General features: G+C 37.9%; 1 protein-coding gene across 1 annotated transcript; it reads left to right on the top strand.

The window, feature by feature from the left end:
* Positions 1-18,627: 18,627 nt before the first annotated feature.
* Positions 18,628-41,754, top strand: LOC122029823 (large ribosomal RNA subunit accumulation protein YCED homolog 1, chloroplastic-like). Its single transcript, XM_042588953.1, has 2 exons — positions 18,628-19,262; positions 41,129-41,754. Exons 1-2 carry the CDS (start codon positions 18,706-18,708, stop codon positions 41,538-41,540), a joined length of 969 nt encoding a protein of 322 aa, XP_042444887.1. The 5' UTR covers positions 18,628-18,705; the 3' UTR covers positions 41,541-41,754.
* The last annotated feature ends 30,335 nt before the right edge of the window (positions 41,755-72,089 follow it).

Genomic DNA, 72,089 nt, shown 5'->3' on the forward strand with positions numbered 1-72,089 from the left:
TCTCCTTCTCGGTGGAGTGACCTCTCAACAAAATCTCAACAGGTATGTAGAATATAGCACAAGACTTACTGAGCTTGGTGACTTAGGAGAATCAAAATTAAGCTTACAGTCACGCGAAGGTCAGTGAAAGAGAGAGCAAGTCGAGACAGCCGCTTCTCAGCCCCGAGCGTCAAAGCTTTTGCACCGATCGACAGAGAGTGTTTTTTTTTACCGAGAAAACTTCTACTTAACCCTCTCTTCAACCAGCCTTTTATGTCTCTGCCATCTCTGCCTTTCGCCCGCAACGGATCCCTGCCAAACTGCAGCAAATCTCTGCATCCAGCCATAGCATCGCCAATCACGCTTCTTTCTCATCTGATCATCTGAGCTCACACCAATGGAATTCTGGTCTTCACTGGTGTCTCTGAGCTCCACCCAATCACCATGAGTTGAGCTGATCGATGCCAGATCACCGCCAGATCGCAGCCACGACTTTGCTGCTTTAACAGGTTTACAGTGGAACATAGCAAAAGTCTCTCTGGTATCCTCTACTAATGAAGCTCAATTTGAAATCAACCAATTGCAAATTACCAGTAACCTGCACCTCAAAATCTTGCAGCAGATGGTTAGAAATATTTAGGCAAAAGCAACTTTGAATCAGAAAGAATCGGAGAAAGTGCATGCAAACAGATTATAGTATGGATCGGTCCGCACCGATCCATACGCTCAAATCTCTTTTCGATTCACATCGATCGGCGGACCGATCAGAACTAACCGATCGGTCCTCGCACCGATCGGTGTCACAAGATAAGCCCGATCGGTCTCCGACCGATCAGATCAATCGACCGGTCCCAGACCGGTCAAGATCGATACAAGAGATACCGAGTATTCGCAGATGCTATCGAGTTTCACCGATCGGTCGGCGACCGATCAAGAATAACACAAGATGCTATCGGGTTTACCGATCGTCCGTAGACCGATCAGGCACACTTAGTGTCACCGATCGGTCTCGCCGACCGATCCAGCCTCGTTGTCGATCGGTCATCAGACCGATCCAAGGCTGTGATTTAAGAGGCAAGCTTCCAAGCTTGCTACCCTTAATCCTGACAGTCCGGAGACCGAGCTACCGAGCTCTTCTCCGACTATACATGCCAAGTTCCCATACTTGGACTTCCCAATACCAGATGTCCGATCACCCTTGATCCATCTGGATTTTCCCTTGCCTGGCTTCACTCACCAGGACTTTCCAATTGCCTGGCTTCACTCACCAGGACTTTCCAATTGCCTGGCTTCACTCACCAGGACTTTCCAATTGCCTGGCTTCACTCACCAGGACTTTTCCAATTGCCTGGCTTCACTCACCAGGACTTCTCCCGTGCCAAGCTCCTTGCTCGGACTTTTCCCAATCAGATTAATCAGGTCAACCAAGTCAACCCTGATTTGTCTGAGTTAATTCAATATCTGATTGAAACTTAAATCAGTGTCAACATCAAAACAACATCCAGGTCAGACTGTATCAACACTTGCTTCTACTATTTGATATTGTTCTAGTAGTGCTCGGTGGTCAGAGCAATGCTGACTAGTTCTTCAGTGGTTTGCGGCCTATGGACGCCGCTGGCCACGTTCATTGCTAATTCCGGCCTTAGCATCTTGAGCATCAACCGGACTCGTTCTTTTTCCGTGATGACTAGTTCAGGGCATAGACGAGCCAATCTGTTGAATTTCTTCACGGCTTCCTCCACTGAAAGGTTGCCCTAGCGAAATTCAGTGAACTCGTCGTAGTGGCGGTTTGTGACCCGCATGTGAAAGAACTCTTCAAAGAATTCTTTCTCGAAGTCGGCCCACATCATCTGGTTCACTAGGCGCTTTGCTTTAATTCTCTTCCACCACATACGTGCGTCCCCTGCCAGGCAGAAAGAGGCGCATTTCACTTTCTCCTGCTCTGGCCAGTCCAAAAGCTCCATCGTACTCTCCAGTGTTTTGAACCAAGCTTGAGCATCCCATGGTTCACTAGTGCCTGAGAAATTCTCTGGCTTAATTTTCTGCGACTGGATTAGATAGGCTTCCCTCCTTGCCTCTGTTGCTGGGGCTACTGGTGCTGCAGATTGGACTGGTGGAACCGCTATAACTGCTGGGGTTGCCATGTTAGGTTCCGGAGTGACAGTGGGAGTGTTCTGCTGACTAGCCCTTAAGGTAGCTATCTCCTGTTGTTGTTCGGCTAACTGCTTCTGTAACTGAGCCACTACTACTGTAAGGTCTGGAGGAGGCACTGAGTTGCCTGCCTCGTGCTGGGGCTCAATAGTTGGTGTCTTTCTAGCTGGGCATCCTCATACCATTTTCTAAAGAAATAGAGGGCATACATAACTAATAGGATCATATTGCATAACTATTGTTATCATGTTAGGTACTATCATACATATATAAGCATGCTTTAGTTATCTAGGAACATGAAAACAAACAAAACATAAATGAAGTGAGAGATGTTCTTACTTGGAAGCTGAAGGTTCAATGCCGTTGTGTAACGCCCCGCCCCTCCTGCTAAGGCGACGGGGGTTACTTGGACACATACATGCTTAATACAACGGAAGTCTTACTTAGAGAATTTTAAAACTTTTCTTACTTTAACATTACCATAGACATAAAAGATCCACATAACATACCCATCATAATTTTTAAGTCTCAATACCCAAACACATACTTAATGTCATGGAGTCATAAAGTAAAAATATCAACATGGCATATTTCTTATTAAACAAAAACAGGTCTTTTCCTTTAGCCAATCCACTACCACACACATCCTTCTAGCCCCTCCTGCTGCTCCCCTAGTACATCCATTCCTTGCCTTTATCTGTGATACAAGAAAGTAAGCTGTGAGCACTCATGGCTCAGTAAGTTCCTTTCCTACTCACAAAAACCGTAAAGCATATTAAAATCACAAGTCAAAAGGCACGAAGACAAATTTATCATATCAAGCAGCATATCATGGCATATCGTAACATAACATAAAGTAACATGGCATAATATAACGTGATCATCAAATGTATCCTGACATAGCATAACATCATCATAAATATCATGGCATAATCATAGAGTATAGCAAGGTAAATTCCTAAACATACATCATCCAACATGTCTTTTGAAAACTTATAATATACATACTTAAACATAATCTCAACATGATTAGGGCCCTGACTTGTACCGCATACATAAATGCGCGCGTCCTATGTAGGTCCAAGGTAGCAAGTCTTGAACCCTACAAGGCATACATACTAGACCCGTTTCTTAGTCCATCGACCTAAGGGCACTTAGGAGCCCATCCCTAACGAGGCTCGTTTCTTAGTCCATCGACCCCGGGGCGCTTATGGAGCCCACCCTTGGTAAAAGCCATACATAAAGTAAAATAGCATGTCATACATATCATAGTTCTTATCCTTTCATGCATATCATGTTTCTTAACATATCATAAAACATGCATATTTGGGCACACAGCACATGCATGAATCATAGCGTACATCATGAACATATCACTTATCATATCATAAAGCATACATATTTGGGCACACAGCCATGCATGGATCATAAGCTTGCATAATGAACATGTCATTTTATCATATCATAAAGCATGCATAATTGGGCACATAGCGCATACATGGATCATAAGCATACATAACAGAACATATCACTTATCATAAGAAGACATAACCATTCATGGAATCATTAAATAACATTTCTTGATTCATTACATAGCATGTGAGGTACATCTAGGTCACTAATCCCATATGGCCGAAAGTCATGAGTAGGGCATGATCTCTAGACAACACACAAAAAATCTCATGATATCTTCACATACTAGCATAAGAAAGGTCATAACCATGTTAACCTAAATTTTTTAAGCCCTCCTAGGTTTCTAATTCTTTCATGGCCGAAACCTTCATGAAGAGCAATCAAGTTCTAAGCAACATGCAAACATGTAAAACCCTAAACACATATCATATCATATTTCGTAAGGAACAACTTAAGCATGTTTAGTTGGGTTCTAAGTTCCTTAAGCTTCTAACCTTATCATGGCCGAACCCTAGCATGTCTCATTCTAGGTTACAAGTAGCATGAAAGTGTTGAACCTTAATCCAATATTTTATATATTTTCATGAGGAACATCATAAGCACATTTGTTTTAAATTCCAAACTTCCTAAACCCATTAACTCAAGGTGGCCGAAACATATCAATCATGGAACTAGGTTTTTAGTGGCATAAGAGCATGAAAACCACAACTACATTTCATAACATACATCACAAGAACATCATAAGCATGTACAAGTTGGGTTCTAAATTTCTCTAGGCCTTTAAACTAGTAGTGGCCGAAACATATCAAGCATGGAACTAAGTTTCTAGGGGCACAAGAGCATGGAAACCACAACTACATTTCATAGCACTTATCACAAGAAACATTATGAACATATATAAGTTGGGTTCTAAATTTTCTCTAGGCCTTTAAACTAGTAGTGGCCGAAACATATCAAGCATGAAACTAAGTTTCTAGGGCACAAGAGCATGGAAACCACAACTATATTTCATAGCATTTATCACAAGAACATCATGAGCATATCTAAGTTGGGTTCTAAGTTTTCCTAGGCCTTTAACCCAAGGGTGGCCGAAACATGTGAGCTTGGGTTTGTTTTTCATATGGCCTAAAAGCATGGAAACCCTACATAATTTTCATGGCAACATTACAAGGAACAACATGGGTAAACTTAGTTTAAAATCTAAGCATCCTAGCTTTAAAACTTAGTGTGGCCGAAAGTTAAATGTAACCAATCTTCTATGTAACAAGCAACCATAAGAACATCAACTAGCTTCATATCATTTTATCAAGAAGGTCATGAGCCTCCTAGACTTGGTTTAAACTTTCCTATACTTCAAATCTCATCATAACCGAATCTTCATAAGCATATAATAGGATTCATAATCAACATACAATCATGGCATAACATTATAGCTTCATATCTTGTCTTAGGAAAAATCTTAGCATGCTTAGTTTTTAGGTTTAAAACTCTCCTAGGCCTTTAGTTCTTCCATGGCCGAACATTCATGAGCATGGAAATGGAGTTTCAAACAATATACAAGTAAGAGAAAAAGTTAACAACATCATTATCATAGGGTACATAACACAAGAATAAGGAAACATGTTTAGTTTGAGTCTTAAGCTTACCTAGTCCTCTTGTTCATGCTTGGCCGAAAGTTTAGGGTTCATGGATCTAAGTTTTCATTGTTCATTCTAGCATGGAAACCTTAGATTAACCTCTTATATAAGATACATGTCACAAAAATAAATAATAAGCATATCTAGTTATAAATTTTCTTAAACACTTCCTCTTGTCTTGGTCGAAATTCTCATAAAGCAAACCTTAGGTTTTTAGGCGATCTATCTTCATGGAAAAACCATATAAACTATTGTACCACAGGTGAGGGGAAGCTTACCTAGTGTTCCCTTGTTAATCCTTAAAGAAATGGTACCCTTGGTGAAGAGGAAGGAGGCTAGCACTCCTTTTGATTTCTCTTGCTTGGAAGGGTGCACCTTGAAGGCTCCTTCTTGTAATTTAGTTTCCTCTTAGGGAGAAACCTAAACTTGGCTTGTGGAGATGAGGGAGGAGGGCTTCTAGTTTCGGCAATGGTGAGGGAGAAGGAAGAAAAATGAAATCCTTTCTTTTCTTTCCTTTTTATGCTAAGTGGGTGGAAGATACAAAGATGAACTTTGCTTCCCTTTTTCCTTAATTCATGCATGTATTTTTCTTAATGAGAATATATCCTCATTCCTTTCCCTTAATTCTTCTCTTCATTATTCTCTTAAACTCCACGAAAATAGAGAAGGAAAAGGAAGAAAGACAACTTGTCTTTTGCTTACTCCTTTTCTTAACCAAGAGGTAAACAAGAGGAATAAACCTACTTGATTTTCTCTTGTTACCTCACTTAATCATATCCTCACTTTTAACTACAATTCCCATCATTTTTCATTCATATGTTATTCATTATCCTAGTGGTTATCATACATAACTTTATTTCTATCCTTTGTGAGAGGTTCAAGGTTCAAACCTTCACCTCTTCTTTTTATTTCTCTTATTTCTTTTTCTTTTGATTCTTCTTTTATACTCTAAAGCAAATAACACCCATATACTTATCTTATAATTTTGTGGGTGTTACACGCTGTGTGTGTAGGAAGTATGGAATTTTGCTCTGATACCACTCTGTAACGCCCCGCCTCCTACTAACTAAGCTGTAAGGCCGGAGGTTACATTATGCTGTGCTAAGCTATATCTTAAGGTGCGAAAAACTGAGTTAATTAAAAATTTTGCTAACTAATACAATTTCTTCTGCTAATTTCTATTAGATCTGAAATTCATGTTTAAACTACATCTTGAATGCTATTCCTATGCTAAAGGAGGTAATCTAAGCTTCACATATGATCAAGGGCTGAAATGAGGGGTTACCAACGGTTATCAGGCCTCCCAATCGATCGGTGGATCGATTGGAGTGGTCTGATCGATCCACTGATCGATTCAGCTTGTTGCTGTGCACGGGATAAATTCTGGATCGATCGGCTGATCGATCCAGACTTGTTGATCGATCCAGTGATCGATTCCAAAGCTCTCTGTTCGCAACAGAACGCGACCGGATCGATCGGCTGATCGATCCAGGAGCTTACTGTTCGCGGAAAAACTATCCAATCGATCAGCTGATCGATTGGGAACCCTCGAATCGATCGGCTGATCGATCGGGGTTACTGATTTCGTATCAGGAGTCTGATTTCAGCACTATTTCATGCCCAAATCACATACATAAATTCTAAGGTGGCTGGACAATATTCTAATATCAGATACTAGTATTCTAAGCATGATAACTAGTATTCTAGACATACTTTCACAATTCAAGGCATTTAGATAACTAAGTAAGCAAAGAGTAACATGATAAGAAACGCTAAGTTCTTAAATGTTCTAGTTCTTCCAAGATCTTTATTCCAGGTTCCATCCACACACATCTTCATTGTATTATCCTCCAGCCTCCGCTAATCCATCCTTCCTTTATCTTTATCTGCAGTATAAGGGAAAGAAGTATCTGTAAGCTTGGGAGCTTAGTAAGAAACCATCTATCTCACAAAACATGCATTCGATGTAATTTATGCTTTTAAAACATGCTATTTGAAATATATGCTGAACATTGCTAAACATGGATTCTAAAACATGACATAATCGCATACGATACATGACAATCATAGCTAAGCATAAAACTATCATGTGGATCCATAAGAACTAAACTGAAATAAAAGCTGAGCTACGCTACTGCTAACTAATGGTAAGCTGCCCTGTATTCACATAAACTATTTTGTGAAGCTTTGAAAAAAAACTATTTATTATAAATAGATGAAAATACTAATCATGCTGCTGATGGGCTCGACAACTGTACCTGCTATGCGCGTAATCCCTAACTAGACTCGGGGTTGCAAATCCCAATTCTAGTAGGGTTACTAGGTTATCTAAACCTAGGGACGACTGTGGGAGCCCAACCCAAGGACATCTAGTCCAGTACAGTGCCACTGATAAAAGTAAAATACTGGATCATAAGCTAATTAATTTATCTTGCTTTTACTAGGTTATCTGAACCTAGAGCTAGGTTATCTGAACCTAGAGGTGACTATGGGAGCCCACCCATTGGACCGTAGTCCCATAAAACTATAGCAAGACTAAATATGCTATAAATGCTTTTATTGCATTTATCTAAACTATTGAAATGCCTATGGTGACATTTTACTGAGCTAAGCATTAAAGCAAACACTTGGTGTGCGCTAATTCACACCCTATATATTGAAAATTCTGCATATGACTAAACGAATGCATTAAATATACGAAGAGCTACTTATACTATAGGTGAGGGGTTTCTTACATCCTGCGCTAGTTTTCCTTACGATCTGATCGCTAGATTTCCGGTGGAGAAGATCCCTTCGTCGATCTCCTCAGGTCTATGTGCTCTTCTCTCGGAGAGGAGCGTTCTCGTGCCTTTGATGTTGCCGGAAGATACTCCTATGGCCATAGGGATGGAACCCTAGGTTCTTCCTTGGGCTTGGGCGCCGAGAGGTGATGAAGGAAGAGGGGTCGGCGGGTGAGGGTTTGAGGGAGAGAAAACTATCGAGCAAAATAATCAATCCCCACTTAAATATCCTATTTATATTAGGTGATTAATTCCACCCTAACTCAACCTCAAATATAATTATTTCCCTCTTCTTTCAGCACACCCCTGCTGGGGCCACATGGTTACTAAGTCATCCATAAGGCATAGAGTTCGCTAGGTCTCGGGTTCGATTCCCGCTTAAGCTGTTTTACGGTTTTATTTATTTTTGCTACTTCCGCTACTCCAAAAATTCCATAAAAATATTCTAAAATTATAGAAAAATCATAGAATATTTCTAAAATTGATTTGAGAATTTTCGGGCGTTACACAAGAACATGCTATGCTTCCTTATATGACAAGAACATGTCATGCTTCATGATACGATAAAAATATGCTATGCTTCATGATATGATAGGAATATGATATGCTTCATGATATGATGAGAATATGTCATGCTTCATGATATGATAAGAACATGTTATGCTTCATGATAAGACAAGAGCATGCTATGCTTCATGATATGTTTATGAAAGACTTATGTAAGATGAAAAGCCTAAGAGATGCTTCCCTTAAGTTGGGATCAAGAGCACTCTTCATGATATGACAAAGAGATGCTTCCCTTAAGTTGGGATTAAGAGCACTCTTCATGATATGACAAGAAACATGATATGCTATGATATGATAACATGATATGCTATTTTACTTTTGTATGACTTGTACCAAGGGTGGGCTCCATAAGCGCCCCTAGGTCGATGGTCTATGAAACGGGCCTAGTAAAAAGGGATGTGCTCCTAAGTTGCCCCTAGGTCGATGGTCTATGAAACGGGCTTAGTTCCTAGTAGGTTCAAGATTTGCTACCTTGGATCTACTTAGGATGCGCGCATTCATGTATGTATGTGGTACAAGCCGGACCCTCATGATGAGATTATGTTTAAGTATGCATATGATATATGTTTTCAAAAAGGACATTTTGCATATGTATTCATCTCATGACACATGTTTTCAAAAGAACATCTTGCATCTACAAGTTCATGTTATGTGTTTTCCTTTATGCTTATATAGGATGCTTTTGAAATTATGTCTATGATGCTTATATGATCATGTTGTTATTTTATATTTATGTTCTCACATAATATGATATGATGTTATGTTATACTCTCACATGTTATAATATGACTCTATGCTTATGCTCTCACATGTTATGATATGACTCGATGCTTATGTATAATTTGTGGTTTTAGTGAGTAGGAAAGGGACTTACTAAGCCTATGGGCTTATCGTTTTTATGTTTCTTTGTACTACACAAAAAGGAAAGGAATGGCTAAACTAAGAGGAGCAGCAGGAAGGGCCAGAGTGTGTGTGGCAGTGGCATGGTGGAAGAAAACTGCCTTGTTCTTATATGTTATAAGTTTTGCATATGAACCATGTGTTGTCTTTATGCTTGATAGTACTTGAACTAGTATAGATAGTTATGCACTTATGTTCCCCTGGTTTCATGTTAGTATGCTTATGATATCATGAACCATGTTTCAAGTAGTTGATATTAATCAAGTTTTATGCATGAATATTTGCATGTCTACAAGTTCAGTTGATAAGCATGATGATTAGTTTAGTTATAAATAAATAATTGTTTCCGCTGCCATGATTTTATATGTATGCATGCACGTATGATTCAAGTAATCCCGTCCCTTCCTAGGCAGTGGGAGGGCGGACGTTACAGTCTGAAGGCTAGAGAGATGGCGCACTAGCTCTGGTAAATGATTTGTTAACCAACAAAAGTCTTTTTTAGCTTAGAATGGAACCTACGATCCAACAAAGCGTTAGTAACCAAAGACCAAGGAAGGGATCCCTGGCAAGGCCCTCCGATGCTCAAGTTAGTACACTTTTTGGTGAATGTGTGAAGAAGAAGTACAGTAGTGGATATGTGTTAGAGTAAGGTCTAGATGATGTGAATTGCGTCCTTGCTAATAAAGAGAATCCCTCTTTATATACCACCTCTCACAACCTCCATGATCATGAGGTGGCCCCTTGTATCAGAGTTTATTAGGTGATGGAAAGACTACAGTCTGGGTGATCAACAATGATAGTCTAAGGAATCTTTTTTCTATTCACAGATGTACCTCTTTTGTCACTTATACCTTAGGACTTTGATGAGGTTATTGAGATACACTGGTGTAATGGATTGATGTGTGTAAATTGTATACAATCATTTAGCATGTTTTGGCACACATTCACATATTTTGCACATGCTTTGTCTATATATTTTTGTACTTCCAGCTTTCCTTTTAGCATATTTACTCTTTTTGCTTGGAGATATGTTTTTGTGCATTTTTTGTACACAGGAGTCAAATTTGGTGAAGAATGCATGTTCAAGGCTAAATCTGCAAGTGAAGTAATGGAAGAAGACACCTTACTTGAACCACACACGACCCTGCCATGGGGGGTTGCTCAGGCCATGTAGAGATGAGAGGCCATGTAGCTGCATCAGAGAAGGGAGATGGCTTGGCCGTGTGAACCTCACACGGTCATGCCAAGTTTTGAAGCCCAATGAAGCCTAGGTCGTGTACACCACACGACCATGTAAGTTTTCCAGAGACTAGAGAAGCCTCGGTCATGTATATCACACGGTCGTGTGAGTTTTCCAGTGGGCAAGAGAGTACCGGTCGTGTGCACCACACGACCGTGCCAGGTTTCCAGAGGCAGAGGCAGCTTAGGCCGTGTAGATCTACACGGCCGTGCAGGAGGGTCATGGTAGATGCTTGCCACGGCCGTGTCTCACACACGGCCGTGTAAGGTTGGTAAAGAGGAGAGTAGCTATGGCTGTGTGAACCTCACACGGCCGTGCGACGGGGTCGTGTGGCGCCCAAACCTTCCCTCTATATAAGGCTTCCTTCATGAATTGAAAGTGGATCTTCTCCCCTTTGGGAGAAAACGAGATTTAGGCGATTTCCCTTCATCTTGGAGGGATTTTCTGGCGATTCTAGGGAGGATCTTCACCGATTCGACTCTAAGATCGTGGGATTGGATCCGAAGACCGTTCTTCCTTGTAGATAAGTTTTCTTTCTCTATTTTCTTGAATTTGGGGGATCAAGAATGCTTGTAATATTTCTTTCCTTCGGATTCTTTCTTCGATTTATGGAGTAGATCTTTTGTTCTAGGATGGAGGGAGTATTTGTAAGGATATCTTGATGTAAAACTCTTGTGGATATGTCAATTTTCCATTTATATGATTTTGTCCTATTTTGTATCTATTTGATCTTGTGTGGAATATTGTAATTGTGCCTAAATACCATGCTTGATTAAGGGTTTGTATATCTTGTGGATCTTGTAGAGGTAATTCCTCATTCGATTTTTCGAGGGATCTTCGTGATAGGAACATGCCCGTGTAAGGACGTTTGAGGGATTATCTTGAAGAGGAAACTAGGTTATTCAAGGGGGTAGGATATATTTGTGCATTAATCTTTATATCTAGATAAGTTTGATGAGAGATGAATTCTTATGTTGATTATCCGAGGGACACACGTGATAGACAAGCTTGTGTAAGGACAACATAGATTCATTTATAATTGATCAATCAAGGTGTAGATTTCAGTCCTAGGTTGGTTGTCTATTGTAAGAGAGAACCGACAACCTTCTATAAATGATGGACAATTGAGGAATGAGATTTGGGTAGATCATTTACATTGAGTAACCTTACAAAGAAACCAAAACTCCTAGAGCATCCCTTATCATTGCCCTTATTCTTATTTCCTAACTTTTCATTTGCATCTTTACCTTTGGTAGATTTACTTTGTACTTGTTAACTCATTGAATTATTGTTTAGCTAACTCGCTTTGAGACATTCTTAGTGCTTATTCCAGTCCCTGTGGATATGATAATCTTTTATATTACTTGCGATATTTCCGTACACTTGCGGAAGTCAACAAGTTTTTGGCACCGTTGCCGGGGACTGCACTATAACATTAGGGATTTTCAATTGAGTTAGACTAGACATAACTTTTCTTTTCATTTGCATAGTTGAACCTAATTGTTAGAATTCTATTTTCATAACTTTTTCTTGTATTCTTTGCTACATCTTGTTTCTTTTGTAATTCTAATTCTGCACTTTTTAATTCTTAACATTCTAATCTAACTTTTCTCTGTTTTTCTTATCTTTAATTCAGTTTCGTTCTTCTTTCTTGTACATATCTTGCAATCTTGTTCTTGTGTATGCGAAGGTCTAACTTTGCAGGAGAACTTCTTCCTTTAGATCCTGAGATAGACAGAACATATCATAGAAGAAAAATTCTCCAAAGACAACAAGAAGAACAAGAACATTCTATCATGACGAATAGACCACTAAAAGATTATGCAGCACCTTATGCTAGGGGTTTTCGATCTAGTATTTCAAGGCCTTTTGTTGAAGCAAACAATTTCGAGATCAAACCTGCAATTATATCTATGGTGTAGCAAAATCAGTTTGGTGGAGGATCACATGAAGACCCGAATCAACATTTAGAAGTCTTTTACGAAACATGCGACACAATGAAAATGAATGGTGTTCCTTTAGAGGAAGTGCGCCTACTATTATTTTGGTTTTCTTTGAGAGATAGAGCCAAGCAATGGCTGAATTCTTTGGCTTCAAATAACATCACCACATGGGAGCAATGCGAGCAGTAATTTCTTGACAAATTTTATCCCCCAAGTAAGACTGCTCATATGAGGAATATTATTGTAAGTTTCAAGCAAGCAGACTCTGAATCTTTATTTGAAGCTTGGGATAGATACAATAGTATGCTCAGACAATGCCCACACCATGGTTTGGAAAGGTGGTTAATGCTACATACATTTTATAACAGCATTAATTATCATACAAAAGTGTCCCTTGATTCAGCTACTGGAGGGGCACTTATGAATAAGAGCTTGGATGAAGCCGAGGAGATAATTGAAAGTGTAGCACAAAACCACCATCAATGGGCTAATGAAAGAAGTGGTGGCTATTCTTGTATGAACCCAACAACAAAAGCATCAGGAAAATTTGATGTTGATGCAGTGACCTTATTGGCTGCAAAACTGGATGCTCTTACAAAAAGATTTGAGAATATGGGAGCTATTTCAAATTCGGTCAATGTCATTGTTTCTTCTTGTGAAGTATGTGGAAGTTCTGAACACTCAAATGACTCATGTCCATTGGGGGCTATCACTGCACAAATCAATTAATTAGAGTAATGTGATGTAATCATGGGTTTCAATCAAAGGCAGAACAACCCATACTCAAATACCTACAACCCTGGATGGAAAAGTCATCCCAATTTTTCCTATAGAAATAATTAAGATCAAGGACTATCCATGGGGGCAAGGCCTAATTTTCAATCCAGGCAGCAAAATTTTCAGCAGCAATCTTCTCAAGGCTTTCCTACGTCTAAAATTGAAAAGATGCTTGAAGAAATTATGTCCACTCAGAATGAAATGAAACAAGACATTTTAAAGCTCACTCAGAGAATGGATAATTCTGATAGACATGAAAAGATCTTGGAAAGTCAGATTCCCCAACTAGCTTCCTCATCTTCTAGAGCACCAGGACAATTACCTGGCAAGCCTAATGTCAATTCCATAGAGCACTGCAACAGAATTGAGCTTAGGAGCGGACGGACCTTGGGAGATCCCCAAGTGACTGCTTCAAAAGGGATGCACACGGAAGAAGAGCTCTCTCCTCTAACACTAAATCAGATTCAAGATAATGAGGAGAGTACCACTAAGGTTGAAGAGACTCTTCCGCTTAACCATCAAAGTATAACAGTCCCTTTTCCTTAAAGACTTATTATGTTAAAGAAGGATGAAGAGTTTGGCAAATTCTTGGAGAAGGTAAAAGAAATATGTGTTCAAGTACCACTCATTGATGCAATCCTTCAAATACCCAAGTTTGCCAAATTCCTGAAGGACATCAGTCGAATAAGAGAAGGAAGGGAGACATAGAGACCATTGCACTTACAGAGGAATACAGCGCTCTTTTTGAAAAGAACATTTCCCAAAAGTTGAAAGATCCCGAAAGCTTTTATATTCCTTGCAATATAGGAAATGAATTTATTGAGAAAACTTTTTGTGATTTGGGGGCAAGTGTTAGCCTCATTCATTATTCTATTTGTAATAAATTAGGTCTCAAAAACTTTAAACTTACTACCATGACACTACAACTTGTTGATCACTCCTGCTAGGGACCTATGGGTATCATCGAAGATGTGCGGTAGAAGTAGGTGGTAGTATAATTCCCACGATTTTGTTGTGTTAGCATGGAGGAGGAAAAAATTATCTATAAGTCACTCACTAGGATTAAGCAACTTACTATCAGCTTCACTCACTAGAATTTTCTCACTACCTAGCTTCACTCACTAAGACATTCCAGCTATTTCACTTCACTCATCAGGACTTTTCAACTGCTTGGTTTCATTCACTAGGACTTTCAATCTGCATAATTTCACTCACTAGGACTTTCCTCATTGCCCGACTTCACTCACCAGGACTTCTCACACCTAGTGTCCAGTCAATATTAACCTACTTGATTTTTCTTCTTCTTCAAATCATCCCATTGGTCTTTCCCTTGTCAAACCTCTAGTTAGAACTTTTCTAGTCAAGTATCTAGTCAATCTTGATCTAATTGACTACTCTCTCATATCAAACTGGTCAAAATTTGACCAGTAGAGAATTGTGCTAATAATTTTCTAAATGGACAATTACACTTACAATCTCCATATATTGTCAAAATCAAAACTCAAGCTTAAGTTAAACTAGTCAACTTTAACACAGGTTAATTGCACCAACAATGATAGTCACAACTTGGCTTTGACCCTCAATGAGAATGAGAACAATATAAGCCCAATAGCATCAGTAAAAGCCTTATTTGCTTTAATGTCCCACAATTTTCTAAATTTTTTTGGCATTATTGTACCATGCGAATTAGAGCTGGCTTGAGCTTAAAATTATTAGCCTCTATTGTAGGCCAAATGATGCTTAATCTAAATCTTCTCACACTTGGTGATGCTTAATCACCAAATGGCCTGTTGTTGTTTACCATGAGTAGGTTAAGGATATTCTAATTTTGATTATGTTTTATTGTTTAATGTTCTCTCAATCATTGATGGTATGCTCGATTAATTTCTGGATCAAAGGGCAGCAATTTTCCTTCCCTTGTGCTTCTGCATATATACTAGAACAATTCTAATCCAGAAAATATGAATTTCAGCTAATATCAATTAAAATCAATTCTCAACAACAATGCCAAAAACTTGATGTGTGTAAATCTGAAAGTGCACAAAAGTGTCATCAAGTAATAAAAGATCGAATCCATAAGGACTGGTGGTCAAGTACTAGCCTATTATCCAAATTTGACAGTCTAAATTAATTGTGGGTGTAGAGTATCAAATATGAAAATTAGTGAAGAGAAGAGAGTGAATGGGACATAATGCTAAGTCAAGAAGGTAGTAGAAGGCAGTAGAAATGCAGAGGAAAGACAAGAGAAAACAATAAGTGAAGCAATTCTAGGATGTCAATTTCACCACTTTATTAGTAAACACTTGATCTTTGTTTGAATTTCTATTCTTAATGGTAATTAGTGTAAGTACACTAACTCAGGGTATCCGATATAAAATTTTGGAACTACATTGACATATTAATTTCAATTATCACCTACTTTCGGAACAATCTAAATTAGATATCACTTACTAAGGAGACCCTATCACAAGATCCCATAATCCCCTAATTGACCACTCTCCTACTATATGATAATAAATTAGGATTAATCCATTAGGTTATATGCCAACTTAGGGATCCTCATGACATATTGATCTACTCTCATAGCTAACCTCCATATCTCAGCCATCTACATGTTAGAGGATTGGGTTCTCCTCTCGGTCTATTCCAAAATTCCCATGGGATACAAATATCGTACCTCTCGACATCGACATCGTGTTTGCATAGTAGATTCAAACCGCTAATCAAAAAATTATATAAATAAAAGGATCAAACATATGCATAGATCAAACAAAATAGTATTTACATCACAAATGACTAATCCCTAGTCCTAGAATCAAGAGTTTACCCCATAAAGAAGGGGTTACATCTACAAAATATGTTCAAATTGATTACAATTTGAATTAATTTCATAAATTCAAAGAAAGAAGAGAAAAGCTTAGGCTTTATGTTATGAATCCTCCTCCAAGCAGCTCTCGATCTTCCTGCCTCATGCAAAGGGCATTGGATTTGGGCTAGAAGACCTCATGAAGCTTCCTTGGGGTCTTTAGATGACGTCAGGTCGAGATCCCCAATCAAAGAGGTGGGATCGACTTAAATAGGCCAAGGATTAATTGCCTAACATTGGCCATGTCGAGCGAAATAGGTATGGCGACTTCAAAACAAGGGTGGCCATGGGCCATGCTCAACAGCATGGGTGCCCGTGGCTAGTTTGGTTGCTTGAGCATGGGCCATGACGGTTGGCAAGGGTACCCGTGGTAGGGTAATCGAATGAAACATGACCCGTGACACCGGGCATGAATTCTCCTAATATGGTCGTCAAATTGGGCACAACCCATGCCAGCTAGCACGTGCACCCGTATCCATTTGAGGAGCTTTTGATCTTGGTCTTCAACTTCTGATTTTGCTTCTTTTCGTGCCCTATCATAAAAATATAGAGAGTAGTATTTTGAAATAGGAAAATATCGAAACAAAACATAAATATATAATATTGTGAGATGTATACATGCAAAATAGGTCAAAAAGTGTGTCAAATTGTATCAAAAATCCTATATAAAATACGAACATCAGTTAGCAACAGAGCCAACTCGCCAGTGATTCATTCATCGACGTTTGGGGATAGGATTAAATGAGTTTCAACCAATATCCATTAATGGATCTAGAGATCTCTGATTAAACTCATTCCAACTCCTATGAATTTCTATAGTGTTTTGGAGTCCAAATATATCCTTCTTTACTATTTTTTTTTTAAATTAACAACATAACAGTGATGGTGTTTAAGTTGTGGTACTAGTTTTTAAAAACTAACATCACAACGATACTAATATATTAAGTTGTATTGTTGGCTTTTAAAAAACCAACACCATAACAATGTTAGTATTTAAAAATCAACATCACAGTGATGTTGATATTTAAGCTTCAATACCAATTTTAAAAAAATCAATATTAAAGTATTTTTTATTTCATTATTTATTAGTAAACTCAATTCTAGCATTTTTTTTTTATTTTTTTATTCTTTTATAATTAGATATTAAAAAATAGACTTTTTTTATTAATCTTCTTTTATATTTTAAAACTTTTATTAAGTTTTAGATTAAAAATAAAATTTAAAATAAATAAATTTAAAGGATTATCTATTAAAATTAAAATTAAATTAAATTTAAGAAGAAAGAGAAGAGAGGAACGATATTGTATGCAAAGGAGAGACAAAAATAAAAGAGAGAAAAAATAAGTATTTTGGTGCATTCTCAAATCTTGGTGCATATTTTGGGCAATTCCAAATCTTGGATGTGTCCTTTAGGAAATTATTATATTATCTGTTTAGAAAAAAAAATAGTTGAACTTCTTTATTATGAAATTTAGTTAATACTTTTGATGACAACACTATAAGATGTATAATATTTAACTGATTATTCAGAATATTTGTTTTATATTATTATATTATATATTTTAAAATTTATATGTTATTTGATATTGTACATATTTTATTTGATAAAAATATTTCACTAATAAAAAATAATTGTATTTTATTATTTGAAGAAGTCTATTTTTTAAAACAATTATCTTTAGTTTTTAAAAAAAATATCATGTGAGCAAAACGAATTGCTTCTTTGCCATACTAGAAGGAAAGTTTTTGAGGTAAAATGATAATTCCTAGTCGATTGGTGGCATATTTATTAAGATGATCCTGTATTTACCTTCCTTAAGTTATATTAAAAAAAACTATGTAATTTTTAAAATTTTATAACTAATTTAATGCATTATTAATTTGATATCTTATGTAATGTTTTTAATTAGTTAATATTTAAATTTATTTGATAGTTAGAGAAGAAAATTATTTTAATCTAATAACTAATGTATTGATATTTTGTTATTTAGAAAATCTATAAAAATGTTATATAAAATGTACTATAAGAATGTAACATAATGCATCAAACTAAGTAAGATTTATTATAAATTAAAATTACACAAAATTAATGCTAAATTTATTAAAATATTATTTTATTAAATCAAGTATTGTTTTTAAAAATATATTTCATAATTTTAATCTGGACTATACTTCTAATCAATTAGATAAAGTATTATAAATGACTTTTACAATTTTATTATTATCTTTTTAATTTTCACATTTTTAGAAAATGATAACCCTGAATTAAATAATAGGGTCGCAGAGGCAATCTTAAAAAAAAAGTTAAAGTGCAATTTGATGTATTAATTAATATAATTTAATAAATAAGTGATATCTTATCACTCTCGGTCCCTGGCCGTGTGTCTTCCTCTTCGTCGGACATTACAAACCCTCAACCTCTGAGAACAAAAGGCCGAAGAGAGGGCGATAAATGACGATTCCCTTCGCCCACACATCCCTTCCAAATCCCCTCAATCTCTATCCTCCAACTCTCAATTCCTCGCCTTCTCTTCGTCTTTTGTTTCCATCTCCACGCCGCTCCGCTCTCACCTCCAAATCCCTCCTATTTCCCTTCTCCCGGTTCCCATTTAACAAAGTTCACACCCTCACAAAGGCCTCATCTTCCACTGTCTCCGAGATCAACGACTTCAGTGACATCCTAGACGACCTTGGCAGAGACGGTGAAGCGGATGACGACCTCGCTGGGTCGCCGTGGGAGGGAGCCGTAGTATACCGCCGGGACGCCTCCGTCTCCCACGTCGAGTACTGCACCACCCTTGAGCGTCTGGGACTCGGGAAGCTCTCCAGTGAAGTGTCCCAGTCACGGGTTGCGGCTATGGGGATCCGGCTTCCGACGAGGAGACCTAAAAATTCCACCTTTGGCGATGAAGGGACGCCTGTGCTTGTCTCGCTCGACATCACCAAAATGAAGCGCCGGCTGAGGCTCGATGGGATCGTGCGGACCGTTATTACGCTCGGCTGCAATAGGTGCAACCTTCTTTCTTATCCCAGAATATATCAATTTGTGCTTTCAGAGCTAATAGAAACAGTATCAAGCAATTGGTTACGATCTATTTGTTATAAATTGGCTGTTACCCTGGATTATTTCTCAGAATATGGTCAGCCCTTTTCTCAATCCATGTATATGAGATAAGTTGAAGAATGCACCATCACCAGTTGTTTCTTCTCTTGGTCAATCTTCGTTCTTGAAACCTACCCTTGTTTGTAAATGAGGCTTTGAAAGGCTCATTCGTCCAGACTGTAAATTAGTTTTCATCCTTGGACTTTATCTTATTGCTATACTAGTTAAACAATTGACTGGAAGGTGCATGAGGTATAGGGAATCAAATAAACGCTAAAAATATTGATGCTTATGAGGGTCGACTCTACCTTATATAAGATCAGGTCTCTTCGCCACGTTCTCCCAGTGCCCCCTTCATTTCTCATGATCGTGGCTGCGTTTCCGGAAATAAATGCCCATTCCCATTTATTTCAGAGCAAACAACAACCACGTTTTCTGCCTTTCTCGTGACACTAACAACCTTATCCATGTCCTCCTAGAATAACGGTCTGTTGCTTAAATTCTTGATAGCTGGGGCCGTTTCAATTTAGTCTGGAGGCCGATGGGAGGCGAGAGGTGGGAGCCGGTGACCGACGGCCGACGGGAGGCGGGAGCCGGCGACCGTCGACCGACGGCCGACGACCAACGGGAGGTGGGAGCTTGGAGCTGGGAGTTTGGATTTGACTACCATTATGACAAGACTCCTTGTTTCTCACAATCGTGACCACATTCCCCAAAATAATGCCCATTATAGCCCATTTATGTTGGAATAAATAGCCACATTTTTTGCCTTTTTCACGATAACGGTAGCCTTATCCATGTTCTCCTAGAATAATGGTTCGTTGCTTAAATTCTTGATAGCTAGGGTTGTTTCAGTTTAGCCCAGAGCCCGGAGCTCAAATCCTGGATCCCAGATCTTGGAGTCGGGAGTCTAGAACCGGGAGTCTGGATTTAATTACTATTATAGCAAAACTTTTGACCTGTTTAGTCATGGGGCCTTGGTTGATTATCCCTGTATCACTAATTTCCTCCTTAAGTCTAGTCGAACGAGGTGAAAGTTCGACTGATTATACTAAAGTGAGATTACAAGATATCTCTTTCATTATTGATTCTTCTGAGGGGCACATCCTTCAACAAGTTCTACTCTTTAATTGCCGTTGCGTCCATTAAACGTGGGATATGCTTTATTAGCATTGATTTTTGAGTTGGGGAGGCACGATTGCCTCCGAGGTTATATCACATTAAAGTGATGTGACCGTTTAGCAGGGAAGATTGACCGCCTATCTCAGCGTAATGATTATTATGAATTGTCATAATCTGTGTTCGATTGTATGGTAGGCGATCCTCTATTGCTCCCCAGATGATCCAGATCCAAGAGTCCTGATTAAACGCCCCATTATATAAATAAGATTGTGAGGGTTATTGTCATTCTATGTAGCCTTGTTTTGCGTGTACACCGATCTTCTTCGTCTTTGCTTCGGGTCCCTTGTGTTTCCGCCCCTAATTAAGTTCCTCACCTCTTCGTTGTTGATCATTCCGGCCTATCTTTGGCCTCCCCTCTTTTTGTCCGCACTAGGACCTTAGTATTGATCTTGTGATGGCTGTAAGGTCCTCCTCTTCATCTACTATTTGATACCGATCGGTAGAATCTAGTTTCAATAATGCCTTGTTAGTTCACATAAGGGCCACCTATGGAATTTCAGCCAACCATGTCCTAATACTCCCCAATGGTAACGACCGTCTTAATCGTCCACCCTAGGATGTGTAACCTTCTTTTGAAGTCATCTGATAAGTGGGCTACGTTTGTCCCCATTCATGCTTTGTTCACCGAAGTATCACAATATTTCCGCATTCCTTTGTCCTAGTTGCGACCCAATTCCTTCCGTATCTTAACTGGAGTAGTTATCTTGTTTCGCCTATATCGAATTCCTTTATTTGCTCAACTACTCCATTGCTTCTTTTATCCCAAGAAAATAGATGATGTAGTATTCTTCTTTCCATCTCGAGTTGGTTATGGCCTCCGTAAAGGCTTTCCCTCATCACATCATGGGTGGAAACCACGGTTCTTTTTCATCCAACCTCTGAACCCTATCAGTCGACACCCCCCTCCGTAAAGGATAATCACCTGGTATGGGGCTATTTTCATGCGTTCGAGCAACTGCAGGATTTGAAGTTAGACAACACTTTCTTGCTGGAGGAGGGGTTGCTTCACATGTTTAGGCTGAGCCTTATGTCCGTTCCCCTTCAATTATCTTTTGGTAAACTCTTTTTTCCTCTTTTCTGAACTTTAATTTATAACTGGAAGCTTATCTTTGTTTCTGTAGCCATCACCATGTTGAAAGCCTTTTAGGGTCAGGTGATGAGGTGGAGGCTCTTGTCTAGGGCCGAAACCCCTGAGGAAGCTGCACTCGTCTCCACGCCAACTTTGGTAGAGGCGACTCCTCAAGTGCCAGTAGGCGTTGAATAGGCACCTCCAAAAGGGGGTTTACTAGCATTAACACCTATCTTGGTAGAGGCGACTCCAACCCCCATAGACATTGAACGGGTACTCTCAGAAGCTTTCGGGAATCCTTTGTGCATAACCAGGAAAAGACGTTGCTCACCGAGGACCGCTCACATACCTTCTCCATCCCTGGTTAGAGACTCCCTCTCCTCTCTTCATTCACAAAATTCTCAAGCGAGAATTGGGTCCCCTAGTGGCCCTTCTTTGTTTCCCCTTTAGTCGCCAGCCCCCTTCATTGAGGCCCGATATCTGGTTGAGGCAACCCTTCACATCCATGAGGTTCTGCCCCTATTGAGGCAGCTGAGGCAACGACCCCAACTTCCTCCCGTTAGCCTCGAGATCTAGGGGCCAGCTCATCGCGACCTCCCCTAGACCAGAGCGGCTCGAAGACTGGAGACACTAGAAGATATCTAGTTGGAATTGATTTTTGCTTGTCTTGTGGCTAGGTGGTGGGTGGATGGTGAAGCAACAGTAGCGGGATTCTCCTCAATCTCTTGAATACTAGTGCCGACCACATATCCTGACTAGTTATTTTCAATCAACGACTTCCAGAGTTGTGGCAAGGTCGCTAGGAAATGTAGGCTCGTATAGAGGAGTTGGAGGCTCAACTGGCTACCTCCAAAAAGCTTCTTTGTTGCAAGGAAGGCTCGTCCGTTTGAAGGAACTGGAGGAGAACTGCACCTCAACATTATCTAAACTCTGTTAGCTTAGAACAGTTACAGCTAATGACAAGGCAGAGAGCATTCAAGCCAAGCATGAGGCCGATTGCGAGTGCAAATTGATTCCTTGAAGCTCAAGTTAAGGAGTCAGAGTCGAGGAAGAAGAGACAACAAAAGGAGATAAGAAAGCTGATAGTCATAGTACCGAAAGAGTAAGCCAAACTTGGGGTGGCCGCAGCGAAGGTCAAAGCTGCCAAGGATGAACTAGAACTTGCCAAAACAACCTTAGCTTTTAGGAGGTGGAGTTAGCGGCTACTCAGGAGGAGGCTAAATCTAACAAAATTTTGATTGAGGATCGACTACGTGAATTGGAATCCGCTTACAACGCGGTAGAGGCTACTCTCTCGGGATGAGAACGAACTTCAGGTGATGTGAGTCCAGAAGAGGCATTGAAGGGAATTGGGAGACCCATGACGAGATCCAAGACTAAGAGAATGAAGCAAGCTTTGGAAGACTTAATAATGGGGCTCAAGGAAAAGGAGGATCAATGCACAATGGAGGCAACAACTAAATGGATCACATTCCTTCAATTTGAAAGTGAAATTGGACCAACATGAGGACCATTTTCATATGCATTTTTGGGGGGATTTTTCTAAAGTGACTTTTGATGTCCTTTGTGGGTTTTTAATGCATTTTTGAGAGTTCCTAAGCTAGTATAATAAATACCATGTATGCATGGTTGCATTAAGCTAGTATTAGGGATTAGTAGTTGCATTAGTGGATAAAAATACCATGCATGCAAGCATGATATTTATTGCATAATTAGTGCATAGTGGATCTTAAGGGATGTTAAATAGGAGAACTCTTGTATGGAAAAGGAAGTAAGTTTGAATGAAAATTTTAGTTTCTCTTTGGTGAGAGTTTCCTTCTAGTTCTTAGGCAAAGAACTAATTCCGATCTTATCAAGGCAACTTGTGGCGATCAAACCCCATGACTTATCACTCACCTTCTCATCTTGCTTGAGTGTGGCGTCAATACCCTTCCCCAAGCTGAATTTCAAGGCGATCCATTTACAAGGTTGCTTATCATTTGGTATCAGAGCTTTGACACCTTGATTTTCAGGTTTGTGTCTTGTTTTCATCTTTGTTCTTGTCCATCTTTGTTGATCTCTCCGTCCCTATCTATCGTAAATTTCTATTCACTATTTGGGTCCTCAACTCAAAAAAAAAAAAAAAAAAAAAAATTTAGAAAAAAAAGAGGAATCATTAGTCATTGGTTTCTGATTAAAAAAAAAAGAGGATTTGTGAATTGAAAGGACTCAATATTCTTTTTTGTGAAATCTGAATTCAAAGATATATTCCTTTTATTGCTCTTGATCATTGTTGAATTTCTCGTTTTATCCGTTTATTTCTCTTGTTCTACTCATATTTCTCTTGTTGGTTTCTTATTCACTTGGTTGTCTACTTGTTGTCTTGAGAAAGATATTGATAAGGTTCTTTCCTTAAGAGCTTATAAAGGAAGCTGAGTGGATAAATTTGAGTGTAACCACGTGAGTAGAGTGGTGAGGTCCGTCTAACATTTCTTTTGTAATTTTCCTTGTCATCTTCTTTTTTTTGCAAGCATGAGTAGGGAAAAATCACCCCATTCCCCTAGGCGAGATCTTAATAGACTTCAAATGGAGGCACTTACTCAACAATTTGAGAGAATGCTTCATAGACAACTTGTAGAAATACATGAAAGGATGAACCGACTTGAAGGAGAAAAAGTTTCCAATCGTGAGGGCAATTCTAATCATGAAGAATCTCGTCAAAGTGACCCATTCTATGATTCACCAAGAGAAAGAAGGAGGCATGAAGGGGGAAGAAGACGTGAAAGAGGAGGTAGAGACCATAGACGAGAAGATGATCTAGGAGGTGTGAAAGTCCATATACCTTCCTTCCAAGGGAGGAATGACCCCAAAACATATCTTGAGTGGGAGATGAAAATAGAGCAAATCTTCTCATGCCACAATTACAATGATGCAAAGAAAGTAAAGGTGGCTGCCCTTGAGTTCACCGATTATGTCTTAATTTGGTGGGATCAATTGCAAAAGGAGAGAAGAAGGTATGGAGAGCATCCTATCAACACTTGGGACGAAATGAAGACTTTGATGAGAAGGAGATTTGTGCCTTCCCACTACCATAGGGAATTGTACAACAAATTGCAAAGACTCACCCAAAGGAGTAGGAGTGTGGATGATTACTACAAGGAGATGGAGGTGGCTTTGATTAGAGCCAATATTGTGGAGGATAGGGAAGCTTCCATGGCTCGGTTTCTCCATGGCCTAAACCGAGATATTGGAGACATTGTGGAGTTATAACATTATGTGGAGTTTGATGACTTAGTGCATCAAGCAATGAAAGTAGAGCAACAATTAAAGAAAAAGGGCGTTATGAAGAAATCATCTTCTCCAAACTACTCTTCAAGTTGGAAGGACAAGCCAAAGAAGGAGGGTTCTTCTTCAAATTCTAAGGAGGCAGCAAGCACTAAGAAGTCTATTCCTACTAGTTCTTCTTCCACTTCTAAGAGTAGGGATATCAAGTGTTTTAGGTATTTGGGAAAATGTCATATTGCATCCGAATGCCCGAATAAGAAGACTATGGTGGTGAGAGATAATGGGAGTATCTCTAGTGAAGAAATTACTTCTCATTCCTCTTCCTCAAGCGATGAGGAAAATGATGGAGTAGCCTATGCACAAGATGGAGATCTCTTGGTGGTTAGGAGATTATTGGGAAGCCAAGCCAAGGAGCATGAGGACCAAAGAGAAAATATTTTTCATACCCGTTGCCTTATTCAAGATAAGACATGCTCTATGATCATTGATGGTGGAAGTTGTACCAATGTGGCAAGCACTAGGTTGGTCACCAAACTCAACCTTAAGACTACACCACATGCAAGACCATATAAACTTCAATGGCTAAGTAATAGTGGTGAATTGGTAGTGAACCAGCATGTGTTGATTAATTTCTCCATTGACAAATATGAAGATCAAGTTCTATGTGATATTGTGTCTATGGAGGCAAGCCACATTCTTCTTGGAAGACCTTGGCAGTTTGATAGGCGAGCTCACCATGATGGATTCTCCAACAGGTTCTCTTTTGTCCACAATTCTTGCAAAGTCACACTTGTACCATTATCACCTAGAGAGGTTTGTGAGGATCAAATAAAAATGAGAGAGAAAAGAGAAAAAGAGGAGCGAGAGCTTAAGAAAAAGAAAGAGTGTGTGAAAAAGAAAATACTTGATTTTGAGGACAAAATTCAAAAGAAAAGAGAGAATGAGGAAAAGAAAGAGAGAAAAATAGAAAATTTGTTTACAAGAGGAAGTGAGGCGAAGAAAGCTTATTTGACAAGGCAACCTATATTTCTTCTTTTGTGCAAGGAAACTTGCATGGAATCTAATACTAACTCCTTGCCTAGTGATGTTGTTGTTATTTTGCAGGATTTTGAGGATGTGTTTCCCAAGAAAGTACCTCAAGGTTTGCCTCCAATGAGGGGGATTGAACGCCAAATAGACCTTATTCCTGGCGCTTCTTTGTCCAATAGGCCAGCTTATAGGAGCAACCCTCGAGAAACAAAGGAGATACAAAATCAAGTGGAGGAGTTATTGCAAAAAGGATGGGTTAGAGAAAGTTTAAGTCCTTGTGCTGTACCCGTAATTTTGGTGCCTAAAAAGGATGGATCATGGAGGATGTGCACCGACTGTAGAGCCATCAACAACATCACAATTCGGTATAGACATCCTATCCCTAGACTTGATGATTTGCTTGATGAATTGTATGGTGCTTGCTTCTTTTCTAAAATTGATTTGAAAAGTGGGTACCATCAAATTAGGATAAGGGAAGGGGATGAATGGAAAATAGCTTTCAAAACCAAATATGGATTGTATGAATGGTTGGTAATGTCTTTTGGGTTAACTAATGCACCAAGTACTTTTATGAGGCTTATGAACCATGTCTTACGAGAATTTCTTGGAAAATTTGTGGTAGTATACTTTGATGATATTTTGGTATATTCCAAGAGTTTTGTTGAGCATATTGCACATCTCCAATCTGTCTTGCATGTCCTTAGAAAGGAAAAACTATATGTTAACTTGGAAAAGTGTTCTTTTTGCACTAATCATATGGTTTTTCTTGTTTTGTCATAAGTTCTAAAGGAGTGTAGGTTGATGAAGGGAAAGTTAAGGCCATTAGAGATTGGCCAACTCCTAAAACTGTGAGTGAGGTTAGGAGCTTCCATGGGTTGGCAAGTTTCTATAGGAGGTTTGTGAAGGATTTCAGCACAGTGGCAACACCCCTAAATGAAATTGTTAAGAAAAACATGGGTTTTAGATGGGGAGAGAATCAAGAAAATGCATTTCAAACACGTAAGGATAAATTCACACATGCACTCATTCTTGCTTTACCTGATTTTTCCAAATCATTTGAAATTGAATGTGATGCATCTCATGTGGGTATTGGGGTTGTTTTACTTCAAGATGGTCATCCCATTGCATATTTTAGTGAGAAACTAAGTGGCGCCACTCTCAACTATTCCACTTATGATATAGAATTGTATGCACTTGTTAGAGCATTGCAAACATGGCAGCATTATCTTTTACCTAAAGAATTTGTCATTTATAGTGATCATAAATCTTTGAAGTATTTGAAAGGGCAAGGGAAGCTCAACAAAAGGCATGCCAAATGGGTCGAATTTCTTGAACAATTTCCTTATGTGATTAAGCATAAGCAAGGAAAGGTAAATGTTGTAGCAGATGCACTTTCAAGAAGGTATAACTTGTTAGTTACACTTGAAACTAAATTGCTTGGCTTTGAACATATTAAGGAATTGTATGTACATGATAATGAGTTTTTCCAATTATATGCTGCGTGTGAAAAGAAATCACAAAATGAGTTTGTTAGGCATGACAACTATTTGTTTAAGAATAACCGACTTTGTGTGCCTAAAGGATCCATGCGTATATTGCTAGTTAGGAAAGCACATGAGGGGGGTTTAATGAGACACTTTGGGTTCAAAAGACCTTAGAAATGCTGCTTGAACATTTTCATTGGCCACACATGAAACATGATGTGTAGAAATTTTGTGCACGGTGCATTGTGTGTAGAAAAGCAAAATCTAAGACATTACCTCATGGACTTTACACGCCTTTGCCTATTCCTAATTTTCCTTGGACTGACTTGTCTATGGATTTTATTTTAGGACTACCACGTACCCAAAAAGGTAAGGACTCCATTTTTGTGGTAGTTGATAGATTCTCTAAGATGACACACTTCATACCTTGCCACAAAGTGGATGATGCAACTCATGTGGCAGATTTGTTTTTCAAAGAGGTGATAAGACTTCATGTCATGCCTAGGAGCATTGTTTCAGATCGTGACACCAAATTTTTAAGCCATTTTTGGAGGACCTTATGGAACAAGCTGGGAACAAAGCTTCTTTTCTCCACCACATGCCACCCACAAACTGACGGCCAGACTGAGGTGGTAAATAGGACACTTTCTACTCTTCTTAGAGCAATTATTAAGAAGAACATTAAATCTTTGGAAGAATGTTTACCTCATGTTGAATTTGCTTATAATAGGGCAGTCCATTCTACTACTCAATTTTCTCCTTTTGAGATTGTTTATGGGTTCAATCCACTAACACCTCTTGATTTGCTTTCTTTACCTAACACTTCTTCTTTAGTTCACAAGGATGACAAAATAAAGGGAGAATATGTGAAGAAGCTTCATGAGCAAGTTAAAACTCAAATTGAGAAGAAAATAGAGAAATATGCAAATCGAGCCAACAAAGGGAGGAAAAGAGTTGTCCTTGAACCCGGTGATTGAGTGTGGGTTCATATGAGGAAGGAACGGTTTCCTACCCAAAGAAAATCAAAGCTTCAACCAAGAGGAGATGGACCATTCCAAGTGTTGGAAAGAATTAATGACAATGCTTACAAAATTGATTTGCCCGGTGAGTATGGTGTTAGTGCAACATTTAATGTGGCTGATTTGAGTCCTTTTGATGTAGGTGATGATCACCTAAATTCGAGGACGAATTCACCTAAAGAAGGAGGGAATGATGTGAGCCCAGAAGAGGCATTGAAGGGAATTGGGGGACCCATGACGAGATCTAAGACTAAAAGAATGAAGCAAGCTTTGGAAGACTTAATAATGGGGCTCAAGGAAAAGAAGGATCAATGCACAATGGAGGCAACAACTAAATGGATCACATTCCTTCAATTTGAAAGTGAAATTGGACCAACATGAGGATCATTTTCGTATGCATTTTTGGGGGGATTTTTCTAAATGACTTTTGATATCCTTTGTGGAGTTTTAATGTATTTTTGAGAGTTCCTAAGCTAGTATAATAAATACCATGCATGCATGGTTGCATTAAGCTAGTATTAGGGATTAGTAGTTGCATTAGTGGATAATAAATACCATGCATGCAAGCATGATATTTATTGCATAATTAGTGCATAGTGGATCTTAAGGGATGTTAAATAGGAGAACTCTTGTATGGAAAAGGAAGTAAGTTTGAATGAAAATTTTAGTTTCTCTTTGGTGAGAGCTTCCTTCTAGTTCTTAGGCAAAGAACTAATTCTGATCTTATCAAGACAACTTGTGGCGATCAAACCCCATGACTTATCACTCACCTTCTCATCTTGCTTGAGTGTGGCGTCAATACCCTTCCCCAAGCTGAATTTCAAGGCTATCCATTTACAAAGTTGCTTATCATTAGGTGACCTTGGAGTTTGCACGGCAAGAAGCGAAATTTGCCCAAGTGTTAGATGAGGCACGATTATATGAGCTAGAGACTACCTGCTCCGAAGCTGGGATAAAATAGACAGAGTTCGAAACCTTGAAAGTCTCCAATGTTAAACTGCAAGCCACCTTCGAGGCCTAGAGGGATTAGTTTGTAGGTTTGACGGTCGAGTTCCAAGAGTATCGTGCTAGTGAAAACGAGTGCTAGTCCGTTAAGAAAAAGGAATTCCTTAAATCCGAGGAATTCTATGCTATGGTCAACACTCGTTTGGCCTGAATGGTGCGGTATGGCGTGCACGGGGCCTTGAAGCAGCTACAACAGTGGCCACCTGCCCTCCGACAAACCTTTGCCAAATGCCCAGCTATCTAAAATTTCAGATATAATCCTGAAGAGCACGTGGCAGATTTTATCCTGAATTTTCCTTTTTTTTATTCCTTTTTTGTGTATATCCCTTTTGTACTGGACCTCAATGTGCATAATGAACTTTTGGTTTCCCGATTTTCAAGGTTCTAAAATTCGCTAGGCGCTAGTCGGGCGGCAGACCAGTGCCTAGCGCCTAGGCCGCCTAGGCGGGGACTAGGCGCCGGTAGGCGGATTCCTCGGTATCCCTTGTTTCATGTGGACTGTGGACAACGTTATATGTAAATCTAAATATTGTCTTAAACAATTTCATAGCAATGAAGATCTAACTATGTATGCTGAAATAAATACATACTTTCCGATACCAAAAAATGAACATGCAGTAAGTTATCATAATCATATACTAAATAGTAGAACATTGGAAAATAGTAGCAATAGTTCAATTCAAGATTACAATGCATTGTGAACTAGTAACCACTAAGCAAAATATAATTGTTAAATAACATAAATCATGTCTTAACAAAATGAGTTCAAAATTGGGAAAACTAATAATATCTCTACTCATATTTATTCTGCTTCTTCTTCTCCATAATTTTCAATAACTTGTTCTTCATCGGGCACAAACTCAATATCATTATTGTGATCCTCGTCTTCTTCTTCGGATTCAAAATCATCTTCATGGAGTTCTCTCACTCTGGAGCTTCTTCGGGGTTGTAGATTTTCATCTGCTCCACTTGCTTCATCAACCATTTGCCAAGTGAGCCCGGAACCTAGTTCAACTTCATCATCTTCCCACCATCCACAATCCAACCTTGTGCATTTGAAGCATCTTTTGCAAGAAGGACATCAACATTTCTTTCTTTTTCTCTTTTTTGTTTGTTCAACAATCTAGCATTAAATTGGACAAATACTAGATTGTTCAACCTGTTGGCATCCAACCTATTTCTTTTCTTTGTGTGAATCTAAAAAAAATAGAGAAAGTAAATACTATAGTCAGTACCTGAATATAAAGTATAGACGTTAAAAATTATAACTAATTTAATTAAAGAGTAGACTGAAAGTTTAAAACTTACTCCTTCAAATGTACTCCAATTTCTTTCACACCCCGATGAACTTGTAGTTAATGAAAGTATCCTCAATGCCACCCTTAGCAAGTTAGGTGTGTGAGCACCGTATGTACTCCACCATGCACATGGATCAAATGTATTATCATTTTTTTCACATGCTTTTTCTGCCAATGTTTTTCCAAATAATCCAGTCTTATTTCTATACTTTGGAAATTCCTTGTTAATAATTGTATCTTGTAAATCTAACTCATTGGCATGCAAAGTTTCCATGCATTCAAAAATCCCCATCGCGACCTCCTCATAAAGAGCAATCGAACTATCTTTATAGTAAAAATAAGGATTCAACAAAAATGCAGTGGTATGCAATGATGTATCAAGTCTATCCTTCATTTTTGACTCAATAATGACTATGATAGGCTGATAATTTGATTCCACGTTATTCAGAGCTACCTTGATATCTTCTTTAGCTTGAAGAAGCTCCCCATATAGAAACCTCATCGATGACTTTCTATCTCCATCTACCAATCGAAGAACTCTTACCAAAGGAGCAAATATTTTCAAACAAAGTGTTACACCATTCCAAAAACTCATGCTCATCACTGTAGAGTAAGCCATTTTTCCTTTGTTTGTTTTTGACCATTTACATTTCTCCCACATATCACTTGTAAACATGGCCCTTAAACTATTTTTTTCAATCAAACTTTGGAATGTGAGGAAATTTGATGCAAACCTGGTAACTCCTGGTCGAACTACGTCTCTCTTCTTCGTGAAACTTCTCATCAATGATAAAGTCTTATGGTGAGCATAGATGAAAATGGTAAAAGCCTTAGCTTGCTCAATCACCTTTTTATATCGTGGAAGTTTGCCAATACTTTCAAGCATGAGATTAATAGTGTGAGTTGCACATGAACTCCAAAAGATCCCGGGTCGTTTTTCTCTCATCAATTTAGCTGCAGCCATATTGTTGGTGGCATTGTCTGTAACAATCTGAACAATATTCTGAGCTCCTACTTGTTCAACACATTTGTCAACATACTTAAAAATAAGTTCAGCTGTATGTGTCTCCTCTGAAGACTCCTTAGACTCTAAAAATGTAGTACCCTCCTTGCAATTAACACACAAATTTAAGATGCTTCTTCTTTTTCTATCACTCCATGCATCTGTCATGATCGAGCATCCATTCTTTGCCCATTCTTCTTCATGTTTCTTCAGCAATTGTTTTGTTCTTTCAACTTTGACTTTCAATAGTGGCTCCATAAGTTGATATTGAGTTGGAGGCTTGAATCCTGGTCCAAATTGACCCACTGCCTCCATTAGTTGCTTGAAGCTATCATTATCAACAGCATTGAATGAGATTCCATTTTCATAAACCCATCTCCCAACATATTGTTGAACTTGTTGAGTTCTCTCTTTGAAAAGAGTCTCATTTATATTTTTTTGCCGAAGTACTTTACTTCCACTGGAGCCTGCATTTTCTGGAGCAATTGCCGATGCATATCTATCCATGGGGCCAAGTGGAAGAGGTTTTTTAACTCCATCCATCCCTTCAATTTCAAGACCTTCTTCTTCATCTACGGAAATAGCCACCTCTGCTCTACAACTTTGTTCTTCCATTATTTTGTTCTTCTTTCTGTTCCTCCCTTCTAAAATAGCCTGTTTGCACTTATTTTTGTCTTCTTGAGATGCTTTTCGACAACCAGATACATTTCCAGGTATATTTCCAATGTGCTCCTTTATCCTATACACTCCTCCTGACATTGCTTTTCCACATAACTTACATTTAATTTTGTCGAGGTTCTTAGGATCAATCAATATCCCAAACTCCCATCCGATGTCATTTGACTTTCTTCTAAGAATCCTGGATTCGGGTTGAGTGACAGATGCTGTCGAAGATGGATTGCTTGCCATTGATAACAGTCTAACAGATAATCTGAAAAAATAATATATAACAAGACATAATCACATAACATATTAACATGATAATAAAATTTAATTATACCATACAGACATACAATACAAAATATTTCAATAACATTAAGTCATTAACAAGTCTGAGAATATTTTTTTATATATCTTAATCTAATTAATAAAATTTATTCGATATTTGTTTAAATAAATTAAATTTTAAATATATTTTTTATATTTTTAAATCTGTTTTATACTTTTATAAATTAATAATATTTATTGGAATCTTTTAAATTTTAATTTATTTTTCATATTTTTAAATAAATTAATTAGAATTTTAAAACTGATTTATATAAATTAATAATATTTATTAGAATTTTTAAAATTTTAATGTATTTTTCATATTTTTAAAACTGATTTATATAAATTAATAATATTTATTAGAATTTTTAAAATTTTAATATAATTTTAATATTTATAAATCCGATTAATATAAATTAATAATATATAAAATTTATAAATATGATTTATATAAAACATAAATTAATAATATGTATTATATTTATTAAATTTAAAATATTTTTTATATTTTTTATTTTTTAAATCTGATAAATGATAATATTTATTATAATTTTTAAATCTGTTAATATATAAATTAATATTTAATATTATTTATTTAAAAAAATTAAGTATATTATTTATATATTTAAATCTGATTATATAAGTTATAAAATTAATAATGGAATCTTAATTATATATATAATTTTATATATTCAAAATTCTTTTATAAAAATTAATACAATTTATTATAAAAAAAAAAATTTAAAATATATTTAATTGGGATGATATTTTTATTAGGTTTTACGAACCAACCTATTATTGAATTTGAAATTATCCCCGTTAGGAATTGTTTTAATTTAATAAATCTAAAAAAAAGAAAAAACAAAAACAAAAAACGCCGTCTCCCTCTCGCGACTCGCACGACGGCGCGGACGCCACCGGCCGCCACCGGCGCCTCGCGGGAGACCTCCGACGCCGCCGGAAGCTCCGCCGGACGTGTCCGGCGAAGTCCGACATTGCTTCCAGCGGCGCCGGAAGCGTCGCGGAAAGCTTCCAGTGCCGCTGGAAGCTTCACGAGATGCTACCGGACGCGTCCTACGACGCTTCCGGCGGCTGCGGACGCGTCCGGCGTCGCCGGAGACTGCGCGACGACAGTTAACAACCTAACGAAAAAACTTACCGGAGCCCGGAGCGACGAACCCTTGGAAGCGGCGCACCGCGAAACAGCGACGATGACGACGCAGCGACGATGAGGACGAAACAACAAATTTGGAAGACGAAGCGGCGCACGGCGAAGATGTAAACAGCAAATTTGGAACAAAATATTAAACATTTAAAACCTAAATAACTCGGTCGAGGCCCGCCGAGGCCCGATGAGTTCCGCCGAGGCCCGCTGCGGACCGCCTAGGGCCGCCGAGAGCCGCCTAGGTGGCCCAGCCGCCTAGGGCACCCGCGTTGGAGGTTTCTGGCGCGGCAGCATGCCGCGCAGCGCCTAGGCGGCCGCCTAACCCGAGATTTCGAACACTGCTTTATGGAGGATCACCAGGCCACATAATCTTATGAAGCCTTTCCAAAGCGCTTGAGATGAAGGCAGGTTAGAATGACAGTGACGCTCAAGTAAGATTTTGGGGAGGGAGAAGCATCACAGAAATTAGGATTTGATGCGTTATCTGCACGTATCTTGGCTTATAAGGGTCAACTACCTTATATAGGATTGGGTCTCTCTGCTACGTTCTCGCAATGCCCCCCGTTTCTCACTATCGTGACCATGTTTTCTGAAATAAATGCCCATTACAACCCATTTATGTCGGACTAAATAACCACATTTTTCGTTTTTCTCATGATAATGGTAGCCTTATCCATGTCCTCCAAGAATAAAGGGTCGCTGCTTAAATTCTTGATAGCTTGGGTTGTTTCAGTTTAGTCTGGAGCCTGGAGTTGAGAGCCGAGAGCCGGGAGCCGGGAGCCGGGAGCCAGGAGTGTAGATTTGACTACTATCATGGCAAGACTTTTGACCTTTTTAGCCACGTGACCTTCGTTGATTACCCCATATCAAATATTATTAGTGATATAGTGTTTTATAAACCTCAATGAAGGGATAAATTTTATGTAGCCAACCTATCACGCAGTAACTGACAATGTGATTCATTCATGACCATCTTCCTTTTATGTTACTTGTCAATCAATAAGATGCTAACATAATAATTTTGTGTGCTATTGTAGTTTTCAACTTGCTTATCTTTTCCTTTTTGGTTTAGGATTTGCTCATATTATCCTTGTGTAGGTGCAGCGGAGGCCGGTAAGAGGGGGGGGGGGGGGGGGAATTGCTGCAAACAAAAATTAACTATACCCTCCTCGGATTTCAACTCAGAAAAGCAATAGTAAAATTAAAACAAGCAAGGAAATAGAAATTAAGTAGTAGACAGGATTTAACCTGGTTACAACCAAGGAGGTTGTTAATCCAGAGCAGTAGAAAAAACTCAGTAGAAAAATCTCTTTTGCTGAAGGCGGAGAAGCCTTTTACACTTTGGAAACTTAGAACTATTGCTAGGAAAGAGTACACAGTTGATTGCTTGAGTTGTTGTGACTTTCCTAGCTCCAGGGGCCTTTATATAAGTCCTGGAAATCTTATCCCGAGAGTCCAAGGCGCCTCCAACAAGGTTTAAGGCGCCTCATTTTCGGCCATGGATAAAACTTTATCCATAGTAACCAAACCGACCGCTCGGCGCCAAACAGCCTTCGGCGCCTTCAACGTCAAGGCGCTGAATATGTTTAAGCGCCTTCAATCATTTAAGGCGCCTTGAGGTTCTTGCTACGATAATTTCGCCATGAATTTCAGCCTCTTTTGACTCATTTTCTTCTTTGCTTCAAGCTTCGTTCTTTTGGGTGATTGCGGCCAACCGGAATAGGGCTCACCCGAACCCAATTCCCAGCCTTCTCCTCGAGCAGCCTTCCGTTCCGGCTTAACGTCCCTCGAACGCCGCGCACGCTCTTCACGCCCACCGGAGTACTCTTCTGCTGCTCTCTCGTCCTTTGGACACACTGAGCCCGTCGGCTCCCTTCCCGTGCCGTCCTTCTCGCTAGCTGCGTCTTTCGCTCGACTTCCTGCGCTCCTAAGCTCCTACACACTCAGACACATGGATCAAACACAAAGCAGGACCTAACCAACTTGGTTGATCACATCAAAACTACCACGGGGTCCAACAATCTCCTCCTTTTTGATATGCATCAACCCAAGTTCAAGTTAGGGTGAAAATAGACATAAATAGTAATTTTAAAAGAAATTACTAAACTAACATAATTAAGCATAAATTTGCAATAAATAAAATTGCAACACACTTTAGTGAAAAATTTAATTTTATGAAAATAAAAAATTTAATTTTCTAATTTTCCTAACTCCCCTTAAACTTGTACCTTTTTCTCCCCCTTTGATCACAGCAAAAATGGGGTACAAATAACAGAATATTAAACAAATTATTAAGGTAAAAGAAATTCTGAGCAATAATGAATTTTATAAACAATTTCTAAGTTAAATTGAATTTTCAGAAAAATTTTCGAAGCAAAAAAAAATTTCTTAGTTAAACTGAATTTTCTAAAATTCTAAGTAAACTAAATTTTTGAATGTTCCAAAAAAAAAATTTCTAAGTCAAATGAAGTTTAGAATTTCTCTAGTAAAAAAAATTTTCTAACTAAAATGAAAAAGAAATTTTTAAGTTAGAATTTTCAAGAAGAATTTCTAAGTAAAAGAAATTTTTGTTTATTTAAAAAAAATGTTTGGTATTATTTAATTCTTGATTTTAATGCTTTTTCAGAAAGTTAATTAAACATTTTATTTCAATATTTCAGCTTCTAGGTCGTGGCGAGGCACTAGGCCTTCTTAGTTATTGGAGCAACAACCACTTCCTTATACAAAGCTTCCATAAAGAATTTCAATGTTTAATTTTCTCACTTTAAAGCTTTTAACTTAAAAGAAATTAATTTAGCACAGATTTTGGAACCCAATAGAGGTTCCTTCCTACTGGATTAATCAGATATTTAGGGGGCACATAAATTTTGGGCACTTTTCTAAGTTGACCCTGATGGTTTCTAATGTACCAGTTCAATTTTCCATAAGTTCTTAATTTTGAGTTTGGAAATTTATTTAAGCATGCATCATGTTTCAAACTTTCAATTTCATTTTTCAACTTTGCATTTTCTAATTTTAAATGCTCATTTTCTTTTTCTAATTGATCTAACTCTTTAGAAAGTGCTTTAATAAAGTGAAAAGACTGAGTTGGGGTTAGATTGCGTACCTTACTTACCTGACTCGGTGACGCTCCCCCTTCACTGCAGCTTTCCTCTTCTGATGAACCTCCCTCTTCATCCATGCTCATCTCTGAGCTTGAGTCTTCTTCCGGTTGATGGTTCGCCATTGGCGCTAATCCCGAGAATTCTTCGATGTCCGACTCAGAGGATGACGAATCTGACCAAGTAGCCTTCAGGTTCTTGTGCTTGGAGGGTTCTGGTTTCTTGTATTTTGACTTTTCCTTTTCTTTCTCCTTTCTCTTTAGTTTTGGGCAGTCATCTTTGATGTGCCCCTCTTCGTTGCAGTTGTAGCAACGAACCGTCCTCTTCTTTCGATGATGCCTCTGCGATTTAAATTTGTTAGTACTGAAAAACTTATTGAAGCGTCTTACCAGTAGTGCTGCTTCGGATTCGTCGACTGAGGCTTCAGAGCCAGAACCGTTTACTTTTGCCTTTAGGGCTGTGTTCTGACTAGTCTTCTCTACTCCATTGGACTCTGAAACTCGAGATTCGTGAAGTTCAAAAGTGGAAAACAATTGTTCTAAAGTACTTACCTCAAGGTCCTTAGAGATGTAGTACGCATCTACTAAGGAGGCCCACTCTGGAGTTCTGGGGAAGGCGTTGAGCGCGTACCGGATAGAGTCCCGGTTTGTTACCTCTTCTCCAAGATTAGTTAGTTGTGTGATCATCTCTTTGATCCTTGCTTGGAGCTGCGCTACCTTCTCGCCTTGGTTTATCCGAAGGTTCGTCAACTGGTTCCGGATGATGTCGCGCCTTGCTAGCTTCGCTTTGGAGGTGCCTTCGTGGAGCTCCAGGAATTTTTCCCAGAGATCTTTTGCAGAGTCGTAACTTCCGATCCGATTTACCTCCTGAGGCGGCAAAACGCTGAGTAGATGGAACTTAGCTTTCCCGTTGGCGACGAAGTCTGCTTGTTCCTTTTTCGTCCAGGTATTTTCCTCCTTATCTTTCGGAACTGCATAGTCATATTTCATTATTAAAAAAATGTCAAATTCAGTTTTAAAAAATACCTCCATTTTGCGCTTCCATGTGGCGAAGTCTCCGTCGAACTTTGGGGGATGTATATTTGCTCTGGCCATCGTCTTGATCATAGTGCTTCAGTTGGCGGTTAGTCCTTCTGAGGCGATCAGACTCTGATACCAATTGTAGGTGCAGCGGAGGCCGGCAAGAGGGGGGGTGAATTGCTGCTGTAAACAAAAATTAACTATACCCTCCTCGGATTTCAACTCAGAAAACAATAGTAAAATTAAAACAAACAAGGAAATAGAAATTAAGTAGTAGACAGGATTTAACCTGGTTACAACCAAGGAGGTTGTTAATCCAGAGTAGTAGAAAAAGCTCAGTAGAAAAATCTCCTCTGCTGAAGGCGGAGAAGCCTTTTACACTTTGGAAACTTAGAACTATTGCTAGGAAAGAGTACACAGTTGATTGCTTGAGTTGTTGTGACTTTCCTAGCTCCAAGGGCCTTTCTATAGGTTCTGGAAATCTTATCCCGAGAGTCCAAGGCGCCTCCAACAAGGTTCAAGGCGCCTCCAGCTCGGTCAGCAGATAAAACTTTATCTGCAGCGCAAACGGTCAAACTGACTTGGCTCAAGGCGCCTTAAACAAGCCTTTCAAGGCGCCTTCAATGTTGAAGGCGCCTTGAATATGTTTAAGGCCCCTTCAATATGTTTAAGGCGCCTTTAAGGTTCCTGCTACAGTAATTTCAGCCTCTTTTGACTCATTTTCTTCTTCGCTTTGGCTTCCGAAGCTCCGTTCTTTTGGGTGATTGCGGCCAATCGGAATAGGGCTCACCCGAACCTAATTCCCGACCTTCTCCTCGAGCAGCCTTCCGTCCCGGCTTAACGTCCCTCGAACGCCGCGCATGCTTTTCACGCCCACTGGAGTACTCTTCCGCAGCTCTCTCGTCCTTCGGACGCACCGAGCCCGTCGGCTCCCTTCCCGTGCCGTCTTTCTCGCTAGCTGCGTCTTTCGCTCGACTTCCTGCGCTCCTAAGCTCCTATACACTCAGACACAGGGATCAAACACAAAGCAGGACCTAACCAACTTGGTTGATCACATCAAAATTACCACGGGGTCCAACACATTACTCTTTTGTTTCTTTTTCTTTTTCATTTGACCGTTAAGTGGTTTGCTTTTATTGCTCTGTCATTGTTTAGAATTTTATCCACCCCATTATTTACTATAATTAGACATCATTAAATGCAATTTATATCCTTAGTAGGTTTAACTATAATTAGGCATGTAAAATGTCTTTTTCACTAATTCAAAAAAATAAACCAGGGAGGAATTAAGATGGATGGACAAAAGTTCTTGCAAATAATAGTTTTTATACTTGGATATTTTATTCAAGAAAGAACATTGACGAATGATGAGGGCAATGATTTTATTAATAGCACAAAGATTGGTCAATTGAAATGAAGAGAGCCTTTGTAGCTTTGTAGGCTTGTGTGCCCCACTTAGGCTAAAATCAATTTGTTTTCTTTTTATACATATATGGTACAGACATTCATAATTGATGAGTCAGTTAGAAAACAATATGCAATATGCAATGAAAGTTTGTGTAACCGAGTTGAAAATGCTAACATGGACTTATCAAGTCATACAAAAAGATAAAACAAAATCCTTATTTATGAGGGCAACAAGGATAAAATGAGAGATACTAAAGATAGTGTAGGGACATGTTGAAGCGGATCAATGGGTTTTGCAGTTAGACAAGTTGAATCAATTCGAGTTAAAGATGTGAGGGGTAGAAGACACTAAAGAAACTTAAAGTTATCATAACTAAAAGTGGTTCAAGGGTATGGTTGTAAATTTTGTTTGTCCTATTTGGTGAAGTTGCTGGCAATAAAACACCAACCGAAATCTCAACACTAATTCAGAGGTGAACAATTAAGCCCCAACAATTGCCAAACTCGTAAGCAAGCCAGAAGATGACCTTTGGCAGGTTGCAATAACCAACAATGAAGTTTCTCTAACAAACTGGCAGAACCCTAAGTGGTAATGAAGAGGAAATTTCTTAGTCTTGGGTAAATCTTCCATTTCCTTTATTGTTTTTATTCTTCCTCGTCATCTTCTGTTGTTGAGCTCTACCAACACGTTGTAATCCAATGGACACCAAAGACGTACCATTCTGTCAAGCCATTGAAACTGAGTCCTGCACTAGCACATGTATTTTAAACTTTGTTTAAGAGATATGGATATTACTAATGATATAGTTTTGTATAGAGATAAATGGATGGATAAGCTCCATAAGCTCCATGTAACTGAACCCAAACAACTGGGATTAATATGATTTCTTGTATCTTATATCTTGTATCTCTGGCTGCTGTCATTTTGGGATTGCAGAATAACTTATGTTTCTTTGAAGATCACTAACATGCTAATTGTGAATTAATAACAAAGTATAACCATCTTTAACCTATGTAAATATAGGGTTCTATTGAACATAGTGTTTCCAATCACCCCATGATCTAATCATTGGCTACAATATCTGTCGAAGATTAAGAATAATATGCCAGAATTATCAAGCACATCAGGTCAAGAAACTCAAAATTTAGTGTCTTTACATGGTAGTAAAAATATTACAAATGTAAAGTTTCTCTAATCCTGTTCACTATTAATGTGCAAAGGACTTCAAGAAGAGTATTTTTTTTTATACTTGTGATATTTCAACTTCTTACATTTTATATGGCTTTTAACTGTTTGACATGATTTATAACTAATCCAGCATGTTTTTGTGCAACAGCTAATTTATTTTGTCTAATGGTTCCATCATCCTCCAAACACTATATTGCATCCTAGAGACCTTTCTATTGAGTCCATTTGTCAGTTCATTATGTTTGCAAGGCCAAAAGAAAGATTTCCATCCATTGTCAATAAGCCTTCATTTAGTTTTCTACACTGATTTATTTGAAGCCTTCTAACAATTCATATCTTCAGAATATTACCATCTGGAAGACTATTCTATGATTCAAAAAGATGAGTACTTATCTTAACGCTCTTGTTTACAACAGGTTGCTATTTTGTTGTTTTGTTGCACTAGTGTATTTTGAATTGTTCATTATTGGTTATGCTTGTTTCTTTCTTTTGTTTTCAACTATGATTAAAATCTAGTTATTATGGCCATTTATCTATTCTTGTTTTTGCAGGTGCGCTGAACCTGCAGCAGAATGTGTTTTCTCAAACTTGAATCTTCTACTGACCGAGGATCCATTGGAAGAACCTGATGTAATAGATATGGGGACCACATTTGGAGAAGACAGACACAAAGGCTCTTTTGAAAGAGGTAAAGAAGATAATGATGAGGAGATAGACTTGGATGACCAACTTTATTTTCCAGCTCAAGAAAAGGAAATTGACATCTCGAAGCACATTCGAGACATTATCCACATAGAGATCTCTTTAAATGGGTTGTGCGATACAAATTGCAAAGGAGTTTGCCTGAGGTGTGGCACAAATCTCAACAGAAGCTGTTGCAACTGCACTAAAGATACTGTTAAGGGAGTACCCAAAGAGTATGGTCCACTCAAGAATTTAAGGAAGCAAATGCAGAAAACATGAGTGCATTATGCTGGTTTAACTTAATAGATGTCTGTTTATTATTGATCTATTCAGGTTGCTGGCCGTGTTTAGAACTGGACTGGATTGGATGACTCGATGAATTAATCACACCGGAAGCTGATCCGATCTGGTTGAATCAAGCTTTCTGTTAGTTCAACTGTAAAAACTGCATTTGGAGGGGTTGACCACTTCAAGTTCGATATGGATTTGATAACATTACCGTCTGGCTGCAGATGATTGAAACGAGCTAAACATATAGCCTGTGTAGTATGGAGTTTAATATTAGGGGTGAGCAGTCAATCCGTCAAATCGACCAACCCGTTTATACCGAATCGAATCGAAAAAAAAAATCCGCTGGATATAGGGTTGGATGTAGGGTCTTGATATTACATTATCTGATCTAGTAGGGTCAGATAATTTTTTTATCTCAATAATCGAACTAATCCGATTTACAATCATCCCTACTTGTAATAACTAATGTCGATAAGTTACTATACGTTATAGTAGTTACTGTCGATAAATTGTTACACGTAGCAACTACTGATGATTAACTGTTATAACGTGTAATGAATAATGTCTATTATCATTTTAAAATATTTTATTTTGTTTTTGTTGTTTTATATTTATATTTTATATTCTATTGGATATAGGGTCGGATATTCAAATAACTGACATATCTAATATATAATAATCGATAGATATATGACCGGATATAGGTTCTGATATTATATTATCTGATCTAGTAAGGTCGGATAATTTTTTATCCTAATTATCTAACCAACTCGATCCACGATTATCCTTATTTAATATAGATACTGGTGTAGGTTTCTAGTGTGAAAAAGAATTTCATTATGTTAATTTTCTGAGTGTATTGATATCATTTAATTATATTTAACACAACTGCAGTATGAAATAATATTTGTTTGGCTGCTTAATGACAACTTAGTAAATTGAAATTCTATAAAGACCAAACTACGCTTTCATACTCGAGAAGATGAAGTTTATTTCTTCTCTCTAAAAATAATTTCAAGGATCGGAGACACCTTTTACCTCCTAAACAGGCCACAGTTTGGTTCCTGAAAATTTCTATAATTTTCATATTTTGGGGATCGAATACGTGGGTGGGTGGAATCTCTAGCTTCTAAGTAATTATACAAAAAACAAGAATGACTCATAATTAGTGTGTATTAAAGTCATTGAGAAATTTAATTAGATTATACTAAATATAAAATAAGTGTTAAGAAGTTAATGGATAAAATGAATTTGCATTAATGAAGATAATTTAGTGATTAAATTGGATATAGTATATGTTCATTCCAATAACAAATTCCCACCAATCTTGAATAGTTATAACTGTCCGATTGATCCAAAAGATGATTGTTCAATTTCGAATAGAACCGAAAACGAGTTGTAGGTAGGGAACTGTTGCTTGGAAGAAATAATTTCGTACGAAAATAAAATAAACTCACAGTGCTCAGTTCAGAGAAGAAGTTGTATGTAAAGTCTCACGTGCTCCAAAGGGTTAAATTAGGAATTTAGTTTTTGTAAAGATTAGTTCGAAAGGAAAATGAGATTAAAAAGAAAATGTACGTAAGTGAAATCCTAAATTAACACCTAATATGAGTCTTACGGGCCAAATTGGAGGTGAGAATATTAGTAAATTTGGGGCCCACATAAGGGAGGAAGTAGGGAGCCTTAAAGTATCCATAGTGGTTAAAATCCACTGTGAGCTCCTTCGTTGTCACGTCTGCGCCACATTAAAAGTTAAAAACCTCACACCTCTTTCCACTATCAAAAAACCTCTCAACAACTCCTTCATGGGTCCCACATTTTTCATTATATATAATTCTCATTTCTCCTTTATATTTTACATTATACACCATTACATTTTTATAAAATTTAAATTTACCACTTGCTAACATGAAATAACATTAATAATTTAAAAAAAAACATAAATATTACAATGCATCAAATGAAAAGACATACATTATAATAATATATAAAAATAAACGTAAACTCATCTAAACCAGGCCATGTTTCTGTTTAATTTTTTCCACCATTTTCTCATGTAAATAAAGTTGTCCTGGTGTCATCTCACTGATATCCTTCATAAGAATTTCATAATCCTTATGAAAGATCTCGGCTTCCCGCAGAGCCATTTTTTGCATTTGATATTCTTTAATATCTTGTCATTCTTTGTCGATGTTATGTTCCATTGTGTCGCTCTCTCTGGCTTTAGATTTGCCCTTCCTCTTCGCTGCCTTTTGCCCTATCGGACGAATGCGGACTTCAGAGTCATCTAAATCAACACTTGTATCTGGATTTGATGTTGAAGTGTTTCCTCCTGACTCGGATGTCCTTGCCTTCTTGTTAGAGTAATGAGCAACTGATTGTGGAGTATATTTCTCGTAGTCTTTGAGAACCCTCCACACATGCATATACTTAAAATCTTTGTTATTGTTGTTGGCTTTCCACATATTCAGTGCATTCTCCAACACATTCTCGTCACTCCAACCGCTTTGCCGATGAGTATAAAAATTATTATAAGTTGCAAAAAATTCATTTACCATCGATGCAAACCTGTAATAATGTGATTTCAGACGCTGATAACTTCTCGTCATAGATCCAGTGGGGCGATGTTTGTTATAGTAATCAGCAATACGTTTCCAAAAAGCTTGATCCTTCTGGTCATTACCAATGATTGCATCAGTGCTTATAGTTGCCCATGACTTCGCAAGGACCACATCTTTATCGGGAGACCAAAATCTTCTTTTCGATTCATTTTCCTCCAGTCAACTTCACGCTCTTCTTGTGATGAGTGTGGTGGCACCTGAATTTCTGGAACAGATAATGACATTAGAGATTCTTTGTCGCTGATAGATGGATCAATAATCGCCCTTCTAGATTCATTCGAAAGTATGACAGGTGGTTGAGTAGGAGAAACCCCGTAAGGATAAGGCATCCCAAGTTGGCTACCCATTGCTGACCAGTCTTGGGATGGATACATACCAAATGGAGCTGAGGCGGTGTTACTTGGATTCCACGGCTGCAAAAAATTTTGAGAACTTTGGGAATTTGGAAAATTTGGAGAATATTGTGGAACATATGAAATATTTTGAAAATTTGGAGGATATTGTGGTTGAGAGAAAAAAATGAGGATATTGGATATTTGGAGGAATGCGAGTATTTTGAGAAGATGTATTTCCTTTCGTATTTGAAGAATTCAAAAGATTTGTAAAGGAAGTATTGAGATTTTCATCCATCTCGAATACAAATAGGAAATGAAAGGAAGAATTGAGTTGAGAGCAAAGATAGCAATGGAATGAATGAAATAGATCTCATATTTATAGATTTTTTATATATTAAAAAATTAAATTATAACCGTTGAACAACGACTAAAAATTAGCCGTTGCTCAACGATATACAACGGTTGTTCTCACTGAAATGAGAAGCAGGCTTTAATTACCAGGCTTTTTGATTTTTTTTTAATTATTAAAAAAATAAAAAAAAATGAAAAGACGAAGAAGTGGCTCCGCAACGGCGGAGCCGCTTCTTCGTTTTAATCAAAAAACCTCCCTCCACTATGGGAGGGAGGTTTTTCGCCAAGTCCACGTCACAGTGGGAGCTCGGAAAGAGCTCCCATTGTGGATGCTCTTAAAAGGGGGAGGAAATGAGAGGGAAGGGAGAGGGGAGGGGGAGGGGGCGAATCATGTTGGATCCAAGGAGGGGTTGCGGCGTGTTGTTCCGACAGCAGGAGTTCTCGACGAGAGGAGAGGCAAGTATTTCTTTTCCCTTGTAGGTATGGGATTAGAGCTTCTTTTGGTAGACGGTTGCAAGGATTCAAATGTTGCTTCTTCGGTGTTGGAGATTTTGCTCGTTTTCCTTAGATTTCGCCCGTTTTCCCTGTTTTGTTTCGGGCTCAAGAAATGTAGAATTGAATTTTATTATTGTTTTGCTTTCTTACATGGTTTGAATCACGGAATAACTGGTTTGGATTCTTGTACTGTTCTTCACGAAGATTCTTCGGATGTAGTTGGATTTTTACTGGAGAGGTCTAGATTTAATGATTTATGTATGGGTTCATGATGTTTTGCTTCCTACTGTTGTTTCGGAAGTTTTGGGGCAGGTGATTGGTATATTAGAGGTTGATCGGAAATGTTTTCTTTTTCTTATTACTTTTGGATTAGTGGATTGAATGTTGATGGAATTAGACTTAGGGATGAAGATGATGTGCTTTTGTTATTGATTCCGAAATTTTCTGGATTTAGTTTCTTTGGATCAAGTGTTGGTTGATGATATTCTTGTGTGTTTCTCTCTATTTCTGCTGTGGACAGATTTCTGATGGAATTAGACATAGGAATGAGGATGTTGTGCTCTTTGTTATAGAATCCGAAATTCTGGATAGAGCTTTGGTGGATTAAGTTTAATAGATGATGTATTATGTATTTTCCTTTATTTCTACCAAAGAGTCCTGAATAGATTATTACTCGATTAGGTCTGGATTGACGATGCTCCTTCTCTTCCTTCTTGTATCTGAAAAATTGGGTTATATTGTGGGGGAGTGAAGCTGGGATGTTTTCTTATGTTGTTGAAATTTTGGGTCATATTTGAAAATGTTAAATTGATTTCGAATCGGTGATGGTTTTCTGATGTTGTTGGAATTTCGGGACGGATTTGGAGATGTTGAATTGATTTTAGATCGGTGATGCTTTCCTTGTGTTGCTAGAATTTCAAGGGTAGATGGGGGAGAATTGGAGTTAGGGTGGTTTAAGTTGTTGTGGTTTCATTAATTTCTTAGAATACATGGATGGTATATGCATTAATTCTATCTCTATATACATCTCATTATGTATGTTAGGATTATGTTATGGGTATGTTTAATTTTGTGTTATGATATGCATAAGTTGTGAATCCCTAAATGGTTACATAGAGTGGTGATAGTACAGGATGAATGCCCTAGGATGAGCTCCAGGGAGGATCCTTCCAAGATAGAATGATAAGAAAATGTAGAATGACTACGGATGAACAATTTATGTTCTCCTAAGAGGTACCTCCCAACATGTCATGAATATAGATTGAATGAATGTGGTCTACTAAGGGTTGCCACATATGCACTATGTTTACTTTTAGATGGTTATGCCAGAGTTTCTTTACTGTGTATGCTGGATCATGTTTATTTTCCTTTTCAGGTTTAATTCCTAGTATGAAATGCTTGAGTTAGTTTTGTAGTCGAAGTAAGTTCAAGTGCTTTATTCTTTTCGTAAATCTTGCTTGTTGTTCTATCATGTACCTACTTGTGGAAGATATATTTGCGAGCCCTATGAACTCACAATTATAAATGGTGCAGGTGGAGAGAATAACACCAAGGATGTGATAGGATATGTGGAGATGGAGTAATTGAGGAGATGAGATGGAATGCAACATATACTACCCTAGGGGCTTTAGTACATGCCGATAAATTGCCATTTGTTTCCTTAAGAGGTTATAAGTTGAAGACTATTGTTTTCTAATTTATTAGGAGTTTAAGAAATTTTTCATTCGAACCATAAATGTTGAGCTTTGAAATTCATATGTGAGGCAATTTTTCTCTAGTTCTAAAGTGATTATCGTATTTTATATGTTGGGATCATAGTTAGGGAGTTACGAGTCTTTTCAATTGGACGAAGAAGATCACTAGGAAGATGCCACTGTATCCCGGCAACGATCACCAAGAAGAATAAGCTGCTGTGCCGGAGAAGATCATCATGTAGGAACCTTCACCTATTTGCACAAACCAAATACCACTCGATGGTAATGGACAAACCAAGATATGTTCTTCACCTCTTGTCCCCTTCTTTCGATCACTTGGACGTACATATATATAAGAAGATCAAGTCTCTTCATCTTCCTATAACTTGTGCTCTAATTGCACTTAAAGGAGGAAGAGGAATATGCACCCTCTTCTCTTCTCAACGTGTGCATTTAAGTGCCACATCTAACATTTCTCACTCGTCCAAGTTAAGAGGCATCTAGTCACAAAGACTATGAAGAACATTGAATTCTTATTTTAGGGAAAATAGTTCGTGTGATAGCAAGCTCAATTAGTTGCTCTTATAGAACGAATCTTAGACATTAACATCATGCCTTTATCCCCAGATTAAATTATTCACACCAATATGAACATATCTAATCCCTTATAATAACTGTTATATCAAGAGCATGTTCAACATCTCCAATTAATACAATTATTCATAATTACATTTTATGTACTAAATAAAAATATAACTGGTGCTAGTGAATAAATGCCAAAAATATAAATCAATCTTAATTTTTCTTTTTAGCTAGAATTTATTTATTTTAATCAGTCTTTTTCCTAGTTATGCTCAATAGATTGAATCATCCATGGCCAGTAGCATATATACCAAAGTGCAGACATTAATTAGAACTTCAAGTAGACAGTTAAATAGTTATTTAGGATAAGATTGAGATTAACTTAAAATCTCAAGGGATCTCACATAGTAGAGAAGCAATGATCCATTCTCCTACTACTCTTCTTGTTGCCATAGCACATGTGATATGAATCACATGCAACGATGTTATTCTCTTTACTAAAAAAGAACGCATATTTTTCTCTAAATTTAATATCGTACAGATTTTGATTTAGACATACATAATGTCTAATATTGAATTCAATATATGAATTTCAATCTGGTCTTAAGTAAATGATTAACTAGGCTGGGTAACGTCGAGCCTGGGGTGACCGACCCAGCCCCACGGAAGTTCTTCACCGGCCACTAGGGTAAATCGGGAAGTGCTCTTAGCGGGCAACCCACTAAGTCTAATCCTGAATTCAATATATGAATTTCAATCTAGCCTTAAGTAGATCTAGTAAATGGTGGATTCATTTACTTTGATCACTAAATAAATAATCTCATCTTGACACAATTATCAAGACAACCTTAACTTACAGGTATGTCTCTATGCACAACTACATAAATTGTCTCATAAATAACAGTCTTACCTCTATTTATAATTAACAAATAGAGACGATTATCCATGTAAGTGAACATATCTCAATCTGCCAACATGTTTATTGAGACTTTAATCTAAAGTGTAACAAAGACATATACAACAACAACAACCAAGTCTTTTCCCACTAGGTGGGGTTGGTTGTATGAATCATTTTACGCCATTGAGCTCTATCTCCTATTATATCATCATCTATATTTAAATAAATTTTATCTTATTTTATTGTTGCTAACCAAGTCTTTTTTGGTCTTCCTCTTCCTCGTTTGATATGTATGTTGATTATAGTTTCATATCGCTTAATTGGAGCATTTATTGGTTGTCAAAGTACATGTCCGTACCATCTTAAACGTGTCTCTTGGAGTTTTTCCTCAATAGATGCAACTCCGACTTTCTCTCTAATGCTCTAATTTCTTATTTAGTCCATCCTCGTATGTCCACACATCCACCTTAATATCCTCATCTCTGTAACTCTCATCTTCTGCTCATGTGCTTGAGTCATAGCCCAACATTCAGCTCCATATAACATAGCAGGTCTAACTTCGGTTTTATATAACTTACCTTTAAGTTTAAGAGGTACTTTACAGTCACATAAAATACTCGACGCTCTCCTCCATTTCACCCATCCTGCTTGTATTCTATGTAAGACATCTCTCTCAATACCTCCATCGTTTTGCAAAAATGATCCTAAATATTTAAATCTCTTGGTTCCGGGCAATTCGTCATCTCCTATCTTAACAATTGTTTCATTACTTCTAATATTGCTAAACTTAAATTTCATATATTCTGTCTTTAATCTATTAAGCTTAAAACCTTTCCATTCTAGTGTTTCCCTCCAAGATTCTAGTTTAGCATTTACTCATTCACGTGTTTCATCTATCAAAATAATATCATCTGTAAACAGCATGCACCACGGTACTGTATCTTGAATGTGCGCAGTGAATTCATCCATAATTAGTGTAAAAAGATAGGGACTTAGAGCTGATCCTTAATGTAACCATATTTTTATTGGAAATGCTTCAGTTACTCCGCCTGAAGTCTTTACTCTGGTCGTTACATCCTCACACATATCCTTAATTAGTTTAATATATGTTACGCTAACACCTCTCCTTTCTAAAATTCTCCATATAATTTCTCTTGGAACTCTATCATAAGCTTTTTCTATATCAATGAATACCATGTGTAGATCTTGCTTTTGCTCTCGATATTTTTTAATTAATTGTCTAAGAAGATGTACAACATTTATTGTTGACCTTTCAGCCATGAACCCAAATTGATTTTCTGTCACTGTAGTCCCCTTCCTTAATATCTTTTCTATTACTTTTTCTCAAAGTTTCATAGTATGACTCATTAGTTTAATACCCCTATAGTTTGCACAATTTTGTATGTTTCCCTTGTTCTTATAAAAGGGAACTAGAGTACTTATCCTCCATTGGTCAGACATTTTTTACGTTTTCAATATCATGTTAAATAATTTTGTAAGTCATTCAATACCTTGTTTCCCTAAGCACTTCCATACCTCTATCGGAATATCATTTGGTCCAACGGCTTTTCCATTGTGCATCTCATTTAAAGTTTGTTTTACTTCTGAAGTTTGAATTCTACAATAAAAATTAAAATTTATATACTCATTTGACCTACTTAAATTACCTAAGTTAAGTTGGTCACTTAAATCTTCATTAAAAAGTTGATGAAAATATCTCTTCCACCGCTCTTTTATTTCTCCATCGTTTACTGATATCCTCTTACATTCATCTTTAATACATTTTATTTGGCTAAGATCTCTTGTTTTCCTTTCTCTCACTTTAGCTATTCTATAAATGTCTTTTTCCCCTTCTTTTTATCCAATTTTTGTTATAATCGTTCAAAATTTTTATTTTTTACTTCACTCACTACTTTCTTAGCTTCTTTCTTCGCTATTGTATTTTTTTTTAAGTTTTCCTCGTTCTTACAAATATATAATTCCTTATAAGCTATTCATTTTTTCCTTTACTTTCTCTTGTACTTTCTCATTCTACCACCAAAATTCTTTACTTAGTGGTGCATGTCCCTTTGACTCACCGAGTACACTCTCAGCTACTATTTTTAATTTTGATACCATCTTATCCCATGTTGTATTAGAGTCATCGTATATTTCATCTAATGCTTGTATTTCTATCTTCTCCTTAAATATATTTTGCTTCCCATCTTTTAACTTCTACCACTTAATTCTAGGAATCGTATATATTTTCTTTCTATTGATACTATGTTTGAAGCGTATATCCAACACTACTACCCTGTGTTTGATAGTTAAACTTTCTCAGGATGACTTTACAATATTTACAAATCTTTCTATTTTTCTTCCTAAGCATAAGAAAGTCAATTTACGATTTATTATTCCCACTTTTGAATGTGACTAAGCGTTCTTCTCTTTTCTTAAAAAACGTATTAGTTAATATAAAGTCTGTTGGAGTGTATACTTAAAAGTTTAGCTTTTGTACACATTTATTTTGAAATAAAGAATCACATTGGTCAAATGTTTATATTTATTTATTAAATGTAATTGTTCAATTAATTTATACAGTAGATAACATGGAGTGCGGAGTCACACTTAGAAGATCATGTTGTCGGTTCTCTATAAATTATAAATAGTTGCTCACGACTAAGATGGAAAGGAACAAACCATAAGAATAGACGTAGTGTAATTAAGTATTAGTTTATCTTGACTAATAAATTACACTGATACACTTTAAGTGTATTGAGTAGGATCATTTAGGTAAGTTCTTTTTGTACTGACTTAGTAAAAGAACTAGACTTTAGTTATTATGGAAGTGTGTGCTCTTAATCCTAATATAATAACAAGCATGTATATTTAATATTTATTTCTTTGACTTATCAAAGGGTGAGGTTTAGCTCGATAAATCAATATGCCCGATAAGTTGGGAAATGATATTACTTATAGTATGTGTTGTTGATTATAGAAGGAATCTGTGTCCTAGTTATCTAGGTTGAGAATGTCCCCAAGAGGAGCTCATAAGGATTGCCATGTTAAACCCTACAGGTGGACCTAGTCCAACATGACAATAAAGTTGGATGGTACTACTCTTGGAGCTAGATATTAATTAAATGAGTTGTCAGTAACTCACTTAATTAGTGGACATTAGTAATCTTAAACACAGGGAGACTAACACACTCATGATAAGAAGGAGCCCATAATGTAATTTGAGATTGGTGCGGTAATAACTCTCTAGTGGAGTGAGTTATTATCGATGAACTTGAGTTGTGTGTTCGGGGCGAGCACGGGATACTCAAGCTCATCGGAAGGCCAAAATCAATTTCTCCTCTAGGTCCCTGTTGTAGCCTCAATAAAGCCTCAAGTCCATCCAAAGAAAAGCCTATCTTGGTGTCCAAGAAGGGGCCGGTTCATTGCTTGGTGACCAAGCAATGGCCGGCCACATATTCTCTAGAAGTGGCCGACCCTTGTCTTGGGCAAGGGGGCCGACCACAATATTTAAATTAGGAAGGTTGTTTCTGAATTTTTAAATTTCCTTAGATATTTACAATTTGTAAAAAGAGAGATTTTAAAAATTTATAAAATTTTCCTAATTTAAATTAGGCCACAAGGTTTTAAAAGAGAGTTGTAAAATTTATAAAACTTTCTTTTAAAAAGAAATATTATTAGAGATGTTTTAAATTTTAAAACTTTCCTTTTAATATCCACATTAAAAAAAAAAGAGAGTTTGTAAAATTTTATTAGAAGTTTTCTTCTTTTAAATTTTATAAAAAATTTTTCTTTCCCTTTTAATAATTGGCCGGCCACCTTGCTTGGTGCCCAAGCAAGGGGTCGGTCAAATAATTAAACATCAATAAATAGTTGTTTAATTAATAAATCAATCTAGGATTGATTAATTAAAAGGAAAGAAAAAGAAAAAATTAAAAGGAAATAGGAATGAGTCTAATTTTTTATAAAACTCTTTCCATAATTTTCCGTTGGGAAACTAATATAAAAAGGGGGGAAGGGGAGGCCTTGAAAAACATAACAATTGATATTGTGTTGTCGGAGATCATCAAGTGGTCGACCCCTCTCCCTCTCTTCCCTTTGCTCTCTTTTGCTCCTTTGTGGTGGTGGTGGTCGAATTCTAGAGAAGGAGGAGAAGCTTTCCGGGTGGTGTTCATCTTGGAGGATTGTCGCTAACATGACGTCTAAGAGGAGGCGAGGGATACGGCAGAAGATCTCAAGGTTTTTAGCATACAAGGAAGAGGTATAACTAGTATTTAATTTCCGCATCATATTAGTTAATTTTTCTTTGTATAAATACCAAATACAAAAGGCATTCGATTCTTGTTTTTCAAATTTAATTTCGGTGTTGTCTTCTTTTTCTTTTTCCTTGTGATTTGATTGTTCCTTTTGGTTAACCTAGAGTTATATAAGGAAATTAAATATTAACTTTCCTTAAAAGGCTTTGTCTAGTCGGTGGTGGTTGCTCCCATATCCAAGAAGGCCAAGTGCCTCGCCATGCAGCACTGGAAGTCAATTTTGGAAACTAATATTTAATTGAATTTATAACCTAGGTGATTTGGATCAAACATGTTAAGTTCCGCAGGAGATCCAAATCTAAACCTAAAAGAACATATAAGTTAAACTTGGAATCAAACGTGTTAAGTTCCGCAAGAGATACAAGTTTAACTTAAAAGAACACATGGTAGCTAGGAAAGGTTCAGATCTCGTACAAAATTTTTGTACAGTAGAGCCATTGGATTTTCCGAGTAGCAACCAACAATTGGTATCAGAGCTAGGGTTTTGCCTCTGTGTATTTGGTATTAGTTTAATTATGCACATGTCATACATAATTTAGGCAGGTTAATAGTAGGATGTGCTAACTTTGTGGAAGAGGATCCAACTATTATGGCTTATGGTTATTATGTGTGTGATTGGACCCGTGGACATGTCAAGGGAATTTATTATGTGTGCATGATTGTATTATAAAATACAGCAGGAGCTGTATTTAGTTTTATTAGGATTTTATTTTTGATCTAGATACATGTACATTCCTTTTATGGAATATAAGATCGATGGATGTAAATTTTATTTTATGTTCGATCTAGTTTACTTGTACATTCCTTCGAGGAATATAGGATCGAAAAATGTAAAATTCTATTTATGTCGCAGATCGAATCTTGCAAGGCGTGGAACCTTTTGAGGATCAGAGTGGCGCAACGGAACAAGGAGCAAGATGGATGCGACAACTAGACCCGGTGGCGGTGGCCAAAGATGGCAGCAGCTAGGGATGACGACACACGGAGGACAACAATAGATAAAAGCCATAATAGTTGAAAATTAGTTTTTCTATTTATTGCTTTTGTATTGTGCTGTGTGTGAATGTTAGTGTACATGTTTAGTATGCTAGCATCATCAAAATTCCTCACTTTAAATAACTAAGTGGGAGAGGAATTTATTTTAGTGAATTCCATGGTCTCCATTACTGGTTTGTAAGTGATGCAAACAAACTTGCGCGTTGGCTCTGAGTGTCTTCCTCCATATCGGATGAGTTTGTTTGCGGATCACTAGACCAAACTTCCATTTCGGATGACTATAGGAAATTAATTAAGAGCGTGTGATCTTCCCCATCGGAAGGGGCACAATCTTATTAATGGACTTAGTGTCAAGTAATGGTATACACTTAGGCACATCTAATAGTATCCTCCCCATCGGAGTCACTGCTATTATTTGTGTGACCGAAGGAAACCAACTATTAATTTTATTTGTCAAAAAGTTAGGTTGACAAGATAATAAAATTAATGGGATAAACCCTCCTTTTACAAATGTTGAATTTGTATACGTCCACACTATCGTGGCATACAAAATTCACGGTGTTTTAAGGTGTTGGTTAATTTAAAATAGTATTGTTTGAGGAATCAATATTATTCTAAATTTAGAGTTCTGACCAAAATTTATTTTGTGATTCTTAGGATGACTTTCAACCCACTGGCCATTATTCTAAAAGAAAACAGACTTACTGGTCCCAACTATATAGATTGGAAAAGAAACCTGGACATTGTTTTAACTGCTGAGGGCTATAAGTTTGTACTGTCAGAGGAATGCCCAGAAACACCTAGCAATGATTCTACCCCAGAGGAGATTCAGCATCATAGTAAATGGGTAAAAGCTGATGAGATGGCGCGGTGTTACATCTTGGCTTCGATGTCAAATGTATTGCAACATCAGCATCAGGACTTACCAACAGCCTATGATATAATGAACAATCTCAAGGAACTCTTCGGACATCAGAATCGGGCTGCTAGGCAAGAGGCAATGAGAAAATTGATGACAGCCACCATGACTAAGGGGGCTCCCGTGAGGGATCATATTCTCAAGATGATGGCTTACTTAAACGAAATACAAGTTCTTGGAGGGGAAATTGATGGGGAAACCCAGGTCGATATCATCATCCAAACGCTGCCCAGAAGTTTTGAGCATTTTCGCCTGAACTATAATATGAATAAAAGGATGTATTCATTGGCGGAACTTCTGACAGAACTTCAGGCAGCCGAAGGGTTGTTTCGTCAATATTCTCAAATTCACTATGCTGAAAATGGTTCTACTTCTAAGCCGAAAGGCAAGAAGAAGAAGAAACAAAATGGCTCATCAAAGAGGTGAATAAACCTCAAGGTGCAAGACAAAAAGCTGGAATAAAGAAGTCGAAGGGCAAGTGCTTTATTTGCAAGCAGACTGGACATTGGAAGGCGAACTGTCCTGGTAGGAAACAGAACAATAAAGGTATATCTCATACTCTAGTAGTTGAAACATGTTTAGCGGTGTTATCTACCAGCACCTGGTGTGTAGATACGGGAGCCACTGATCATGTCTGCAATTCTTTGTAGGGGTTCCAGGAAACCCGACGACTGTTTGATAGAGAGATAACTGTCTACATGGGCAATGCTACTAAGGTGGCAGCTGTTGCAGTGGGAGACGTCTACTTATCATTTGATAGGAATAGGAAATTGGTTTTAAGGAATTGTCTTTATGTACCCAGTTTTAGAAAGAATTTAATTTCAATTTCTAAACTGTATTTGGATGGATATTCAGTTTCCTTTAGTAACAATGTGGTTATAAAGAGAAATAAAGTGATTATCTGTTCTGGTGCATTGGTTGGCAATTTATATACTTTAAATCCAATTTCTCCCACAAAGCAAAATATGGAAATTAATAACACATCTTCTAACTCTAATAAGAGAAAAGAACCTTAGGAAATGAACCAAACACATCTTTGACATCTAAGGCTTGGTCATATTAACTTAAGTAAGACTCAAAGGCTTGTAGCCGATGGACTCTTGGGTCCATTAGAGTTGGAAAACTTTCCAACGTGTGAATCCTGCTTGGAAGGTAAGATGACCAAGAGACCTTTTAAGGCCAAGGGGTATAGAGCCAAAGAAGCGTCAGAATTGGTTCATTCTGATTTGTGTGGTCCTATGTCTATCCAGACTAGAGGTGTCTTTGAATATTTTGTCTTTTTATAGATGATTATTCAAGATATGGATACATTTACCTAATGCGCCGCAAGTCTGAGTGCTTTGATAAGTTCAAAGAGTACAAGGCTGATGTGGAGAAACGTCTAGGTAAAAGTATCAAGACACTACGGTCTGATCGTGGTGGCGAATACCTCTTAGGAGAGTTTAGGAATTACTTATCAGAGGCCGGGATTCAATCCCAATTATCCGCACCTGGTACACCCCAACAGAATGGTGTGGCAGAACGAAGGAATATGACTCTTATGGAGATGGTTAGATCGATGATGAGTTATTCAGAATTACCAAATTCATTTTGGGGATACGCTCTGGAAACAGCAGCGCACATTCTGAACTTAGTACCTTCTAAATCAGTATCTTCTACTCCCACAGAATTATGGAATGGGTGGAAGCCCAGTCTAAGACATATTCAGATTTGGGGTAGTCCAGCACATGTGCTGAAACAAGATGCTGATAAGTTAGAATCTCGTACAGAAGTTCGTATGTTTGTGGGGTATCCCAAAGGAACGAAAGGCGGTTTATTTTATAGTCCTAAAGACCAAAAGGTCATTGTTAGCACCAATACCCAGTTTTTAGAAAAAGACTATATAATGGATCACAAGCCCAGTAGTAAAATTGTTCTAGAAGAACTTAGAGAGGACACATCTACTTCAGTACCAACAGTACAAGATGAAGTACCACAAGAGACTGCAACACGTGTCACACATGATACACAACCACAGACGGTGCCTCGTCGTAGTGGGAGGGTTGTAAGGCAGCCCAAGAGATTCATGTTTTTGGGTGAGTCTTCGGACTTGATCCCAGGCAAACATGAACCAGATCCCCGGACATATGATGAAGCACTCCAAGATATAGATGCAATATCTTGGCAAAAGGCAATGAATTTTGAAATATAATCTATGTATTCTAATAAGGTCTGGGAGCTTGTAGAACCACTTGATGGTGTAAAAGCCATTGGATGCAAGTGGATCTATAAAAGGAAAAGAGGGACAGATGGGAAGATAGAAACCTTCAAAGCAAGGCTTGTTGCGAAAGGGTACACTCAGAAAGAGGGAATCGATTATGAGGAGACCTTTTCACCGGTAACTATGCTTAAGTCTATCCGGATACTCTTATCCATTGCCGCTCATATGGATTATGAGATTTGGCAAATGGATGTCAAGACAACTTTCCTTAATGGAAGTCTTGAAGAAAACATCCATATAAAGCAACCAGAAGGGTTCATTAAAAAGAGCAAAGAGCATCTAGTGTGCAAGCTTAATCAGTCCATTTATGGACTGAAGCAAGCTTCAAGATCTTGGAACATCGGGTTTAATGAAGTAATCCAGTCATATGGATTTATTCAGTGTCCGGATGAGTCTTGTGTATACAAGAAGTGTAACGGAAATATGGTGGTATTTCTTGTACTATACGTAGATGATATTTTGTTAATTGGAAACAATGTCAAGGTATTATCAGACGTAAGGGTATGGCTGTCCAAACAATTTGATATGAAGGACTTAGGAGAATGTGCACACATCCTTGGGATCAAAGTTATAAGGGATCGCAATAAAAGAATGTTGTGCCTATCCCAAGCTTTATATATAGATACAATCCTTGCTTGTTTTAGCATGCAAAACTCCAAGAAAGGTTTCTTACCTTTTAGGCATGGAGTAGCCTTATCTAAAGAGATGTCTCCAAAAACATCAAAGGAGATTGAGGACATGAAGGCAGTTCCTTATGCTTCGGCTGTAGGAAGCCTTATGTATGCAATGTTGTGTACGAGACCTGATATCTGTTTTGCCGTGGGCATGGTTAGCAGATATCAAAGTAACCCTGGACAAGGACATTGGACTACAGTAAAACATATATTAAAGTACTTGAGAAGGACTAGAGATTATATGCTAGTTTACTAAGCAGACGATTTACTCCCTGTGGGTTACACGGATTCGGACTTCCAATTAGATAGGGACAGCAGTAAGTCTACATCAGGCTATGAGTTTACTTTAGGAGGTGGAACCATTGCATGGAGGAGTGTTAAGCAGAAATGCATCTCAGACTCAACCATGGAAGCAGAGTATGTGGCAGCCTCTGAGGCAGCCAAAGAAGCTGTATGGCTCAGGAACTTTCTAATGAACTTAGATGTGATTCCTGGTTTGCCCAAGATCGTCACAATTTATTGTGATAATAGTGGAGCAGTTGCAAACTCGAAGGAACCACGAGCCCAGAAGGCAAGTAAACATATAGAGCGTAAGTACCACCTGATACGAGACATCGTCAAGCGAGGAGAAGTTGTCGTCGCCAAGATAGCATCAGCAGATAACCTGGCAGATCCTTTCACTAAGGCCCTTCCGGCGAAAGCTTTTGATCGACATGTAGAGGGGATGGGAATCAGATGTATGGCAACAGATATGGCAGCTTAGACTTTTATTATAAGTGGGAGATTGTTGGAGTGTATTCTTAAAAGTTTAGCTTTTGTACACATTTATTTTGAAATAAAGAATCACATTGGTCAAATGTTTACATTTATTTGTTAAATGTAATTGTTCAATTAATTTATATAGTAGATAACATGGAGTGCGGAGTCACACTTAGAAGATCATGTTGTCGGTTCTCTATAAATTATAAACAGTGGCTCACGACTAAGATGGAAAGGAACAAACCATAAGAATAGACGTAGTGTAATTAAGTATTAGTTTATCTTGACTAATAAATTACACTGATACACTTTAAGTGTATTGAGTAGGATCATTTAGGTAAGTTCTTTTTGTACTGACTTAGTAAAAGAACTAGACCTTAGTTATTATGGAAGTGTGAGCTCTTAATCCTAATATAATAACAAGCATGTATATTTAATATTTATTTCTTTGACTTATCAAAGGGTGAGGTTTAGCTCGATAAATCAATATGCCCGATAAGTTGGGAAATGATATTACTTATAGTATGTGTTGTTGATTATAGAAGGAATCTGTGTCCTAGTTATCTAGGTTGAGAATGTCCCCAAGAGGAGCTCATAAGGATTGTCATGTTAAATCCTGCAGGTGGACCTAGTCCAACATGACAATAAAGTTGGGTGGTACTACTCTTGGAGCTAGATATTAATTAAATGAGTTGTCAGTAACTCACTTAATTAGTGGACATTCGTAATCTTAAACACAGGGAGACTAACACACTCATGATAAGAAGGAGCCCATAATGTAATTTGGGATTGGTGCGGTAGTGCGGTAATAACTCTCTAGTGGAATGAGTTATTATCGATGAATTTGAGTTGTGTGTTCGGGGTGAGCACGGGATACTCAAGGTCATCGGAAGGCCAAAACCAATTTCTCCTCTAGGTCCCTATTGTAGCCTCAATAAAGCCTCAAGTACATCCGAAGAAAAGTCTATCTTGGTGTCCAAGAAGGGGCCGGTTCATTGCTTGGTGACCAAGCAATGGCTGGCCACATATTCTCTAGAAGTGGCCGGCCCTTGCCTTGGGCAAGGGGGTCGGCCGCAATATTTAAATTAGGAAGGTTGTTTTTGAATTTTTAAATTTCCTCAGATATTTACAATTTGTAAAAAGAGAGATTTTAAAAATTTATAAAATTTTCCCAATTTAAATTAGGCCACAAGGTTTTAAAAGAGAGTTGTAAAATTTATAAAACTTTCTTTTAAAAAGAAATATTATTAGAGATGTTTTAAATTTTAAAACTTGGTTTTAAATTTTAAAACTTTCCTTTTAATATCCACATTAAAAAAAAAGGAGAGTTTGTAAAATTTTATTAGAAGTTTTCTTCTTTTAAATTTTATAAAAAAATTTTCTTTCCCTTTTAATAAGTGGTCGACCACCTTGCTTGGTGTCCAAGCAAGGGGCCGGTCAAATAATTAAACATCAACAAATGGTTGTTTAATTAATAAATCAATCTAGGATTGATTAATTAAAAGGAAAGAAAAAGAAAAAAATTAAAAGGAAATAGGAATGAGTCTAATTTTTTATAAAACTCTTTTCATAATTTTCCGTTGGGAAACTAATATAAAAAGGGGGGAAGGGGAGGCCTTGAAAAACATAACAATTGATATTGTGTTGTCGGAGATCATCAAGTGGCCGACCCCTCTCCCTCTCTTCCCTTTGCTCTCTTTTGCTCCTTTGTGGTGGTGGTGGCCGAATTCTAGAGAAGGAGGAGAAGCTTTCCGGGTGGTGTTCGTCTTGGAGGATCGTCGCCCACACGACGTCTAAGAGGAGGCGAGGGATACGGCAGAAGATCTCAAGGTTTTTAGCATACAAGGAAGAGGTATAACTAGTATTTAATTTCCGCATCATACTAGTTAATTTTTTTTGTATAAATACTAAATACAAGAGGCATTCGATTCTTGTTTTTCAAATTTAATTTCGATGTTGTGTTCTTTTTCTTTTTTCTTGTGATTTGATTGTTCCTTTTGGTTAACATAGAGTTATATAAGGAAATTAAATATTAACTTTCCTTAAAAGGCTTTGTCTAGTCGGTGGTGGTTGCTCCCATATCCAAGAAGGCCAAGTGCCTCGCCATGCAGCACTGGAAGCCAATTTTGGAAACTAATATTTAATTGAATTTATAACCTAGGTGATTTGAATCAAACGTGTTAAGTTCCGCAGGAGATCCAAATCTAAACCTAAAAGAATATATAAGTTAAACTTGGAATCAAACGTGTTAAGTTCCGCAGTAGATACAAGTTTAATTTAAAAGAACACATGGTAGCTAGGAAAGGTTCAGATCACGTACAAAATTTTTGTACAGTAGAGCCATTGGGTTTTCCGAGTAGCAACCAACAAAGTCATATGCTATCACAAAATCTAATATAGTTTTCCCTTATTCCTTGTTCCAAACCCACAACTCCCATGTACTCTCTCATATTCCTCATTTTTCACTCCGACCTGCCCATTTAGATCAACCTCCTATTAAAATCATTTCATTTGGTGGAATATTTTGTAATATTTTATCTAAGTCTTCCCAAAACCTTGATTTGGTAGCTTCATTTAATCCTATCTGTGGTGTATATATGCTAATTATGTTCATAGTTTCTTTTGTCACTATTATCTTAAGGGCTATAATTCTATCCCCCTTTCTAACTACTCCTACAACTTCATCCTTTAACAAATTATCTATAATAATACCCACTCCATTTCTTGTTTTACTCTTTCCAATGTACCATAACTTAAAACCCGAGTTTCTATCATCTTTGCCTTCTCGCCTGTCCATTTTGTCTCTTGTACACACAAAATACTAATTCTTCTCCTAATCATCATATCTATTACCTCCATTGATTTACCAGTGAGAGTTCCAAAGTTTCATGTTCCGAATCTTAGATTATTAGTTTTTCTATCATATTTGTTCTTATTCAATCTATGGTGTGAGAACTCTTGCATATTTAACACTACACTCAAGTTATCATGGAGATGTAGCGGTCCTTACTGAGACGTTACAATCAGACCTTGTAATGTGAACTTTTGCATATTTAGCACTACACCCGAATTTTGGAGATGTAGCGGTCCTTGCCGAGACGTTACAGTCAGACCCTGCAATGCATTCCTTCCGAGGAACAACTTGGCATTAGCACAATGGTTTAGTGGATCCATTCATTAAATATTTATCATAGTGTTGACGTTGGCTGGCAACCTAATGCAACCCTCCTTATTTATCCGGGCTTGGGATCGGCCATGACCGGTCGTCATGGGCGAAGTTAACAAAGACATATACACTGAATAAATTATATTATTTTCATATATCTAATTGTCTTTACAATATGTTACATTCTTCGAAGTTTTAAAGACTTCACATGTCCTTAAAATGACTCTTTAGTCAATGACTTAGTAAAAGGATCTACAAGTATATTATGTGTAGTGATGTACTCAAGAACTATATTTTTCTTATCAACAATATCCCTTACAAAATTATACTTAATTTCTATATGTTTGCCTTTGCTGTAATATTTGATATCTTAAAAAAAAACTATAGCAGCTTGACTATCATTGTACACTATAATAGGACTCCCACTGTCCTCAACAATCTTCAGATGCTTCAAGAACCTTCTTGATCAGACAACCTCTTACACAGTCACTGCATAAGACAAATATTCAATTTTTATTGTTGACAGTGCTACACAAACTTGTTTTTTGCTATTCCATGAGATGACACCACTATTTAGTAAAAAGGTATAGCTTGATGTGGATTTTCTATCATCAATGTCCCCTACCCAATCTGCATCGGTATAGCCACTCAGGCTCATTTTTTATCCTTGGAAACAGAGACAATAATTCATTATCCCTTTAAGATATCTAAATATTCTCTTCACCGCTTTCTAGTGTCTTGATCCTGAATTTGATTGGAAACTACTAACTAAGTCAACAATATAGCTTATATCAGGATGAATACACAACATAGAGTATATTAAACTACTAATAGCACTAGTATATAATTTTCCTTTATTTCGGGTATCTCTTTAGGAGTCTTGGGATACATACTTTTTCTTAGAACAGTATCTCTAGCTATAGGTGTTCGTTCAATGTTACAATTTGATATATTGAAATGTTGTAGCATCTTAGTTGTTGGGATTTTTGGGCCGCAAAAACCACTTTTGTGTTGCGGAAACCTCGAATCCAATGCCACCGGATCCGTGTGAAGTAATATAATTTCGTAAAAAAACTTCGTGTACATGTTTTCTAGCCTAGATCTACACTAGATCTACAAGGAAGAGACTTATACCTTTGTAGCGAAGCCCTTCGCGTATCCCGCTCGTCAAAGGTTCGCCGGATCTCAAGGTTGTCAAGTGTACAACCCTCTATGCGTATCCACACGAACAAATCGATGGAGAGAACCTCTAAAGATATGCTAACTGTTGGTTAGACCTAGGAAAACATACCGGTTCCACTGTATAAAAATTTTGTACAAGTGTCGAACCTTTCTTTAAATAACCTATTGTGTTCTTTAGAAGTTAAATTAGGAATCGCAGACGGAACTTAACATCATTGATTCCAAATTTAAGTTATCTGTTCTTAAGGGTTTAGATTTGAATCACAAGCGGAACTTAACACTATAGATTCAAATCTACCTAAGTTATTAATTTCATAAATATTAATTTCTAAAATTGGCTTCCAGGACTGCATGGCGAGGCACATGACCTTCTTGGATATGGGAGCAACCACCACCGTCTAGGCAAAGCCTTTTAAGGAAAGCTAATATTTATTTCCTTAAATAACTCTAGGTTAACCAAAAAGAACAATCGAATCACAAATTCGAAAAAGAAGAAAATAGATCTAATTATTTCGAAAAACTAGATCTAATTGCCTCTTGTATTTAAAATTCATACAAAGAAAATAACTAGTATGATGCGGAAGAAAACTACTAGTTATACCTTCTCTTTGTAAGCTAATGACCTCGAGATCTTCTGTCATATTCCTCGCCTCGCCTTGGACGTCGTGTGGGAGACGATCCTCCAAGATGAACACCACCCAAAAGAGTCCTTCCTCTTCTTCTAGAATTCGGCCACCACCACCACCAAGGAAAAGAGAGCAAAGGGAAAGGGAGAAGGGAGAGGGCCGACCACGAAGAGGTCTCCAAGCAAGAGAATAAGAGTTATGTCTCATGAAGCCCCCTTACCCCTTCTTTTATATTACTTGCCCAAGACAAATAAGGAAAAACCTTTTACAAAAAATAAAATCATCCAAGAGTTTTTCCTTTTTCCTTTTTATTTTTCCTTTTCTTTCCTCTTGATTGAATCAATCACCAATCAATGGTTGTGATCAATCCTATATGGTTTAGGATTAAGTTTGGACGACCCCTTGCTTGGGCACCAAGCAAGGTGGCCGGCCACCATATTTAGGAAAGGAATAATAATTTTTTTTATAAAATTTTACAAGAGAAAAAAAAACTCTTATAAAATTTTACAAGCTCTCTTTCCTAAAGTAAGAGTTAAAAAAGGAAAGTTTCTAAAAATTAAAACCTTGTTTTAAATTTAAAAACTCTCTTATAAAATTTTATTTTTTAACATGATGATAGAAAATTTTAATTTTAAAACTTATCTCCCTTTTTCCTAAACCATGAGGATGGTTAAAAAAGGAAAGTTTTAAAACTTTTAAAAACTCTCTAATAAAACATGTGGTCTAATTCAAATTAGGAAAGTTTTAAAAAATTAAAATATCTCTTTTAAAACTTATAGTTTTCTACAAAGAGAAGATTTTAAAAATTCAAAACACCCTTCCTATTTGAATTAATCTTGGCCGGCCCCTACAAGCTTGGTCACCAAGCAATAGGGTCGGCCCCTATAAGAGGATGTGGCCGGCCATTGCTTGGTCACCAAACAATGGTCTGACCCCCTTCTTGGACACCAAGAAGAGCCTTAAATTTGGATGGACTTGAGGCTATAATGAGGCTACGACAGAGACATAGCGGAGAAATTGGTTTTGGCCTTCCGATGAGCTTGAGTATCCTGTGATCGCCCCGAACACACAACTCAAGTTCATCGATAATAACTCATTCCACTAGAGAGTTATTACCGCACTACCGCACAAATCCCAAATTACATTATGGGCTCCTTCTTATCATGAGTGTGTTAATCTCCCTGTGTTTAAGATTACGAATGCCTACTAATTAAGTAAGTTACTGATAACTCACTTAATTAATATCTATCTCCAAGAATAGTACCACTCAACTTTATTGTCATGTCAGACTAGGTCCACCTGCAGGGTTTAACATGACAATCCTTATGAGCTCCTCTTGGGGACATTCTCAACCTAGATAACTAGGACACAGATTCCTTCTATAATCAACAACACACACTATAAGTAATATCATTTCCCAACTTATCGGACATATTGATTTATCGAGCTAAACCTCACCCTTTGATAAGTCAAAGAAATAAATATTAAATATATGTGCTTGTTATCATATTAGGATTAAGAGCACACACTTCCATAATAACTAAGGTTTAGTTCTTTTACTAAGTCAGTATAAAAAGAACATACCTAAATGGTCCTACTCAATAACTTAAAGTGTATCAGTGTAATTTATTAGTCAAGATAAACTAATACTTAATTACACTACGACTATTCTGATAATTTGTTCCTTTCTATCTTAGTCGCGAGCAACTGTTTATAATTTATAGAGAACTGACAACATAATTTTCTGAGTGTGACATCACACTCCATGTTGTCTACTATATAAATTAATTGAACAATTACATTTAACAAATAAATGCAGATATTGACCAATGTGATTCTTTTATTTCAACAAATAAATGTTTACAAAAGCTAGGCTTTTAGTATACACTTTAACAATCTCCCACTTATACTAAAAGACTAAGCTGCCATATCTATTGCCTTACATCTAATTCTCATCCCCTCCACATGCCGATCAAAAGCTTTCACCGGAAGGGCCTTTGTGAAAGGATCTGCCAGGTTATCTTCTGATGCAATCTTGGCAACGACAACTTCTCCTCGCTTGACGATGTCTCGTATCATGTGGTACTTGCGCTCTATATGTTTACTTGCTTAATGGGCTCGTGGTTCCTTCGAGTTTGCAACTGCACCGCTATTATCACAATAAATTGTGATGATCTTGGGCAAACCAGGAATCACATCTAAATCCATTAGAAAGTTCCTGAGCCATACAACATCTTTGGCTGCCTCAGAGGCTGCCACATACTCTGCTTCCATGGTTGAGTCTGAGATGCATTTCTGCTTAATACTCCTCCATGCAATGGCTCCACCTCCTAGAGTAAACACATAGCCTGACGTAGACTTACTATTGTCCCTATCTGATTGGAAATCCAAATCCATGTAACCCACAGGAAGTAAATCGTCTGCTTGGTAGACTAGCATATAATCTCTAGTCCTTCTCAGGTACTTTAATATATGCTTTACCGCAGTCCAATGTCCTTGTCCAGGGTTACTCTGATATCTGCTAACCATGCCCACGGCAAAACAGATATCAGGTCTCGTATACAGCATTGCATACATAAGGCTTCCTACAGCCGAGGCATTAGGAACTGCCTTCATGTCCTCTATCTCCTTTGATGTCTTCGGAGACATCTCTTTAGATAAAGCTACTCCATGCCTAAAAGGTAAGAAACCTTTCTTGGAGTTTTGCATGCTAAAACGAGCAAGGATTGTATCTATATATAAAGCTTGGGATAGGCATAACATTCTTTTCTTGTGATCCCTTATAACTTTGATCCCAAGAATGTGTGCACATTCTCCTAAGTCCTTCATATCAAATTGTTTGGACAACCATACCCTTACGTCCGACATTGCTGCCAATTAACTAAATATCATCTACGTATAGTACAAGAAATACCACCACGTTTTCGTTACACTTCTTGTACACACAAGACTCATCCAGACACTGAATAAATCCATATGACTGAATTACTTCATTAAACCGGATGTTCCAAGATCTTGAAGCTTGCTTCAGTCCATAAATGGACCGATTGAGCTTACACACTAGATGCTCTTTGCCCTTTTCAATGAACCCTTCTGGTTGCTTCATATGGATGTTTTCTTCAAGACTTCCGTTAAGGAAAGCTGTCTTGACATCCATTTGCCAAATCTCATAATCCATATGAGCGGCAATGGATAAGAGTATCCGGATATACTTAAGCATAGCTACAGGCGAAAAAGTCTCCTCATAATCGATTCCCTCTTTCTGAGTATACCCTTTCGCAACAAGCCTTGCTTTGAAGGTTTCTACCTTCCCATCTATCCCTCTTTTCCTTTTGTAGATCCACTTGCATCCAATGGCTTTTACACCATCAGGTGATTCTACAAGCTCCCAGATCTTATTAGAATACATAGATTATATTTCGGAATTCATTGCCTTTTGCCAAGATACTGCATCTATATCTTGGAGTGCTTCGTCATATATTCGGGGATCAGGTTCATGTTTACCTGGGATCAAGTCTGAGGACTCTCCCAAAAACATGAATCTCTCAGGTTGCCTCACAACCCTCCCGCTACGACGAGGCACTGTCTCTGGCTGTGTATCATGTGTGACTCATGTTGTAATTTCTTGTGGTACTTTATCTTGTATTGTTGGTACTAAAATAGACGTGTCCTCTCTAATTTCTTCTAGAACTATTTCACTCATGGGCTTATGGTTCATTACATAATCTTCTTCTAAAAATCGAGTATTGGTGCTAACAATGATCTTCTTATTTTTAGGATTATAAAACAAACCACCTTTCGTTCCCTTAGGATATCCCACAAACAGACAAACTTCTGTACGTGATTCCAACTTGTCAGTATCTCCCTTCAGCACATGTGTTGGACTACCCCATATCCGGATATGATTCAGACTAGGTTTACGCCCATTCCATAATTCCATGGGAGTAGAAGGAACTGTTTTAGAATGTACCATATTCAGAATGTACACTATTGTTTCTAAAGCATATCCCCAAAACAAATTTGGTAATTCTGAATAACTCATCATCAATCTAACCATTTCCATAAGAGTCTTATTCCTTCGTTCTGCCACACCATTCTGCTGGGATGTACCAGGTGCAGACAATTGGGATTGAATCCCGACTTCTGATAAGTAATTCCTAAACTCTCCAAAGAGGTACTCGCCACCACAGTCAGACCGTAGTATCTTGATACTTTTACCAAGACGTTTCTCCACATCAACCCTATATTCTTTGAACTTGTCAAAGCATTCTGACTTGCGGCGCATCAGGTAAATGTATCCGTATCTTGAATAATCGTCTATAAAAGAGACGAAGTATTCATAACCACCTCTTGCCTGGATAGACATAGGACCACATAAATCAGAATGAACCAGTTCTAATGCATCTTTGGCTCAATACCCCTTGGCCTTAAAATGTCTCTTGGTCATTTTTCCTTCCAAGCAGGATTCACATGTTGGAAAGTTTTCCAACTCTAATGAACCCAAGAGTCCATCGGCTACAAGCCTTTGAATCCTACTTAAGTTAATATGTCCAAGCCTTAGATGCCAAAGATACGTTTGGTTCATTTTCGAAGGTTCTTTTCTCTTATTAGAGTTAGAAGATGTGTTATTAATTTCCATATTTTGCTTTGTGGGAGAAATTAGATTTAAAGTGTTTAAATTACCAACCAATGCACCAGAACAGATAATCACCTTATTTCTCTTTATAACGACATTATTACTAAAAGAAACTGAATATCCTTCCAAATACAATTTAGAAACTAAAATTAATTCTTTCTAAAACTAGGTACATAAAGACAATTTCTTAAAATCAAATTTCTATTCCTATCAAAAGATAAGTAGACGTCTCCCATTGCAACAGCCGCCACCTTAGTAGCATTGCCCATGTAGACGGTTATCTCTCAATCAAATAGTCGCCGGGTTTCCTGGAACCCCTGTAAAGAATTGCAGACATGATCAGTGGCTCCCGTATCTACACACCAGGTGCTGGTAGATAACACCGCTAAATATGTTTCAACTACTAAAGTATGAGATATACCTTTATTGTTCTGATTCCTACGAGGACAGTCCGCTTTCCAATGTCCAGACTGCTTGCAGATGAAGCACTTGCCCTTCGGCTTCTTCATTCCAGCTTTCTGTCCTGTACCCTGAGGTTTATTCACCTTCTTTGCTGAAAAGACCTGTTTCTTCTTCTTCTTGCCTTTCGACTTAGAAGTAGAACCATTTTCAACATAGTGAATCTGAGAACTGTGTCGAAATATTTCTTCTGTTGCCTGTAGTTCTTTCAGAAGTTTCGCCACCGTATACTCTCTTTTGTTCATGTTATAGTTCAGGCGGAACTGTTCAAAACTTCTAGGTAGCGTTTGGAGAATTATATCGACCTGAGTTTCCCTATCGATTTCTCCTCCAAGGACTTGTATTTCATTTAGATAAGCTATCATTTTGAGGATATGATCCCTTACGGATGTCCCCTTAGACATGGTGGCTGTCATTAGCTTTCTCATTTTCTCTTGCCTAGCAGTCCGACTCTGGTGCCCAAAGAGTTCTTTGAGATTGTTCATTATATCATAAGCTGTTGGTAAATCTTGATGCTGATGTTGCAATACATTTGACATTGATGCCAAAATGTATGTAAAATACCGAAAAAATGGTGAATCATGATAAGGGAATTTTCCAGAATTTTTATAAATTTTTCGAGAATTTTTCGGAGCTAGTATGGCCGAGTTTACAGGGATAGAAACGGGGCCCGGGAAAAGCATGTTTAGGCTACCCATTTAAGTGAGGAAAAGTTATTTTTCCTTTTCCTTTCCTTTTCTTTTTATTTTTATTTATTTCCTTCCTCTCCCCATCGAACCGTGCATGCCCTAACCCCCTTCGACGCTGTTTCTCCTCCCTTTTCTCTCGCGAGTGGTTCTTCTCCTCTCCTCGGTGCCCTAGCATCTCCACCGCCCGCCTCCTTGGTGTCGAGATCTTCTTCTCCTACCCGAGCTGAAGCCCTCCTCTGCCGTAGCCCCTTGCCGTGGAGTTCCCAGCGCCGCCTCCGCCTCATGGGACATCGTCGAACCCTCCTTCCTCCCTCATCTCTCGCGACCAGCCGATGTGCCCTAGGTGCCGAGCCACCACCGACCGACACTGCCGTTCCCTCTGCCCTAGCGCCGACGTTGAGCTCTTCTCAGACCAGTCTAGGGTTGCAAGGGAACACGCCGATCTCCTCTCTTCTTGCGTGATCCAGCCGAGGTTTTCTTCAACACCACTCTACCCTAGATCGCTAGGAACCGAGAGCTGCCGTTGTACAGAGTCGCGCCGACCACCAGATCTGACTTGGCTGCCTTCCCTGTGCCCTAGTCCTCCGACCGCTGGAGTGAACGGGATAGTAGGGCTCTGAGGATTTTTGTCTTCCACCTTCCTTGCGGCTAGGTCACGGATTGAAGGTGTTGGAGATCAGTAAGGTTAGTAGATGGATTATGGAAGTAGGTTATATTTGAATGCCTTGTTGAATTATTAATCTCCATTATTGATCTTCATACGTGATCTGTTCAGTGAAGAATTTTCCCTACTGTGGATTAGAAATCACGGCTGTGAGGAAGAGTTTCTAGACAAGCATTGTCCGTTGTGGGGAAAACTTTAGCAAGGAGGTCTTGCTGTGGTATACCTTGTTTCCAGTAGCAATTCGTTCACCTTGATCTGTGATCAATAGCGGTTGAGTTTGAGGTACGATGTAGGGATCTTGATACATTTTATAATTGATGTGGTCTATGAATTAGCATTTTTGCTTAGTTGTAGATCTTGTGTATGTTGATTAGGATTTTACTCTAATTTAGCCTTAAGGATTTTATTTAGTCATTTCTTTGGATTGTAGCTAAAAAAAAAATATATACACATTGATATCATAGGACTTTGACGCGAGACGAGCATCTTGATGTCGGATTTGGACATTCCTATTGGAGGCGGGTACTTTTGACTTTATGTCTTTGATATGCATAGTGGTGAATTTAACAAGTAGCAATAATTATGTTCTCTTATTTGTTTCGGTTAATCACTACCCGATACCTGTTACATGATTTGGTTGATTGCTTGTTTTGCATCTCATGTATTCCTTACCTGTTGATACATGTTTATAAGGGTAGTGATATATCATGCTTCACCATGTTCAGGACCTAGGTTTTATACCTTCAGTGTACCTTTGATTTGATTTGTTGACCTATGGTGCACTTTTATATATATATGGATTAGCTCAGGATATTTTGTGGTTAGTGCCATGCACCATTTGCATGATTGCATGCTGTGCGATAGTCCACTCCATTATTGTTGAGCACATCGCCAGTTACATGGATCTGCATACACCACCACTCATGGGTTAGTGGTTGATTCAGGCAGTGTGTGTTGCAGCAGGGGCTTTGTTTGCCTCCGTTGGTCCCCTCATGGGTAGCGTGATGCAACGTGTTAGCCGGCAGGGATTCCTCCCCGTCATCGTGTACCGGGAGATGAGAGCATTGCGCTCCCCATTTATGATTTGGGGTAGGAGGATAGGTGTACTCCGACAGTATCCCGTCCACTCGGTCACTCATCAGGAGTAGTGACGACAGAGTGCACGGTTGTCACAGCCCTACCCACTCGGCCTCACTATTGTGTGTGAGATGATCGAATGACGTCAAGGGTGACCAGGACGCATCATTGGCATCATATGCATGATGCATTTATTGCTTGTGTTTGTGCTTGCTGCATTTATATGCTGTATATTGTTTGGACGCCTATGATTGACATGCATACAGGATTTCTATGCCACTCGGACTGTTTGTCCTTATACCCAGGTCCTGGTTAGTACAATTTTTCTCCTGTTTACTTCAGTTGCATTTCATCCTTTTCTATCAGGAGACTGTACGCATGATTAGTGCTAGATATGATTTCCCTACTTTGCATATTAGTTGTACCTGCTGAGTGTTGGACTCACCCCGCCTCCATTGTTGTTATTTTTCAGGTTGATGCTGTCAGGAGAGAGTTCCAGTTGCTAGTCCCTACAGATCTCAAAAATATTGTTGGTCTTTTGGTTTTCTTACTTAGATTATGCTAAACTTGTTCTGGTTGATGGTATAGACATTGTATGGATTTTGTGATGTCGATGGATTTTTATTCGATATGTTTTACTACATGCCTGCTTGGGTGGCAGAAGAGGTGAGTTTGTCAGATTTGTGTTTTATGGGTGTAGTGGAGTAGAGTTGGTTTCGAGTCGTGGTATTACTATTTTGTTCACTTATATATAAACTGCATGGATGTTTGTGTGGTTGTATTTTATTATTATTTTTATTCCAGCCGCATGTGGCTGAGGTATATGAGGATGTAGAAAAGTTTCAGATTGTCCGCTGTACAGGGGAGATCCTGTCGAAATTTCTTCGGACAGGGACTCCTCCGGGGCGTGACAATTTAGTGGTATCAGAGCTTAAGTTTTGTGATTCTTTGTTTACGTATTTTGGATATTTGGGATAACATGATACCAATTTATTATTGGTATCAGAGCGCCAAGGTTGGCGATACTTGTTTGATATTCGTGTTACGAATTTTTGAGATTTAGCTGATACCAATTTATTGGTATCAGAGTGGGTTATGATACCTACTTTTGGTATTCTAGATTTTTGGGTTAACCCAAGTT

This window comes from Zingiber officinale, chromosome 10B (genome assembly GCF_018446385.1).
Source record: "Zingiber officinale cultivar Zhangliang chromosome 10B, Zo_v1.1, whole genome shotgun sequence".
NCBI classification, from domain to species: Eukaryota; Viridiplantae; Streptophyta; class Magnoliopsida; order Zingiberales; family Zingiberaceae; genus Zingiber; species Zingiber officinale.

Coding starts and splice junctions, on each gene's coding strand:
- LOC122029823 (XM_042588953.1), top strand. CDS start 18,706: ATGACGATTCCCTTCGCCCACACATCCCTTCCAAATCCCCTCAATCTC. Junction 19,263..41,128: donor ATTACGCTCGGCTGCAATAG/GTGCAACCTTCT, acceptor TTGTTTTTGCAG/GTGCGCTGAACCTGCAGCAG.